Source organism: Ranitomeya imitator, chromosome 2 (genome assembly GCF_032444005.1).
Source record: "Ranitomeya imitator isolate aRanImi1 chromosome 2, aRanImi1.pri, whole genome shotgun sequence".
In the NCBI taxonomy this organism is placed as follows: Eukaryota; Metazoa; Chordata; class Amphibia; order Anura; family Dendrobatidae; genus Ranitomeya; species Ranitomeya imitator.
Window position 1 is genome coordinate 79,835,824 of NC_091283.1, and position 72,089 is coordinate 79,907,912.

Consider the following 72,089-nt stretch of genomic DNA (forward strand, 5'->3'; position numbering starts at 1 on the left):
CTCCCGGAAACGGAGGCAATGTCTCAGTACATACAAGAGAATCTGGCAAGAGGGTTCATTAGGAAGTCAGTGTCACCTGCTGGGGCAGGGTTTTTCTTCGTGCAGAAGAAGAATGGAGAACTACGTCCATGCATAGACTACAGGGGTCTTAATGCTATCACAGTTAAGAACAAGTACCCTTTGCCGTTGATTTCTGAGCTTTTCGATAGGCTTCGGGGAGCTAGAGTGTTTACGAAACTAGATCTGCGGGGTGCTTACAACCTGATTCGCATCCGTGAGGGGGACGAGTGGAAAACGGCATTTAACACCAGAGATGGGCACTATGAGTATCTGGTGATGCCCTTCGGGCTCTGTAATGCACCTGCCGTTTTTCAAGACTTTGTCAATGACATCTTCCGGGATATGCTTTCCACCTCGGTTGTAGTCTATCTGGATGATATTCTCATCTTTTCTCCAGATATTGACTCCCACCGGAGAGATGTTGGCAGAGTCTTCGACCTCCTACGGGCAAACTCTCTTTACGCAAAGTTGGAGAAGTGTGTGTTTGAGCAGGAGTCCTTACCTTTCCTGGGCTATATCATCTCCGCCCAGGGATTGGCTATGGATCCTGCCAAACTACAGGCTGTGATGGACTGGCAAGAGCCCCATTCTCTTAAAGCGGTGCAGCGCTTTATGGGGTTCATAAACTATTACCGCCAGTTCATTCCCCACTTCTCAACTCTGGTAGCTCCCTTGGTAGCCCTCACCAAGAAGGGAGCGAATCCCAAATTGTGGTCGGAAGAGGTCTCCAAGGCCTTCACTTCTATTAAGTCCCACTTTGCTAGCGCTCCCATCTTACATCGTCCCGATGTGGATAAGCCATTCCTACTGGAGGTGGATGCCTCGTCCGTTGGTGCTGGAGCAGTCCTCTACCAAAAGGATGCTCAAGGTCGGAAGCATCCATGCTTCTTCTTCTCCAAGACCTTCACGCCAGCGGAGAGGAACTACTCCATCGGGGACAGGGAGTTGCTAGCAATGAAGTTGGCCTTTTCGGAGTGGAGACATCTTCTGGAAGGTGCGCGGTTTCCCTTCCAAGTTTACACGGACCACAAAAATTTGGTCTATTTGCAGACAGCCCAGCGGCTAAATTCTCGCCAGGCCAGATGGTCCCTGTTCTTCTCCCGGTTCCACTTTTCCCTTCATTATCTCGCCGGGGAGAAGAATATCCGTGCTGACGCTCTCTCTCGCTCCCTTATGTCAACTGAGGAGGAGGAAGAGGAGCCTCGGCTTATTGTCCCTTCCGAGAGCCTGAGAACCGTGGCGCCGGTTTCGCTAGAGTCTGTGCCTCCGGGCAAGACTTTTGTGCCCATTAATTTGCGACCGGAGGTTCTCTCTTGGGCTCATTCGTCCAGGGTGGGTGGACACTTTGGGACAAAGAGGACATCTGAGCTACTGGCGAGGACGTACTGGTGGCCGCATATGGTCCGGGATGTCAGGGATTATGTTCTGGCGTGTGTCTCCTGCGCCAAAAATAAATCTCCGCGTCAAAGGCCAGCTGGTTTGCTCTATCCCTTGCCGGTGGCAGATAGGCCCTGGGAGATGGTCGGGATGGACTTTGTTGTGGGTTTGCCCAAGTCTCGCGGCTGTACCATCATTTGGGTCATCACCGATCATTTCTCAAAAATGGTGCATTTGGTGCCGCTGCCGCGGTTACCTTCTGCACGGGCCTTGGCAGCGTTGTTCATCAGACATATCTTCCGCCTACATGGTATGCCAGACAAAATTGTCAGTGACCGGGGTCCCCAGTTTGCGTCTCGGTTCTGGAGAGAGCTCTGTCGTCTTCTCAGTATTGAGTTGAATCTCTCTTCCGCTTATCATCCCGAGACGAATGGGTTGGTAGAGAGGGCCAACCAGACCTTGGTCACATACCTGCGACATTTTGTTTCAGCCAGGCAGGATGACTGGGCATCCTTGCTATCATGGGCAGAGTTTGCACTGAACAACGCCGTTGCCGACTCCACTGGACAAACCCCATTCCTCCTCAACTATGGTCAGCATCCACGGGTACCTGTGCCTATGCCCGTGTCTTCCGCCGACTCCAGGGTGGCAGACTGGGCTGTGGAGGCACGGGATATTTGGGACCGCACTCAGGATGCCATTCGGGCCTCTAAGGAGAGAATGAGGTCCTCTGCTGATGCTCATCGGCGCCCCGCCCCGACCTTTGCTCCTGGCGACTTGGTGTGGCTCTCCGCCCGTAACATCAGGCTGCGAGTTGAGTCCACTAAATTTGCTCCTCGCTACTTGGGTCCATTCAAGGTCCTCGAGCAGGTTAATCCTGTGGTCTATCGTTTGGCCCTTCCGCCACGCCTGGGTATCACCGACACCTTTCATGTGTCCCTCTTGAAACCGGTGTATATGTCCCGCTTTTCCGAGTCATCTGCTGGGACATCGGGTTCGTCTACGGACGATTATGAGGTGAACGCTATTTTGGGGTGCAAGGTGGTGCGTGGTAAAAAATTTTATTTGGTGGACTGGAAGGGTTATGGCCCCGAGGACAGGTCCTGGGAGCCTGTTGAGCACATTCGGGCTCCGCAGCTCATTGCTGCCTTCGAACGTAGCGAGGCCCAAGGAGGGGGGGGCCCTAGGAGGGGGGGTAATGTTAGGGGTCGAGTTCCCGCTTCTGCACAGGGGGAATCTCGAGCCACTTCCGCTGCGGTCTCCCATTCTTGTCCAGCCGCAGTGGAGCCTGCTCAGCAAGGACGTCGGTCCCAGCGTCTTGCTCATTCTCACTCTGTTCTGAGAGTTAGTGCTGCTTCTCCAGTCTCTGCCTTTAAAGTCAGTGCTGGTCAGCAGCGAGCGGACTTCTCTGGGACTAAGTCCTTGTCTGCATGTACTGAGCATGCCCAGCGTAAGGTCTCCCGTTGGAGATCGAGGGTCATGTGCTCAGTCTCTGCAGCACATTCCATTGGTCCTCTTGGCAGGTCCTAGAAGGGCAAAAGTGCTGTGGCCACTTCCTGTGCAGCTGCTATATAAACTGCGCATGACCGCACGGCCATGCGCTAGTATTGTCTTACAATTGCTTATGTGTGTATGTTGTGAGTGCAAGTCGTCCTTGGAAACCCCTACCCTATTGAATGTCTGTTCGCGGAAGGTGTATGGCTGCTACCTAGCGCCCGACTTAGCCTACAGCACTAACACACATCACAGCGTCCTGTAGCTGTGCCTGCCAGTACGGCGCCGTGCGCCTGCCTTGCGCTTTCCATACCCGAGTCTGGGTGGTTAGTGGCGTCCGTTAGTGCGGCATCGCTCGCACTCTTGTGCACATAGATTGCTTAAGGTTCTCTACACACCCAGTTGCGGTGTTACGCCAGCAAGGGTCTAATCGGGCTCCAATCCCTTCTGGGGTTAAGTCCGCTGACCACTTGCTCGCGCACTAGTGCGGTACTGCGGTCCTGTGAATTAACAGGATCGCTTTCTTCACGCTGGGTGAGGTTTAACCCATGCGTGTATACCGCCATATTGTCTGCTAATTGCTAGCAGCAGGTTCTCACCTGCACGGTGGACCCCGGACTGCGAACGCACCTTTATCATCTGTCTTGGTGCGTTCCGCCAGTCCTAACACAGTGGGAGATTAATATTGGCCTTTCTGCTTGTGTGCCAGTCCTGACTCCTGGGTGTGCCATCTCTCTCTCTCAAATAGTGGGCCATAGAAAGCCTATTTTTTTTTATTTGGTTTCTAAATTCTCCCAGAAAAAATAAAAAAAAACAGTGGGAGATTAATATTGGCCTTTCTGCTTGTGTGCCAGTCCTGACTCCTGGGTGTGCCATCTCTCTCTCTCAAATAGTGGGCCATAGAAAGAATATATTTTTTTATATGGTTTCTAAATTCTCCCAGAAAAAATAAAAAAAAACAGTGGGAGATTTATATTGGCCTTTCTGCTTGTGTGCTATTCCTGACTCCTGGGTGTGCCATCTCTCTCTCTCAAATAGTGGGCCATAGAAAGCCTATTTTTTTTTATTTGGTTTCTAAATTCTCCCAGAAAAAATAAAAAAAAACAGTGGGAGATTAATATTGGCCTTTCTGCTTGTGTGCCAGTCCTGACTCCTGGGTGTGCCATCTCTCTCTCTCAAATAGTGGGCCATAGAAAGAATATTTTTTTTTATATGGTTTCTAAATTCTCCCAGAAAAAATCATGTTTTTTTATTTGGTTTCTAAATTCTCCCTGAAAAAATAAAAAAAACAGTGGGAGATTTATATTGGCCTTTCTGCTTGTGTGCCATTCCTGACTCCTGGGTGTGCCATCTCTCTCTCAAATAGTGGGCCATAGAAAGCCTATTTTTTTTTTATTTGGTTTCTAAATTCTCCCAGAAAAAATAAAAAAAAACAGTGGGAGATTAATATTGGCCTTTCTACTTGTGTGCCAGTCCTGACTCCTGGGTGTGCCATCTCTCTCTCTCAAATAGTGGGCCATAGAAAGCCTATTTTTCTTTTTTTATTTGGTTTCTAAATTCTCCCTGAAAAAAATCAATTTTTTTTATTTGGTTTCTAAATTCTCTCTGAAAAAAAAAAAAAAAAAAACAGTGGGAGATTAATATTGGCCTTTCTGCTTGTGTGCCAGTCCTGACTCCTGGGTGTGCCATCTCTCTCTCTCAAATAGTGGGCTATAGAAAGCCTATTTTTTTTTAATTTGGTTTCTAAATTCTCCCAGAAAAAATAAAAAAAAACATCGGGAGATTAATATTGGCCTTTCTGCTTGTGTGCCAGTCCTGACTCCTGGGTGTGCCATCTCTCTCTCTCAAATAGTGGGCCTTAGAAAACCTAAATTTTTTTTTTATTTGGTTTCTAAATTCTCCCTGAAAAAAAAACAGTGTTAGATTAACCCCTTCATGACCCAGCCTATTTTGACCTTAAAGACCTTGCCGTTTTTTGCAATTCTGACCAGTGTCCCTTTATGAGGTAATAACTCAGGAACGCTTCAACGGATCCTAGCGGTTCTGAGATTGTTTTTTCGTGACATATTGGGCTTCATGTTAGTGGTAAATTTAGGTCAATAAATTCTGCGTTTATTTGTGATAAAAATGGAAATTTGGCAAAAATTTTGAAAATTTCGCAATTTTCACATATTGAATTTTTATTCTGTTAAACCAGAGAGATATGTGACACAAAATAGTTAATAAATAACATTTCCCACATGTTTACTTTACATCAGCACAATTTTGGAAACAAAATTTTTTTTTGTTAGGAAGTTATAAGGGTTAAAATTTGACCAGCGATTTGTCATTTTTACAATGAAATTTACAAAACCATTTTTTTTAGGGACCACCTCACATTTGAAGTCAGTTTGAGGGGTCTATATGGCTGAAAATACCCAAAAGTGACACCATTCTAAAAACTGCACCCCTCAAGGTACTCAAAACCACATTCAAGAAGTTTATTAACCCTTCAGGTGCTTCACAGCAGCAGAAGCAACATGGAAGGAAAAAATGAACATTTAACTTTTTAGTCACAAAAATTATTTTTTAGCAACAATTTTTTTATTTTCCCAATGGTAAAAGGAGAAACTGAACCACGAAAGTTGTTGTCCAATTTGTCCTGAGTACGCTGATACCTCATATGTGGGGGTAAACCACTGTTTGGGCGCACGGCAGGGCTTGGAAGGGAAGGAGCGCCATTTGACTTTTTGAATCAAAAATTGGCTCCACTCTTTAGCGGACACCATGTCACGTTTGGAGAGCCCCCGTGTGCCTAAAAATTGGAGCTCCCCCACAAGTGACCCCATTTTGGAAACTAGACACCCCAAGGAACTTATCTAGATGCATAGTGAGCACTTTTGGGTTATTATCAAATCACTGTATGTGCTCTGATTGCTGGCACACTGTGTCACTGGATTGCCTACATAACAGTACAAGGAGCCAACCTAATGATTCTCAATAGAGGGAAAAAAGAAGTTCTGACATCATTTTTTTTTCTCAGCTCTGTGTTCAGTCTTTATTTTCCCCTAGACATTTGGGTGTTTCAGGACACAGGTGTGGACATGGATATTCAGGGTCTGTGCTCTTCAATGGATAATCTCGTTACAAATGTACAAAGGATTCAAGATACTATTGATCAGAAATCTATGTTAGAACCAAGAATTCCTATTCCTGATTTGTTTTTTGGTGATAGAACTAAGTTTCTTAATTTCAAAAATAATTGTAAGCTATTTCTGGCCTTGAAACCTCATTCTTCTGGTAATCCTATTCAACAGGTTTTGATTATTATTTCTTTTTTGCGCGGCGACCCTCAGGACTGGGCATTTTCTCTTGCGCCAGGAGACCCTGCATTGAGTAATGTTCATGCGTTTTTCCTGGCGCTCGGATTGCTTTACGATGAGCCTAATTCAGTGGATCAGGCTGAGAAAAATTTGCTGGCTTTGTGCCAGGGTCAGGATGATATAGAAGTATATTGTCAGAAATTTAGGAAGTGGTCTGTACTCACTCTGTGGAATGAATCTGCGCTGGCAGCTTTGTTCAGAAAGGGTCTCTCTGAGGATCTTAAGGATGTCATGGTGGGTTTTCCTATGCCTGCTGGTTTGAATGAGTCTATGTCTTTGGCCATTCAGATCGGTCGACGCTTGCGCGAGCGTAAATCTGTGCACCATTTGGCGGTATTGTCTAAGATTAAACCTGAGCCTATGCAGTGCGATAGGACTATGACCAGAGTTGAACGGCAAGAACACAGACATCTGAATGGTCTGTGTTTCTACTGTGGTGATTCCACTCATGCTATTTCTGGTTGTCCTAAGCGCACTAAGCGGTTCGATAGGTCTGCCGTCATTGGTACTGTACAATCCAAATTCCTTCTGTCCATTACCTTGATATGCTCTTTGTCATCGTATTCTGTCATGGCGTTTGTGGATTCAGGCGCTGCCCTGAATCTGATGGATTTGGATTATGCTAAACGTTGTGGGTTTTTCTTGGAGCCTTTGCGGTGTCCTATTCCGTTGAGAGGAATTGATGCTACACCTTTGGCCAAGAATAAACCTCAGTACTGGACCCAGCTGACCATGTGCATGGCTCCTGCACATAAGGAAGTTATTCGCTTCCTGGTGCTACATAATCTGCATGATGTGGTCGTGTTGGGGTTGCCATGGCTGCAAACCCATAATCCAGTATTGGATTGGAACTCTATGTCGGTATCCAGCTGGGGTTGTCAGGGGGTACATGGTGATGTTCCATTTTTGTCTATTTCGTCATCCACTCCTTCTGAGGTCCCAGAGTTCTTGTCTGATTATCAGGATGTATTTGAAGAGCCCAAGTCCGATGCCCTACCTCCGCATAGGGATTGTGATTGTGCTATCAATTTGATTCCTGGTAGTAAATTCCCTAAAGGTCGATTATTTAATTTATCTGTGCCTGAACACTCCGCTATGCGCAGTTATGTGAAGGAATCCCTGGAGAAGGGACATATTCGCCCATCGTCATCACCACTGGGACCAGTGTTCTTTTTTGTAGCCAAGAAGGATGGTTCGCTGAGACCATGTATTGATTACCGCCTTCTTAATAAGATCACTGTTAAATTTCAGTATCCCTTGCCATTGTTATCTGACTTGTTTGCTCGGATTAAGGGGGCTAGTTGGTTCACTAAGATAGATCTTCGTGGTGCGTATAATCTGGTGAGAATCAGGCAAGGAGATGAATGGAAAACTGCATTTAATACGCCCGAGGGTCATTTTGAGTATCTAGTGATGCCGTTCGGACTTGCCAATGCTCCATCTGTGTTTCAGTCTTTTATGCATGATATCTTCCGTGAGTATCTGGATAAATTCCTGATTGTTTACTTGGATGACATTTTGATCTTCTCAGATGATTGGGACTCTCATGTGAAGCAGGTCAGAATGGTTTTCCAGGTCCTGCGTGCTAATTCTTTGTTTGTGAAGGGATCAAAGTGTCTCTTCGGTGTGCAGAAAGTTTCATTTTTGGGGTTCATCTTTTCCCCTTCTACTATCGAGATGGATCCGGTTAAGGTCCAAGCCATCCAGGATTGGACTCAGCCGACATCTCTGAAAAGTCTGCAAAAATTCCTGGGCTTTGCTAATTTTTATTGTCGCTTCATCTGTAATTTTTCTAGCATTGCCAAACCATTGACCGATTTGACCAAGAAGGGTGCTGATTTGGTTAATTGGTCTTCTGCTGCTCTGGAAGCTTTTCAGGAGTTGAAGCATCGTTTTTGTTCTGCCCCTGTGTTGTGTCAACCAGATGTTTCTCGTCCGTTCCAGGTCGAGGTTGATGCTTCTGAGATTGGAGCAGGGGCGGTTTTGTCACAGAGAGGTTCTGGTTGCTCAGTGTTGAAACCATGTGCTTTCTTTTCCATGAAGTTTTCGGCTGCTGAGCGTAATTATGATGTGGGCAACCGAGAGTTGCTGGCCATGAAGTGGGCATTCGAGGAATGGCGTCTTTGGCTTGAAGGAGCTAAGCATCGCGTGGTGGTATTGACTGATCATAAGAACCTTACGTATCTCGAGTCTGCCAAGCGCTTGAATCCTAGACAGGCCCGTTGGTCGTTATTTTTTGCCCGCTTCGATTTTGTGATTTCGTACCTTCCGGGCTCTAAAAATGTGAAGGCGGATGCTCTGTCTAGGAGTTTTGTGCCCGACTCTCCGGGTTCATCTGAGCCGGCGAGTATCCTCAAGGAAGGAGTCATTGAGTCTGCCATCTCCCCTGATTTGCGACGAGTGTTGCAAAAATTTCAGGCGAATAAACCTGATCGTTGTCCGGCGGAGAAACTGTTCGTCCCTGATAGGTGGACTAGTAAAGTTATCTCTGAACTTCATTGTTCGGTGTTGGCTGGTCATCCTGGAATATTTGGTACCAGAGAGTTAGTGGCTAGATCCTTCTGGTGGCCATCTCTGTCACGGGATGTACGTACTTTTGTGCAGTCCTGTGGGATTTGTGCTAAGGCTAAGCCCTGCTGTTCACGTGCCAGTGGGTTGCTTTTGTCCTTGCCGGTCCCAAAGAGGCCTTGGACACATATTTCGATGGATTTCATTTCTGACCTTCCCGTTTCTCAAAAGATGTCAGTCATTTGGGTGGTCTGTGATCGCTTTTCTAAAATGGTCCATCTGGTGCCCTTGGTTAAATTGCCTTCCTCCTCTGATTTGGTGCCTTTGTTCTTCCAGCATGTGGTTCGTTTGCATGGCATTCCTGAGAATATTGTTTCAGACAGAGGTTCCCAGTTTGTTTCGAGGTTTTGGCGAGCCTTTTGTGGCAGGATGGGCATTGACCTGTCTTTTTCCTCGGCTTTCCATCCTCAGACTAATGGCCAGACCGAACGAACCAATCAGACCTTGGAGACATATCTGAGATGTTTTGTTTCTGCAGACCAGGATGATTGGGAGTCCTTTTTGCCGTTGGCTGAGTTCGCCCTTAATAATCGGGCCAGCTCGGCTACCTTGGTCTCTCCATTTTTCTGCAATTCTGGGTTCCATCCTCGTTTCTCTTCAGGACAGGTTGAGTCTTCGGACTGTCCTGGTGTGGATTCTGTGGTGGACAGGTTGCAGCAGATCTGGACTCAGGTAGTGGACAATTTGGCCTTGTCCCAGGAGAAGGCTCAACTTTTCGCTAATCGCAGACGCCGTGTGGGTCCCCGACTTCGTGTTGGGGATCTGGTTTGGTTATCTTCTCGTCATATTCCTATGAAGGTTTCCTCTCCTAAATTTAAACCTCGTTTTATTGGTCCGTATAGGATTTCTGAGATTCTCAATCCTGTGTCTTTTCGTCTGACCCTCCCAGACTCCTTTTCCATACATAATGTATTCCATAGGTCGTTGTTGCGGAGATACGTGGCACCTATGGTTCCATCTGTTGAACCTCCTGCCCCGGTTTTGGTGGAGGGGGAATTGGAGTATATTGTGGAGAAAATTTTGGATTCTCGTGTTTCTAGACGGAAACTCCAGTATCTGGTTAAATGGAAGGGTTATGCTCAGGAAGATAATTCCTGGGTTTTTGCCTCTGATGTCCATGCTCCAGATCTTGTTCGTGCCTTTCATGTGGCTCATCCTGGTCGGCCTGGGGGCTCTGGTGAGGGTTCGGTGACCCCTCCTCAAGGGGGGGGTACTGTTGTGAATTCTGTGGCTGAATTCACTCCTGTGGTCACAAGTGGTACTGCAGCTTCTGAGCTTCCTCCCTCAGGTGTTCTGGTGAGCTCGTTGGCTGCTTTGTTATTTAACTCCACCTGATTCTGTCTTCCTTGCTCCTTGTCAATGTTCCAGTGTTGGACCTGAGCTTCTGGATCTTTCCTGTGGCCTGCTGCTCTGCTTAGATAAGTGTTTCTTTGCTTTTGTTGCTACTTTTTCTGTCCAGCTTGTCTATTCGTTTTTGCTGGAAGCTCTGAGACGCAAAGGGTGCACCGCCGTGCCGTTAGTTCGACACGGTGGGTCTTTTTGCCCCCTTTGCGTGGTTTTTTGCTTTAGGGTTTTTTGTAGAATGCAAAGTTCTCTTTGCTATCCTCGCTCTATCTAGAATATCGGGCCTCACTTTGCTGAATCTATTTAATCCCTACGTTTGTCTTTTCATCTTGCTAACAGTCATTATATGTGGGGGGCTGCCTTTTCCTTTGGGGTATTTCTCTGAGGCTAGTCAGGCTTGTTTTTCTATCTTCAGGCTAGTCAGCTCCTCAGGCTGTGCCGAGTTGCATAGGTAGTGACAGGCGCAATCCACAGCTGCCTTTGTGTTTAGGATAGGTTCAGGTATTGCGGTCTACAGAGATTCCACGTCTCAGAGCTCGTTCTATTGTTTTTGGGTTATTATCAAATCACTGTATGTGCTCTGATTGCTGGCACACTGTGTCACTGGATTGCCTACATAACAGCACAGCCACAGCCAGACTACTATGCTGGTCCTTTGACTCAGACCACAACATTGCCCTCGCAGGGTACTGATCCAGAATCAGACCCTGATGAGACTATGTTGCCCCGTCACGAACGCTATACCACTGACTTACATGGTGACACAGACGAAGTTGCACACAAGCTCGAAGAGGAGGTTATAGATGACCCAGTTGTTGACCCCGATTGGCAGCCATTGGGGGAACAGTGTGCAGGCGGCAGTAGTTCTGAAGCGGAGGAGGAGGGGAAGCAGCAGGCATCAACATCGCAACAGGTTCCATCTGCCGGGCCCGTAGATGGGACAAAACGCGTGGCAAAGCCAAAACCTGTTGGAGGACAGCGTGGCCATCCAGTTAAAGCTCAGTCTGCAATGCCTGAAAAGGGATCCGATGCTCGAAAGAGTGCAGTCTGGCATTTTTTTAAACAACATCCAATTGATCAGCGCAAAGTCATCTGTCAAAAATGTTCAACTACCTTAAGCAGAGGTCAGAATCTGAAAAGTCTCAATACAAGTTGCATGCATAGACATTTAACCACCATGCATTTGCAAGCCTGGACTAACTACCAAACGTCCCTTAAGGTTGTAGCACCCTCGGCCAATGAAGCTAGTCAGCAACGCTACATCCCTTCCGTCACTGTAAGGCCACCATTTTCCGCACCACCTGCAGTATCTGTGCAGGTTTCTTTGCCAGGCCAAAGCAGTCAGGGTCAGGGAATCACCAGTTTCATAGTAGGAAACACTGCATCTAGGGCACCGGTGGAAACAATACCGTCTCCAACCGTCTCTCAGTCTGCCATGTCCACCGGCACACCCGCTAGTTCCACGATCTCCAGCTCTCCAGTCCAGCTCACCCTACATGAGACTATGGTTAGAAAAAGGAAGTACTTAGCCTCGCATCCGCGTACACAGGGTTTGAACGCCCACATAGCTAGACTAATCTCGTTAGAGATGATGCCCTACCGGTTAGTTGAAAGCAAAGCTTTCAAAGCCCTGATGGACTACGCTGAACCACGCTACGAGCTACCCAGTCGACACTTCTTTTCGAGAAAAGCCATCCCAGCCCTCCACCAGCATGTTAAAGAGCGCAACGTCCATGCACTCAGGCAATCTGTGAGTACAAAGGTGCACCTGACAACAGATGCATGGCCAGGGACGTTACGTGTCCATCACGGCACACTGGGTGAATGTGGTGGATGCAGGGTCCACAGGGGACATCAATTTCGGGACAGTTCTGCCTAGCCCACGGTCTAGGAAACAGTTGGCTGTAGGCGTTCGCACCCCCTCATCCTCCTCCTCCTCGTCCTCCTGCAGAAGCGAGAGCTCGTCCACAGACCGCAGTCGCCCAACCACTCCATCCGCAGCTGCCACTGTTGCACACCAGTTGTCCCATTATGGGGCAGCTACTGGCAAGCGTCAGCAGGCTGTATTGGCTATGAAGTGTTTGGGCGACAACAGACACACCGCGGAAGTTCTGTCCGAGTTCTTGCAGAAAGAAACGCAGTCGTGGCTGGGCACAGTAGATCTTTAGGCAGGCAAGGTAGTGAGTGATAACGGAAGGAATTTCATGGCTGCCATCTCCCTTTCCCAACTGAAACACATTCCTTGCCTGGCTCACACCTTAAACCTGGTGGTGCAGTGCTTCCTGAAAAGTTATCCGGGGTTATCCAACCTGCTCCTCAAAGTGCGCGGACTTTGCTCACATATTCGCCGTTCACCCGTACACTCCAGCCGTATGCAGACCCATCAGCGGTCTTTGAACCTTCCCCAGCATCGCCTAATCATAGACGTTGTTACAAGGTGGAACTCAACACTGCACATGCTTCAGAGACTGTGCGAACAGAGGCGGGCTGTTATGTTTTTGTGGGAGGATACACATACACGGGCAGGCAGTAGGATGGCAGACATGGAGTTGTCAGGTGTGCAGTGGTCGAAGATACAAGACATGTGTCAAGTCCTTCAGTGTTTTGAGGAATGCACATGGATGGTTAGTGCAGACAACGCCATAATAAGCATGAGCATCCCCCTAATGCGTCTGCTGATGCAAAGTTTGACGCACATAAAAGATCAGGCGTCTGCAGCAGAGGAAGAGGAAGGCCTTGATGACAGTCAGCCATTGTCTGGTCAGGGCAGTGTACAGGACGAGGTAGCGGGCGAAGAGGAGGTGGAGGACGAGGAGGATGATGGGGATGAGTATATTTTATATGAGTATATTTGTAATGAGGAAGCTTTCCCGGGGCCACTGGAAATTGGTGGCGTGGCAAGGCCGGGTTCTGGTTTTTTGAGGGACACAAGTGACGTAGATTTGCCTGAAACTGCCCCTCAACCAAGCACAACCGCAGATTTGACAACTGGAACTTTGGCCCACATGGCGGATTATGCCTTATGTATCCTCAAAAGGGACACACGCATTACTAAAATGATGAACGATGAGGATTACTGGTTGGCCTGCCTCCTTGATCCTTGCTATAAAGGCAAATTGCAGAATATTATGCCACATGACAACTTGGAACTAATATTAGCAACCAAACAATCAACTCTTGTTGACCGTTTGCTCCAGGCATTCCCAGCACACAGCGCCCGTGATCGTTCTCACACGAGCTGCAGGGGGCACCAGACCAGAGGGTGTTAGAGGTGCAGAAATCAGAAGTGGCGTTGGACAGAGGGGTTTTCTGACCAGGTTGTGGAGTGCTTTTGCTATGACCGCAGACAGGACAGGTACTGCTGCATCAATTCTAAGTGACAGGAGACAACATTTGTCCAGTATGGTTACTAACTATTTTTCATCCCTTATCGATGTTCTACCTCAACCGTCAATCCCATTTGATTACTGGGCATCCAAATTAGACACCTGGCCAGAATTAGCTGAATATGCATTGCAGGAGCTTGATTGCCCGGCAGCTAGTGTCCTATCCGAAAGAGTATTCAGTGCTGCAGGTTCAATATTAACCGAAAAAAGGACTCGTCTGGCTACCCAAAATGTTGATGATCTAACCTTCATTAAAATGAACCACAACTGGATTTCGAATTCTTTTGCCCCACCTTGCCCGGCCGACACCTAGCTTTCCTATGAAAAGGTCTTGCCTGTGGACTACTCTGAATGACTTTACCAATCTCGTAATTTGCAGCAGCTGATTGTCCAGCATACGACATGTTTACACCTCCCTAAATGGCCAAACTCCCTACACGGGGCCGTGGTATCGCCACTTGGCGCAAGCACCCGTGAGAGTGCTGTTTGTCTGAAGAGGTGGGTGTGCCCGCTTCTGGTCGACGGCACTGCCACTGGGTCCCTCATAGTACAATAAAGTGTCTCTGGCGGTGGTGGTGCGCACCCAACGTCAGACACACTGTTGTAACATGAGGGGCCCTAGGCCTGTACCGCCGGCCACAAGAGAGTTACCCCACCCCCAGCTCAAACATTGCTCTACCACTTGCACAATTATCTCTCACAGTTCCACCAATGTTAAGTCTATGCGCTGACATCCGTAAATTCCTGCCACTGACAATACCATTGTGTTGACATGTATGATGGTACTTAACATAGTCAGGGGCAGTGTCCTATATTTACCCAAGTAAATACTTTGTGCCAAATTACTAGGTCTGAAACTACGCAGAGGAGCCCACGCCTGTACCTAATGATTGCACACTTTTGTGTTTTCGTTTTGTTGTAATGCGAGACATTAACATGTATTTATTGTTTGGGACTACTAACTGGCAGACACTCATTGCAATCGGCCTCCGCTGACAACACCAATGCTGCCTGTGTACCCCTGCAAGAGAATTCCAAGTGTCTACAGCCCAATTTTATTATGTTAGGCCTTCGAAGCCTGTCTGCGGTCCCTCCTTCCACTAGGCCTCCAGTAACCTGTCTACTGCTGCCCGTGTACCCCTGGAACCAATTATAAAGTGCCTACAGCCTGTCCAATTTTATTATGTTAGGCCTTCGAAGCCTGTCTGCGGTCCCTCCTTCCACTAGGCCTCCACTGACCAGACCACTGCTGCCCGTGTACCCCTGGAACCAATTATAAAGTGCCTACAGCCCAATTTTATTATGTTAGGCCTACTACGCCTGTCTGCGGTCCCTCCTTCCACTAGGCCTCCACTGACCTGTCTACTGCTGCCCGTGTACCCCTGGAACCAATTTTAAAGTGCCTACCGCCATATTTTATTATGTTAGGCCTTCGAAGCCTGTCTGCGGTCCCTCCTTCCACTAGGCCTCCACTGACCAGACCACTGCTGCCCATGTACCCCTGGAACCAATTATAAAGTGCCTACAGCCCAATTTTATTATGTTAGGCCTACTACGCCTGTCTGCGGTCCCTCCTTCCACTAGGCCTCCACTGACCTGTCTACTGCTGCCCGTGTACCCCTGGAACCAATTTTAAAGTGCCTACAGCCATATTTTATTATGTTAGGCCTTCGAAGCCTGTCTGCGGTCCCTCCTTCCACTAGGCCTCCACTGACCAGACCACTGCTGCCCGTGTACCCCTGGAACCAATCATAAAGTGCCTACAGCCTGTCCAATTTTATTATGTTAGGCCTTCGAAGCCTGTCTGCGGTCCCTCCTTCCACTAGGCCTCCACTGACCTGTCTACTGCTGCCCGTGTGCCCCTGGAACCAATTTTAAAGTGCCTACAGCCATATTTTATTATGTTAGGCCTTCGAAGCCTGTCTGCGGTCCCTCCTTCCAATAGTTCTCCAATGACCAGACAAATGCTGGCCGTGTACCCCTGGAACCCAGCTAAAAGTGCATGGAGTCTACTTTTTTTCTTTGTTTTATATTTATAAAGCCCAGATGAACTACGCTGTACCACGATTCAAGCTACCCAGTCGACATTTCTTTTGCGAGAAAAGCCATCCCCACCCTCCACCGGCATGAAAAAGTCTGCATTGTCATAGCACTCAGGCAATCAAACCGTAGAAAGGTGCACCTGACAAGAGACGCATGGACCAGTAGGCATGTCCACAAAAAGTGGCGTGTCCATTACGGCGCACTGGGTTAATGTGTTGGATGCATGGTCCACAGGGGACAGCCTACAAAGTCTGTCTGCAGTCCCTAATTCAAATAGTCCTCCGCTGACCATACCACTGCTGCCCGTGTACCCCTGGAACCAATTTTAAAGTGCCTACAGCCTAATTTTGTTATGTTAGGCCTTCGAAGCCTGTCTGCGGTCCCTCCTTCCACTAGGCCTCCACTGACCAGACCACTGCTGCCCGTGTACCCCTGGAACCAATTATAAAGTGCCTACAGCCTGTCCAATTTTATTATGTTAGGCCTTCGAAGCCTGTCTGCGGTCTCTCCTTCCACTAGGCCTCCACTGACCTGTCTACTGCTGCCCGTGTACCCCTGGAACCAATTTTAAAGTGCCTACAGCCATATTTTATTATGTTAGGCTTTCGAAGCCTGTCTGCGGTCCCTCCTTCCACTAGGCCTCCACTGACCAGACCACTGCTGCCCGTGTACCCTTGGAACCAATTATAAAGTGCCTACAGCCCAATTTTATTATGTTAGGCCTACTACGCCTGTCTGCGGTCCCTCCTTCCACTAGGCCTCCACTGACCTGTCTACTGCTGCCCGTGTACCCCTGGAACCAATTTTAAAGTGCCTACAGCCATATTTTATTATGTTAGGCCTACTACGCCAGTCTGTGGTCCCTCCTTCCAATACTCCTCCACTGACCACACCACTGCTGCCCGTGGACCCCTGGAACCTATTTTTAATTGCATAGAGCATCCTTTTTTTAATAGTAGGCGTACAAAGTCTGTCTGCGGTCCATAATTGAAATTGTCCTCCACTGACCAGACCAATGCTGCCTGAGTACCCCTGTAACCTTTTTGAAACTGCATTGAGCCACATTTTTGGTTTAAGGCCTACTACCTGTGTCTGTCTGCGCCACTCAATACAGCGGTCCTCCTTTGAAAAAAGCTGAGCGTCAATAGTCTTGTTTTCAGCCTCTAGGAATTTGAAAACTGCATTGGGGCTACTACTTCGGTACGGCCTACTAACGGTGTCTGCCACTCCAAAGTGTTCCCCAGGTTTCCTCTCCATTGCTTCTATCTTCCGACTCTCGTTTAGTAGTTGTTGAAAACTACACTGCACTAGGCCTACAAATTGGGTATGGGGTGTAGAGACGGTGTGTTCCACTCCAAGGTGTTCCCCAGGTTTCGTCCACATTGCTTCGATCTTCCGACTCTCGTTTAGTAGTTGTTGAAAACTACACTGCATTAGGCCTACAAATTGGGTATGGGGTGTAGAGACGGTGTGTTCCACTCCAAGGGGTTCCCCAGGTTTCCTCTCCATTGCTTCGATCTTCCGACTCTTGTTAGTAGTTGTTGAAAACTACACTGCATTAGGCCTACAAATTGGGTATGGGGTGTAGAGACGGTGTGTTCCACTCCAAGGTGTTCCCCAGGTTTCCTCTCCATTGCTTCGATCTTCCGACTCTTGTTTAGTAGTTGTTGAAAACTACACTGATTTAGGCCTACAAATTGGGTATGGGGTGGAGAGACGGTGTGTTCCACTCCAAGGTGTTCCCCAGGTTTCGTCCACATTGCTTCGATCTTCCGACTCTCGTTTAGTAGTTGTTGAAAACTACACTGCATTAGGCCTACAAATTGGGTATGGGGTGTAGAGACGGTGTGTTCCACTCCAAGGTGTTCCCCAGGTTTCCTCTCCATTGCTTCGATCTTCCGACTCTTGTTTAGTAGTTGTTGAAAACTACACTGCATTAGGCCTACAAATTGGGTATGGGGTGTAGAGACGGTGTGTTCCACTTCAAGGTGTTCCCCAGGTTTCCTCTCCATTGCTTCGATCTTCCGACTCTCGTTTAGTAGTTGTTGAAAACTACACTGCATTAGGCCTACAAATTGGGTATGGGGTGTAGAGACGGTGTGTTCCACTCCAAGGTGTTCCCCAGGTTTCGTCCACATTGCTTCGATCTTCCGACTCTCGTTTAGTAGTTGTTGAAAACTACACTGCATTAGGCCTGCAAATTGGGTATGGGGTGTAGAGACGGTGTGTTCCACTCCAAGGTGTTCCCCAGGTTTCCTCTCCATTGCTTCGATCTTCCGACTCTCGTTTAGTAGTTGTTGAAAACTACACTGCATTAGGCCTACAAATTGGGTATGGGGTGTAGAGACGGTGTGTTCCACTCCAAGGTGTTCCCCAGGTTTCCTCTCCATTGGTTCGATCTTCCGACTCTCGTTTAGTAGTTGTTGAAAACAACACTGCATTAGGCCTACTAGTTGGGTTGGGGCCCTCAATCTGTGTCTGCCGCTCCTTGCTGTTCTCTGTTGTGAATTCTGTTGTCGAGCTCCCTCCTGTGGTCGTGAATGGTACTTCGGCGAGTTCTGTCTATGGGCTCCCTCTGGTGGCTCTGAGTGAAGCTGCGGCTTCTGAGGTTCCTTACACAGGTGACATGGTTTATCCTTTGGTTGGCTGCTCTATTTAACTCCTCTCAGATCGTTTCTCCATGCCAGCTGTCAATGTTTTTGCATTTGTTCAGTTCGCTCCTGGATCTCTCTGGTGACCTGCCTTCTCCTGCAGAAGCTAAGTTCCTGATAGTCATTATTTGTTCTTTGTTTTCTTGTCCAGCTGGTTATCATGATTTTGTCTTGCTAGCTGGAAGCTCTGGGATGCAGAGTGGTCCCTCCGCACCGTGAGTCGGTGCGAAGGTCTTTTTTGCACACTCTGCATGGTCTTTTGTAGGTTTTTGTGCTGATCGCAAAGTTACCTTTCCTATCCTCTGTCTATTTAGTAAGTCTGGCCTCCCTTTGCTGAAACCTGTTTCATTTCTGACTTTCATCTTTACTCACAGTCAATATATGTGGGGGGCTTCCTTTTCCTTTGGGGAATTTCTCTGAGGAAAGGTAGGCTTTATTTTCCATCTCTAGGGCTAGATAGTTCTTAGGCTGTGACGAGGCGCCTAGGTCTGGTCAGGAGCGCTCCACGGCTATTTCTAGTGTGTGTGATAGGATTAGGGCTTGCGGTCAGCAGAGTTCCCACATACCAGAGCTCGTCCTGTATGAGGTTTAACTATCAGGTCATTCCGGGTGCTCCTAACCACCAGGTCATAACAGTACAGCTGGCCCAAAGTATTAATGCATCTCAATAGAGGGATAAGAGAACTTCTGAGACCATTTTTTTTTCTTTGCACTGTGTTTTGTTTCTCTTTACCCCTAGACCTTTGGGTGGTTCAGGACACAGGTGTAGGTATGGACATTCAAGGTCTGTCCTCTTGTGTGGATCATCTCACTACAAGGATACAAAACATTCAAGATTTTGGGGTTCAGAATCTTATGTTAGAGCCTAGAATTCCTATTCCTGACTTATTTTCTGGGGATAGATCTAGGTTCTTGAATTTCAAAAATAATTGTAAACTGTTTCTAGCTTTGAAACCCCGCTCCTCTGGTGACCCCGCTCAACAAGTAAAAATCATTATTTCTTTGTTGCGTGGTGACCCTCAAGACTGGGCATTTTCCCTTGCGCCAGGAGATCGTGCATTGCGTGATGTTGATGCATTTTTTCTGGTGCTTGGATTGCTTTATGATGAACCAAATTCAGTGGATAAGGCAGAGAAAATCTTGCTGGCTTTGTGTCAGGGTCAGGATGAAGCGGAGGGGTACTGTCAGAAGTTTAGAAAGTGGTCTATGCTTACTCAGTGGAATGAATGTGCCCTGGCAGCAATTTTCAGAAAGGGTCTTTCTGAAGCCCTTAAGGATGTCATGGTGGGATTTCCCACGCCTGCTGGTCTGAATGAGTCTATGTCTTTGGCCATTCAGATCGATCGGCGCATGCGTGAGCGCAAAGCTGTGCACCATCTGGCTGTCTTCTCTGAGCATAGGCCTGAGCCTATGTAGTGTGATAGGACTTTGACCAGAGCTGAAAGGCAAGAATACAGACGTCGGAATGGGCTGTGTTTTTACTGTGGTGAATCCACTCATGCTATCTCCGATTGTCCTAAGCGCACTAAACGGTTCACTAGGTCTGTCACCATTGGTACGGTACAGTCTAAATTTCTTTTGTCCGTTTCTCTGATTTGCTCTCTGTCGTCCTATTCTGTAATGGCATTTGTGGATTCAGGCGCTGCCCTGAATTTGATGGATTTGGAGTTTGCCAGGCGCTGTGGTTTTTTCTTGGATCCCTTGCAGTATCCTATTCCATTGAGAGGAATTGATGCTACGCCTTTGGCCAAGAATAAGCCTCAGTACTGGACCCAATTGACCATGTGCATGGCTCCTGAACATCAGGAGGATATTCGCTTTTTGGTGTTGCATAATCTGCATGATGTGGTCGTTTTGGGGTTGCCATGGCTACAGGTCCATAATCCAGTGTTGGATTGGAAATCTATGTCTGTGTCCAGCTGGGGTTGTCAGGGGGTACATGGTGATGTTCCATTGCTGTCTATTTCGCCTTCCACTCCTTCTGAAGTCCCTGAGTTTTTATCAGATTACCGGGATGTATTTGAAGAGCTCAAATCTGGAGCCCTACCCCCTCATAGGGATTGCGACTGTGCTATTAATTTGATTCCTGGTAGTAAGTTTCCTAAGGGCTGTCTGTTTAATTTATCTGTGCCAGAGCATGCCGCTATGCGGAGGTATATAAAGGAATCCTTGGAGAAGGGTCATATTCGTCCGTCGTCGTCACCATTGGGAGCAGGGTTCTTTTTTGTGGCCAAGAAGGATGGTTCTTTGAGACCTTGTATTGATTACCGCCTTCTTAATAAGATCACAGTCAAAATTTCAGTATCCTTTGCCGCTGCTGTCTGATTTATTTGCTCGGATTAAGGGGGCTAGTTGGTTCACCAAGATAGATCTGCGTGGTGCGTATAATCTTGTGCGAATTAAACAGGGTGATGAATGGAAAACGGCCTTTAATACGCCCGAGGGCCATTTTGAGTACCTGGTTATGCCATTCGGGCTTTCTAATGCTCCATCTGTGTTTCAGTCCTTTATGCATGACATCTTCCGAGAGTACCTGGATAGATTCATGATTGTATATTTGGATGACATTTTGTTTTTTTTTGGATGATTGGGAGTCTCATGTGAAGCAGGTCAGAATGGTGTTCCAGGTACTTCGTGCAAATTCCTTGTTTGTGAAGGGGTCAAAGTGTCTCTTTGGTGTTCAGAAGGTTTCATTTTTGGGTTTCATTTTTTCCCTTCTACTATCGAGATGGACCCTGTTAAAATTCAGGCCATTCACGATTGGACTCGGCCTACATCTGTCAAGAGCTTGCAGAAGTTCCTGGGCTTTGCTAATTTTTATTGTCGCTTCATCGCTAACTTTTCCAGTATTGCTAAACCGTTGACTGATTTGACCAAGAACGGTGCTGATGTGGTCAATTGGTCCTCTGCGGCTGTAGAGGCTTTTCAGGAGTTGAAGCGATGTTTTGCTTCTGCCCCTGTTTTGTGCCAGCCAGATGTTTCGCTCCCTTTTCAGGTTGAGGTTGATGCTTCTGAAATTGGAGCAGGGGCTGTTTTGTCGCAAAGAAGTTCTGATGGCTCGGTGATGAAACCCTGTGCCTTCTTTTCTAGAAAATTCTCGCCTGCTGAGCGCAATTATGAGGTGGGCACTCGGGAGTTGTTGGCCATGAAGTGGGCATTCGAGGAGTGGCGACATTGGCTTGAAGGAGCTAAACATCGCGTGGTGGTCTTGACGGATCACAAGAATTTGACTTATCTCGAGTATGCCAAATGGTTGAATCCTAGACAGGCTCGATGGTCACTCTTTTTCTCCCGTTTTGATTTTGTGGTTTCATACCTTCCGGGATCTAAGAATGTGAAGGCTGACGCCCTGTCAAGGAGTTTTGTGCCTGACTCTCTGGGTGTTCCGGAGGCGGCGGGTATTCTTAAAGAAGGGGTAATTTTGTCTGCCATTTCCCCTGATTTGCGGCGTGTGCTGCAAAAATTTCAGGCTGATAGACCTGACCGTTATCCTACGGAGAAACTGTTTGTCCCTGATAGATGGACTAGTAGAGTTATCTCTGAGGTTCATTGTTCAGTGTTGGCTGGTCATCCTGGAATCTTTGGTACCAGAGATTTGGTGGCTAGATCCTTTTCGTGGCCTTCTTTGTCACGGGATGTGCGTTCTTTTGTGCAGTCCTGTGGGACTTGTGCTCGGGCTAAGCCCTGCTGTTCTGGTGCCAGTGGGTTCCTTTTGCCCTTGACGATCCTGAAGAGGCCCCGGACGCATATTTCCATTGATTTTACTTCAGATCTCCCTGTTTCTCAAAGGATGTCGGTCATTTGGGTGGTTTTGTGATCGCTTCTCTAAGATGGTCCATTTGGTACCCTTATCTAAATTGCCTTCCTCCTCCGATTTGGTACCATTGTTTTTCCAGCATGTGGTTCGTTTGCATGGCATTCCAGAGAACATCGTCTCGGACAGAGGTTCCCAGTTTGTTTCGAGGTTTTGGCGGTCCTTTTGCGCTAAGATGGGCATTGATTTGTCTTTTTCTTCGGCTTTCCATCCTCAGACTAATGGCCAAACCGAAAAAACTAATCAGACTTTGGATACATATCTGAGATGCTTTGTTTCTGCTAATCAGGATGATTGGGTGTCCTTCTTGCCTTTGGCTGAGTTCGCCCTCAATAATCGGGCCAGCTCGGCTACTTTAGTTTTCCCTTTTTTCTGTAATTCTGGTTTCCATCCTCGTTTCTTTTCAGGGCAGGTTGAGCCTTCGGACTGTCCTGGTGTGGATGCGGTGGTGGACAGGTTGCAGCGGGTTTGGACTCATGTGGTGGACAATTTGACATTGTCCCAGGAGAAGGCTCAACGTTTCGCTAACCGCCGGCGCTGTGTTGGTCCCCGACTTCGTGTTGGGGATTTGGTTTGGTTGTCATCTCGTCACGTTCCTATGAAGGTTTCCTTTCCTAAGTTTAAGCCTCGTTTCATTGGGCCTTATAAGATTTCTGAAGTTCTTAATCCTGTGTCATTTCATTTGGACCTCCCAGCTTCTTTTGCCATCCATAAGGTGTTCCATAGGTCGTTGTTGCGGAGATACGTGGCGCCTATGGTTCCCTCCGTTGATCCCCCTGCCCCGGTGTTGGTTGAGGGGGAGTTGGAGTATGTGGTGGAGAAGATTTTGGATTCTCGTGTTTCGAGACGGAAACTTCAGTACCTGGCCAAGTGGAAGGGTTATGGTCAGGAAGATAATTCCTGGGTTTTTGCCTCTGATGTTCATGCTGCCGATCTTGTTCGTGATTTTCATCTGGCTCATCCTGATCGGCCTGGGGGCTCTGGTGAGGGTTCGTTGACCCCTCCTCAAGGGGGGGGTACTGTCATGAATTCTGTTGTAGAGCTCCCTCCTGTGGTCGTGAATGGTACTTCGGCGAGTTCTGTCTATGGGCTCCCTCTGGTGGCTCTGAGTGAAGCTGCGGCTTCTGAGGTTCCTTACACAGGTGACGTGGTTTATCCTTTGGTTGGCTGCCCTATTTAACTCCTCTCAGATTGTTTCTCCATGCCAGCTGTCAATGTTTTTGCATTTGTTCAGTTCGCTCCTGGATCTCTCTGGTGACCTGCCTTCTCCTGCAGAAGCTAAGTTCCTGATAGTCATTATTTGTTCTTTGTTTTCTTGTCCAGCTGGTTATCATGATTTTGTCTTGCTAGCTGGAAGCTCTGGGATGCAGAGTGGTCCCTCTGCACCATGAGTCGGTGCGGAGGTCTTTTTTGCACACTCTGCGTGGTCTTTTGTAGGTTTTTGTGCTGATCGCAAAGTTACCTTTCCTATCCTCTGTCTATTTAGTAAGTCTGGCCTCCCTTTGCTGAAACCTGTTTCATTTCTGCGTTTGTGACTTTCATCTTTACTCACAGTCAATATATGTGGGGGGCTTCCTTTACCTTTGGGGAATTTCTCTGAGGCAAGGTAGGCTTTATTTTCCATCTCTAGGGCTAGATAGTTCTTAGGCTGTGACGAGGTGCCTAGGTCTGGTCAGGAGCGCTCCACGGCTATTTCTAGTGTGTGTGATAGGATTAGGGCTTGCGGTCAGCAGAGTTCCCACATCCCAGAGCTCGTCCTGTATGAGGTTTAACTATCAGGTCATTCCGGGTGCTCCTAACCACCAGGTCATAACAGTTCTACTACAGTGAACAAAGCTGTGCCGCCGGTTTACTACTGTTGCCAATTTTGAACTGCATTTAGAATACTTACTGATTTGGGCCTACTCTCTGTGTGAGCCTCTCATTCCAGTTGTCCTCCATTGAACAAAGCAATGCCCCCTGGTTAGTCCTGTTACCAATTTTGAACTGCATTTAGCCCACTTTATTCTTTGGGTCCATATCTGTTTCCCCCTCATCCTGCCCATTGCCCAGCCAGTGATAGATGAGTCTGCTGGTACATTGACCCATAACGCAACATTCCCTGTGCACGCTACACTGCAAGATTGTGACCCTGCTGAAAGTCAGGTTCCCCTTCCCGCATACCATACCACATTACACGGGGACAAAGAGGAAGGTGCAGATGAAGGTGCAGGTTCCTTCATCAGGTGGCGGGAGGAATACTCGTTGGCGACGTCACTGGCACAGGGCCTCTCATAGTACGCAAACGTGTTGCTGCCGGTGGGAGGCGCCCCCGCCGTGCAAACACACCGCTGTACTTTGAGGGGCCCTGTGCCAGTGCCAATGCCAATGAGTGGGCCCCCCCTGCATGCTCAGGATCACAGCACTTGCAAAGTTGAAATACTCACCTCTCCCTGCTCCACTGCCGTGACGTGGTCCAGATGTCCTTGACCCACTAATTGCTTGAACCAGCCCTACCCCCCACAACTTTAGCCAAATGACCCCCAATTTCAAATGCCTTACAATTATTATAAGCTAAATTACGATTGACAAGCTTCAGTAGCAAGAATGGATGTTTTTGCCAATACAATGGGCTCTGTACATGTTTTCCTGGCCTCTACTCACTGCCGACTATGCTCCCCCATTGACTTGCATTGGGTTTCGTGTTTCGGTCGATCCCCGACTTTTCGCGATAATCGGCCGATTCCACTCGACTCGACTTTTGAGATAGTCGGGTTTTGCGAAACCCGGCTTGACTCTAAAAAGGTCAAGGTCGCTCAACTCTATGTTTGAGCAATCATTATGCTTATCATTGTTAGGGCATGTTAGGTTAGGCTATGGGTTGAACTAGATGGACTTATAGTCTTCCTTCAACCTTAATAATAACTAACTATAACTATTATTACATCATCCACAAATACTATGTTATTAACCATCTGTTAATTAAGTCAATACAACACACAGAGTTCAGTAAGTAAAGCAATATTTTCTTTTTAGCTCAAATTATATATAAAGTAACAAAATACAAAAGAGAAACAGCATTATCTTGCCAGGGAGTAGCACCATGAGGAGAAACAAAATAATTTGTATAAATATCCCTAACTTTTAGGTCAGAAAGGAGACGCCGCTGAGGAAGGCCATGTGGTGTAGGCCTACCCACATTGGCCAACATGCCTTCACCACTATCAGCTGAGGAGCACTCATGAATTCTTGTGAAGTTGTGTAAAACACCACAAGCTTTTATTACTTCATTAACATTTTCCTCACTCAACTGAATTGCAAACTGGAGGACCCGCCATTTGGCACACAGAATTCCAAAGACGCACTCCACCTGTCGCCGCGCCCGTGAAAGTCTCAAATTAAACACCCACAGCCGGTGGTCCAGGTTGCGACGGGGATAAGGCCACAAGGACATATGGCACTGCTTCAGCATTGGAGCCTGGGAGTTGTCGTGGTGGTGGGAGGTCCAACTGCTTTTCACATAGCTGACGACCCATAATAATAATAATAATAATCTTTATTTTTATCTAGCGCTTTACATTTTGCACACATTATCATCACTGTCCCTGATGGGGCTCACAATCTAAATTCTCTATCAGTATGTTTTTGGAATGTGGGAGGAAACCGGAGTGCCCGGAGGAAACCCATGCAAACACGGAGAGAACATACAAACTCTTTGCAGATGTTGTCCTTGGTGGGGCTTGAACCCAGGACTCCAGCACTGCAAGGCTGCTGTGCTAACCACTGCACCACCGTGCCGCCCGTATGGATGAATTGAAGACTCTAGAGTCTCCAGTTCACCCATGGGCCCCAATATCTACAATTATAAACCTGTAGTGACTGTCAACTACAGCTAACAGAACTACAGAGAAAAACTGTTTATAATTGTAGAATTGGAAGCCCGAGTTCGGCGGCTTACGTACCCTGATATGTTTCCCATCCAGGACTCCAATACAGTGAAGAAAATCTCAAGTGTCCTTAAAACCACAGGCTATTTTCAGCCAATCCTCCCTTTTGGGCTCTGGCATCACAAGTTCGCGTAGTTTTGCCCATATTTGAATACATGTATCCCGCACTATGCCGGAAATAGTGGACCTCCCTATTAGAAATTCCAGATGTATTCCGGCATAAGACAATCCAGTTGACAGTAAGCTGAAAGCACACAAAAAAACAATATTAGCAATGTAAGAATGCTTGATAAAAAGCATAGTAAAGACAAGTATTATGAGAATATAAAAAGGGAAGATACAGTGTACCTTCCAAAATCTACACTTTTTACATTACATTAACTACATACTGTATTTGTATGTGATTTTGTTTTAATTTAGTAATATAATTTAAATCAGCTGCTAGGAACAAAAAAAAAATCATCAACATACAGTATGTGAGGATGGTGAATACATACCGTAAGGTAAGGAGAAGACGCCCCTCTGCAGATATACATTTCTGCATCCTTGTATCCTAATATGTTATTCCTGGACATACTGTCTCCAGCAAGATGTCAAAGGTGGGTATTGTCATGCGACAGTATTGAAAGAATTTGTCCGGATGTGTCCGCAGAGCTGTATACAGCCTGTGAAAAGGCCCTTTAGTGAGGCGTTGCCTCAAAATTGGATGCACCACATTCTTCTTCTTTGCAGATCCACTATCACAGGGTATGGCTGGCCAAAGCGACGTGACAACACCCAGTTAAATAACACCCGCTGAGTTGGGGTGAAATACAGGAGGTCACACATGTTGCCAAAGTACCACCAAAACACAAACCCAAGCATAGCAACAAAATGGCCAGATTGGAGGGTGCCAACTGTTGTTGAGGCCTTAAATAGGGTTGCTGATGATGAGTTAAATTAATTTCAGGCCTCAAAATCGTAAAATGTCCATTTTGTAAGGTTGAGAGAAAAAAAAAAAACACATTACGGATGTCATACGGATTACATACAGAGGATGACATGCGTAAAATACGTAGCCACACCCTGCCTACAGATTACATATGGATCACTGTTTTGGGATGAATTCTGCGTATTACGCATGTAAAAAACAGACCGTATTTCCCTACGCTGAGTGTGATCCCGCCCTTAGTGATTAGGTGACCTTATTCTTCAGGTTGGTGTGATTACAGCGATGCCAGATTTATCCGGGTTTTTATGTTTGGCTGCTAACACACACTGAAAGACACCTTTTATTGCAAAAAATAGTTTTTTGCATCACCATATTTTGAGAGCTACAATTTTTTCATATTGCGACCGACAGTCATGTGATGGCTTGTTTTTTGCGGGACGAGTTGACATTTTCATTGGTACCATTTTCAGACACATGACATTTCTGGTCGCTATCTATTCTGTTTTTTGAGAGGTAGAATAAACAAAAACCAGCAATTCAGGAATTGTTTGGGTGGGGTTTATGCCATTTCACGTGTAGTAAAATTACATAGTTACATAGTTATTAAGGTTGAAGGAAGACTATAAGTCCATCTAGTTCAACCCATAGCCTAACCTAACATGCCCTAACAGGTTGATCCAGAGGAAGGCAAAAAAAACCCATGTTTGATAAGGTGGTTTAATTCTTCTGATCAGTACGATTACAGCGATGCTTCATTTTTATTGTTTGTTTTAAGTTTTGGTACTTTTAATCAATTAAAACTATTTTATAGAAAAAATAATTATTTTTGCTTTGCTTTATTCTGAGATCAATAACATTTTTATTTTTTCACTTCTGGTGTTTTTTAGTGGCTTGTTTTTTGCGGGCCAAGATGATGTCTTCAGTGGTTGCATGTTTATTTATATCCGTCTTTTTGATTGCGTTTTATTCTACTTTATGTTCATCGGCATGATGATAAAGCATTGTTTTTTGTCTTGTTTTTTTTTTATGGTGATCACTATAGGGGTTAACTAGTGAGATAGTTTTACAGGACAGGTCATTCCAGACATGGCAATACCAAATATGTGTACTTTTATTGTTTTGTTGGCTTTTTTTTTTTCATACAAATATTTATTTGCGGGTACAGTATTATTTAAGTTTTTTTTTTAATTTTTTCAATTATTTCAAAAATTGTTTTAACTTTTTTTTTTTAATGAATTACTTTGTCTCGCTATGGGACTATCATTTTTGATAGCCAGTAGCATCCCTGTGCTATGCAAACTGTCAGCTCTGCACTGACAAAGTTGCTGATCACGCACTGCGCGTGATAAAACAAGCTTACAAGCTCTGGTGACCCAGATGTCGTCAGGACGACATCGGGTCACCATGGCAACGATTGGGACCCTGCATCATGCAGCGATGTCTCCGATCCCTCTGCCTGATTCTGGAATGCTGCAATCGCATTTGATCGCAATATTTAGGGGGTTAATGTGCTGGAAGCGGTGTCTGACCACTCCTGACACCTAATGCCGGGTGTCAGCTGTCAGAATCAGCGGACACCTGGCGGTCTGCGCTCACGATCATGTGGACGTAATAATCCGTCCCATGATGTCATTAATTATCAGAGACGTATTATTATGGACAGTGTAGGAAAGGGATTAAATGAGTGTTGTTTGACTATATACAAGTTTATCTTTTGTCATTTACTGCACTGTTTACATAAGTTGATGAATAATGATATAGATAGAATGATCAATATAACGATCATTCTTTCTACATATACAGTTTTATTTTAATTGACAAAACATCACCTGCATACACTGCCGAAAACAGGCAGAAGCAATCAAATCTCTCAGCGAAAAATCCTTTTTTGCTGGTCGGTCAGACAATTTTTTTTTAACTTTCTAATGCTAGAAGAAACTTATAAAACATCTGAGTTTTTTTCCTATATGAGGTGAATACTTTTCTTCCCAATGAGGACAGAAGTATTCTAGGAGTGATACCTTTATTGGCTAACCAGACAACAAACAATACAATTTGTTATTATACATCATTTCCTATATGAGAAAACCTGATCACATGCTCATTTTTTTTAAATGGACGCAGGATCAAAAACAGATTAAAATCGGATTCAGCACACTGATGAAAATAAGCCATTTTTTTTTTTAGAAAAGAAAAAAACTGTTGTGAATTAAGCCAATATTTACTATCCAAATGTACTTAATCTATCAATTATATTGTTACATTATTAAAGTACATATTATGCCGTGACGCTATTACAAGTCCAAACAGGATCTTGCCATGGCATTCATGCAACTAGAACAATAAAACAACTAAGATTCTCCTATTAATTTTTGTAGATACCATTAAAAGTAGAACCACAGCTAGCGCTTTATCAGACCCAATTACACAAGCATACTGTTCCTTTCATGCTGTGGCACTTCCTTGCCCCCCCGAAAACCCTTTTTCCCTCAGTCTAGCAATTAACTGCTTGAACAGTATAATAAGGAAGCAATTAAGAGGTGACAGAGAAAAATTAACACTCCGTTTCACATTAAAGGTCAAGTGAGTATCCTTGCTATTGTGAGCAAAATGTGTCTTTGAAAACCTGTAGTTTGTATGTATTTTTCTTTTGAATAAGAAGCAAGCTCCAGGTTTTTTTTGTCTAGCATTCCAATTTCAAAATGGATGATAACTAATTGGATGCTGTCTGCTAAAATAAGCAGTATTAATTGCAGTTTGTTCTCCAGCAAGTGTCAAGGAAAACAAAATCTGCGCAATGTGTAGGCACAAAATAAGTTACTAGGGTTTAAACATGCAGGCAGCGTACTATAGCAAATGAAACAAAGTGTTCAATGCAGTGTTGCCATGGCAGAAGCCATTTGCATAGTAAATAACAGCTATCACGAGTGTTTCTTTTTTCTCAAATTCTATACTGTGTTGTCAGCAGTATGTGATTTCAATATTGAAGGAATAAGGGTATGTGCTGCCAACGCCAAAGAAAGTCAGGCGGCAGAAGTAGAATATGGGAATGTGGAATTTGGAATTTGCTTCAGAATATAAAGCCATCAAGATATAAATCAATACAACTATTATAAAGATAGTGAACTTGGTGTTATGATGCTCAAACCACACCACCCAACTTTGAAATACAGGAAAGAGGGTCACGTACTTCACATCAGTGGAAATTTGTATTTTATGCTGAGCCGCTTACCGAAGATCACCCAATACTTTATAAGTGCCCACACAGAAAAAAAATGCTCCAAATAGTATGGTACCAATTTGATGGCCCCTCAACAGGTCCCCCACGCACTGTATAATATTCTTATAGTACATTTTCCCGCATACAGTCAGTATGACATCTCACATTCAGTCCCCCACATACACAGCATAATTCCCCCCACAGGACATTTCACCGCATACAGAATGATTTCCCCACACTTCATTCTCCCAAACATTATGGTGCCTCGACAGTCTATTTTACCAAGTATGATGCCCCCACAGTCGTTCTCACACAATATAAAAGCCCCTGCACACAATATGATGCCCCCACAGTACCCTATACACAATAAAATGCCCCACAGAACCTCATATACAGTGTATGACTCCCCACAGTCCCACACACACAGTATGATACCTGCACAATCTTTCAAATGCATGCTAATGCCACATAATTTGATGGTCCTACAGTCCTTCACACAAAGTATGATGCACTTTACAGCACCCTACACAGAGTAGGAGGTGTTGCTCAGTCCTCTCCACACAGTATGATGCTCTCACACACAGTACAATAATATCACCGCACACCCTTGCACAGCATAATACACCACCAAGTACATGAGATTACAGAGTCTCACCCTTCCACTGGCTTGCCGATATTAGAGCAGCTGCGACTTCGGGGTTTCCAGGGCCAACTACCCCCACCCAAATGGCACCCAACTTTCAGCCAACCACATGACACAGAGAGGAGGCAATAACAAGCTTAGGAAGCTGCCAATCTATTGAGATACATGGCCAGGTGACGTGATTGTCCCAACATGGCTTCTCCAAACATCTCCTTGGGGTCAGGTGATCTGATTGTCCCAACCTGGCTTATCACCATGGGCTCAATGATGGTCAATGGATCAGATCTGTATTCCTCCTGCAGGGGCCATGGTCCGTTAAGCTGGCATCTTGTAGAGTATCTCAAATCTGTATTACTCCTGTTGGTGTCTTGGCTAGACCATATAATGAGAAGAAAAATGATGCAGCACTCACCCTTGCGCTTCTTCCAAGTGTGCTCTTTATTCAGCAAAACATACTATACATAGTATGAACCGGCATACGCAGTGATCTGTGAGGGAGCGGGAGTGAGGAGAGACCGGACGACAGCTGTTTCGCGCTACGGCGCTTCTACAGGTCCATGCTAAAAACAGGTGATGTCGTTTCCTTTTTAAGGTTTTTTTTTTTTTTTTTTTTTTTGACTCACCTGATTCTATTAATTACAATTGTGCGAGTTAAAAACAATGAGATCTCTTATTACAGAATTAACATTTACAAGTATATTACAAAATGAACATTTACAAATGTATTATAAGAACACCGCCATGTCAAGTTTGTCGTTAAGACCCCCTGGGCCCTGTGCGTTTGTTTGTAGGATCCATTTAGCTTCACACTGCAGCAGTAGGCAGTCATTATTACCGCCGTTTTGTGAACATTTAACTATTTCCAAACCTGCAAACCGCAATTGATCTGGATCACTATTATGTGTCTCTGCCATATGTTCTACAAAACGCACGCGTCCCTTTCCTGTCCGAATTGAGTTATAATGCTCACGTATTCGGACTGTGAGAGGTCTAATAGTCTTACCTATATAAAACCGTTGACACGGACAGAAAATTACATAAACCAGAAATTTACTCTTGCAGGTTATGAAGTCTTTCACAAAATGCTCAATTATACCTATTTGCAAGGGGTTCTCAATTTTATGCAGATGGCATATGCTACAATTGCCGCATCTGTGGTTACCTTGCGGTATGGTTTTTTACAGAGTGTAACTACAAGGATGAACTAGAATTAATCAGCACTAAAACACTGGAATCCAAGATATACTCTTTGGCAGAAAGAGAAATTCGTTTATATTGGACAATAAAATCTTTAAAATCATATACTGCATGTAATCGAGTCCCACGAGGACTCAGAGTCTATAAAGACATCTCACAATTTAAAGATGACCCCACATTCTTAAAAGCTTGGGAAGAAATTCATCTAGAGTGCTCACAAAAATTACTGTTGCTGGTGGTGAAACAAAATGAAAAGGACTATGATTTGATGTGTGAACAATTGAAAAAATCGAAACAGGAATTATCCTCCCGTATTAGTAAGGAAAATTTTAAAAACTTTGAAAAAAAATTGCGAAATGGATCCTACAAACAAACGCACAGGGCCCAGGGGGTCTTAACGACAAACTTGACATGGCGGTGTTCTTATAATACATTTGTAAATGTTCATTTTGTAATATACTTGTAAATGTTCATTCTGTAATAAGAGATCTCATTGTTTTTAACTCGCACAATTGTAATTAATAGAATCAGGTGAGTCAAAAAAAAAAAAAAAAAAAAAACCTTAAAAAGGAAACGACATCACCTGTTTTTAGCATGGACCTGTAGAAGCGCCGTAGCGCAAAACAGCTGTCGTCCGGTCTCTCCTCACTCCCGCTCCCTCACAGATCACTGCGTATGCCGGTTCATACTATGTATAGTATGTTTTGCTGAATAAAGAGCACACTTGGAAGAAGCGCAAGGGTGAGTGCTGCATCATTTTTCTTCTCATTATATGGTCTTGTACAAAACTCTGACGATTGCATAGCACCACCCGTAGCTCACAGCAAGGGGGACCTCATCTGTCCTTCTGAAACAGATCGTTTAAGCGAATCTCCAATTGCGCTATAGTGAAGCTCTGTGCCGATCATCTTTCTGTTTCTTGGTATAACGAAGGTGTCTTGGCTAGGCTTGAGCAAAACGGATCGAACAAATTCAAAAGTCGCCGACTTTTGGCAAAGTCGGGTTTCATGAAACCCGACCCGATCCTAGTGTGGGATCGGCCATGCGGTCGGCGATCTTCGCGCCAAACTCGCGTTTCGTATGATGCGTTTGGCGCCATTTTTTCAGCCAATGAAGGAGCGTGGGCAGAGTGATGACATAGGTCTTAGGGGCGTGCACGCCTATCGCCATCTTCTCGTTTGTGCGCTGTAGCGATTTGCAATGTGTAACACCAGCTTTTCTGTTCAGGGATGGAGGGGAGAGAGAGAGAGAGAGATTTTTCCCATTGACTTTGCATTGGGTTTCGTGTTTCGGTCGATCCCCGACTTTTCGCGATAATCGGCCAATTTCACTCGACTCGACTTTTGAGCTAGTCGGGTTTCGCGAAACCCGACTCGACCTTAAAAAAGTTAAAGTCGCTCAACCCTAGTCTTGGCTACTGTCATGTAGAGTCTTAAAACTGTATTCATCCGGTTGGAGCCACGGTTCCCTGGCAGCTTTTCTGTAGAGACTCTTTGGAGAAGGATATAGGCCCTTTTGTATACCCTCATCTGTCTTTCAGGCCATCATCCACAGGTAAGGGGGAAGGTGGGATGAGGTCAACTCCCATTGAGTATTCAATCAATCTGCATTTATTGTCCCTTGCTGTTTGCAGGTCAACAAATTGAATTGACTAATACAATTAGTAATTGGTAAACATTTACAAGCATTGATTGTTCAATTATCCTGCGTTATTGTCTTGCAAAGATAGTAGCACAATAAGCTACAACAAATATCAATTCAAGAGTCAACGTTCAGTGTCACATGAACAATGACCTATGTCTCTTGAGTTACTGACGTTAAAATATGTCTGGCTTAATTAAGAATAAATCTGATGTTGTCACACCCCATATAACATATTCCCACACAGTATAGTGGCACCCACAGCCCACTTCACAGTATAGTGCACCTAGTGTCCACTCACACAGTGTAACAGCCCTCCACACACAGTTTCATGCCCCACAACAAACCTCACACACTATGACGCCATTACAGTCCTATGTACAGTAATATTCCTCCACACTAATTCCACACTCATTATGACACCCCCACAGTCCCACACACTTTAGTTTGATGCGCCCACAGCTTTTCACATACAGTGTAATGTTTAATGCACTCCACAATTTTTGCCCACACAGTGAAGGCCATATTTGGCACTATGAGCAGGAAGGTTGGTGTCTAAGGCAGCAGGTTGCAAAGATCAGTATAAGCACAAAAAAATAAGAAATTAGCAAAACTGGCATCTTTGCAGAATGGGGAAGTGTGTCATTTTTCTACATTCATCTGTATTCATATTTTTTAACATGTGAAATCAAATGAAGGTGTGAATGCACCAGTACAAATCAGTTTCCTCCCCTGATAATAGAATCATAGAATCATGGTAGAGTTGGAAGGGACCTCCTGGGTCATCTGGTTCAACCCCCTGCTAAAAGCAGGATTCACTAAATCATCCCAGACAGATGTCTGTCCAGCTTCTGTTTGAAAAATTCCATGGAAGAAGAACTCACCACCTCTAGTGGCAGCCTGTTCCACTCATTGATCACCCTAACTGTCAAAAAGCTTTTTCTAATATCTAATCTGTGTCTCCTCCCATTCAGTTTCATCCCATTGCTTCTAGTGTTTCATTGTGCAAATGAGAATAAAGATGATCCTTCTACAATGTGACAGCCCTTGAGATATTTGTAGACAGCTATTATGTCTCCTTTCAGTCTTCTTTTTTGCAAGCTAAACATTCCAAAATCCTGTAACCATTCCTCATAGGACATGGTTTGCAGACCGGTCACTAGTGTTGAGCGATACCTTCCGATATTCAAAGGTATCGGTATCGGATGGTATCGGCCGATATCCAAAAAATATCGGATATCGCCGATACCGATACCCGATACCAATGCAAGTCAATGGGACACAAATATCGGAAGGTATCCTGGATGGTTCCCAGGGTCTGAAGGAGAGGAAACTCTCCTTCAGGCCCTGGGATCCATATTCATGTAAAAAATAAAGAATAAAAATAAAAAATATGGATATACTCACCCCTCTGAAGGACCCTGGCTGTCACCGCTGCAAGCGTCTGCCTCCGTCCCTAAGAATGCAGTGAGTGAAGGACCTTCGATGACGTCGTGGTCAGGTGACCGGTCACCTCACTGCTGACGTGACCGTGACGTCATCGAAGGTCCTTCACTCTCTGCATTCTTAGGAACGGAGGCAGACGCTCGCAGCGGTGACAGCCAGGGTTCGCCGGAGGGGTGAGTATATCCATATTTTTTATTTTTATTCTTTATTTTTTTACATGAATATGGATCCCAGGGCCTGAAGGAGAGTCTCCTCTCCTCCAGACCCTTGGAACCATACGCACCGCACACGCCGATTCCGATTTCCGATATCGCAAAAATATCAGAACTCGGTATCGGAATTCCGATACAGCAAATATCGGCCGATACCCGATATTTGCAGTATTGGAATGCTCAACCCTACCGGTCACCATTCTGATCGCTCTTCTCTAAACTTGCTCCAGTTTGTTGATGTCTTTTTTAAAATGTGGTGCTTACGCTGATGAGGTCATTGTAGGTCACCTACAGAATAGACACCACAGGCAGTGCAAGATACCATATATTCAAAGATATCGGTGGCTTTTGCTATAGATGGGAAGGGAGGTTCTTGTACAAAGTGAGGTTTAGCTTAGAGAAGGGGCTGTATGAGGAGAAGGCTCAGAATGGTGAGTGGAGGCAATGTGTAGGGCTTTAGTATATAGTGGTGCAGTTTGTGGATGGGGCAAAGTATGGAGAGGGAGCAAAATAGGAGCTCAGCATGGGCAGGGGCAGTGTGGAGGGGCACAGTATTAACAAGGGGGCATCATGGAGGGGGTTCAATATGAAGAAGGATTTCTTGGAGGAGGCTCAGAATGGAGAGAGGGCAGCATGTTGGGCTCATTATGGTGGGAGAAAACAGAGGAGACTCAATATAGAGAGGGACAGTTGTAAAGATGGATTATGCATAGGGGTCAGCATTGAGATATGTGATATAATTGTTATACGGTAGAGGCTCACTTAACATTACAATTGGTCACTGTACTAAGCTTGGAGCTTTATTCATATACTGATGATGGCTCCAATGATGTGTTTATGTACTGATGGTGATTCTGGTGCTGTGTTCATGTACTGATGATGGTTTTAATCCTGTATTCATGTATTGATGATGGTTCTAGTGATTTATTCATGTACCAATGATAGTTTTGAACATAACGATCCTCATGTGGTTCACAACAATAAGATCAAGAAGTGTTTCCAAACACAATTTTTAAAACAAAGCAATTTATTTATTCAAACATAGATGACCAAACAGTAAAAACAGATGGTGCCTCAGACCAAGCAAAAAACGAAGGCCAAGCGAGCAAAGTGGAACTTAGCAGATAGTATATATTGGGAGAAAAGTCCCCCCCCCTTTTTTACAATTTGAGATCTTCTAATTATAGAGGTATATAGGTGTATATTTAGTGAGTGACACGTTGCACAAATGCACAAATGCTGAGAAACTGACCTTGTGCAATCTATATATGTGGGCTATTGGAGGAATGATACAATAGTATTTGATCAGGGGTGTTCTGTGATATGGATGAATTGCGCCCTCAGCACTTGTTCAGAAATTGCGGATATGATTTCCGGTTTTTCTCCTTCTTTCCACTGATTATGTGGATAAGTTGTCCGGTGCAAGTATTATACTACTAATGTATAATGAAAAGTATTGCAACATGTCACTCAATAAAGAATCATTATGTTTAAATCTTGCTATGAAGTGTGGCCCGTTCCTGTGTAGTGTTTAAGGGTCGGGGTAGTATGCTTATCAATGATAGTTTTGGTAATGTATTCCTATACTGATGATGGTTGTGGTCCTGTGTTCATGTATTGGTGAAGGTTCTGCTGCTGTATTAATGTACTAATTGTAGTCTTGGTGCTGCATTATATACTAATGGTGGTTCAGGTTCTTAATTAATGTACTACTGGCAGTTAACATACTATATTTATGCACTGATGTAGGTTCTTGTGTTGTATTTGTGTACTGATTCTGGTTCTGGTGATACATTCTATGTGGATGTAGTAATCTTTAATTTGTTAGACTTGATAATACATAATTAAATGGTCAGTTTGCTGTCTGTTACACACAGGGAGAGCAAAAGAAACAAAAACACAGTCTTCTAAATAAGGTCATACAGTCATGGCCAAAAGTATTGACACCCCTGCAATTCTGTCAGATAATTCTCAGTTTCTTCCTGAAAATGATTGCAATCACAAATTCTTTGGTATTATTATCTTCATTTAATTTGTCTTAAATGAAAAACACAAAAGAGAATAAAGCAAAAAGCAAAACATTGATCATTTCACACAAAACTCCAAAAATGGGCTAGACAAAAGTATTGGCACCCTCAGCCTAATACTTGGTTGCACAACCTTTAGCCAAAATAACTGCGACCAACCGCTTCCAGTTGTAGGGCTAGCGGAACGCACCGAGTAATAGGTAGATAGCTACAAGATGCGTTCGCACCCCGGTGTCCACCGTGCAGAGATATCTGCTGCTAAGTAATGGCGGATGGACTCTGAGCTCACACATGGGTTAGGCTTCACCCCGTGTGAACTGGTAGCGAACTCTGTTGCCTCACAGAGTCGCGCTGTACACAGAACTAATACCCTAACTAGGCTAATTGCCCCCACTGACGCTAGTTGCCTGCCTGAGTGTACAGTCTCCATGCTAACAGCTTCACACCACATAAGAACTGAGTGGTATAGTATCCACTGGCATAAGCCAAAACACATTTCATACTAGCGCATGGCCATGCGGCCTTAAATAGTTGCAGCACGTACAGGGCCTTCAAAGAAGGACCAATGGAGTGGCTGCAGTACCTGAGCATGTGACCCTAAATCTCCACTGAGAGATCTTGCCCTGGGCATGCTCAGTGTGTGCACAGCAGGACTTAGTCCCAGAAAAGCCTGCTCGCCGCAGATCAGTGCAGGGTACAATAGCAGAGCCTGGAGAGGCAGTAGTAACCCTCTGCACAGTATCAGTCCCAGTGAGACGCTGGGAGCGACGTCTCCGCTGAGCAGGCTGCACTGCAGCCGATGCAGAATGGGAGACCACAGCAGACACGGATCGAGATTCCCCCTGTGCAGCAGAAGAAACTTGACTCCTAACACCGGTAACCATCAATGAGTTTCTTACAATGCTCTGCTGGAATTTTAGACCATTCTTCTTTGGCAAACTGCTCCAGGTCCCTGATATTTTAAGGGTGCCTTCTCCAACCTGCCATTTTTAGATATCTCCACAGGTGTTCTATGGGATTCAGGTCTGGACTCATTGCTGGCCACCTTAGAAGTCTCCAGTGCTTTCTCTCAAACCATTTTCTAGTGCTTTTTGAAGTGTGTTTTGGGTCATTGTCCTGCTGGAAGACCCATGACCTCTGAGGGAGACCCAGCTTTCTCACACTGGGCCCTACATTTTGCTGCAAAATTTGTTGGTAGTCTTCAGACTTCATAATTCTATGCACACGGTCAAGCAGTCCAGTGCCAGAGGCAGCAAAGCAACCCCAAAACATCAGGGAACCTCCGCCATGTTTGACTGTAGGGACCGTGTTCTTTTCTTTGAATGCCTCTTTTTTTCTCCTGTAAACTCTATGTTGATGCCTTTGCCCTTTGCCCAAAAAGCTCTACTTTTGTCTCATCTGACCAGAGAACATTCTTCCAAAACGTTTTTTTACCTTTTTCAGGTAAGTTTTGGCAAACTCCAGCCTGGCTTTTTTATGTCTCGGGGTAAGATGTGGGGTCTTCCTGAGTCTCCTACCATACAGTCCCTTTTCATTCAGATGCCGACGGATAGTACGGGTTTACACTGTTGTACCCTCGGACTGCAGGGCATGATCTTGTTTGGATGTTAGTCGAGGTTCTTTATCCAACATCCGCACAATCTTGCGTTGAAATCTTTTGTCAATTTTTCTTTTCCGTCCATATCTAGGGAGGTTAGCCACAGTGCCATGGGCTTTAAACTTTTGATGACACTGCGCACGGTAGACACAGGAACATTCAGGTCTTTGGAGATGGACTTGAAGCCTTGAGATTGCTCATGCTTCCTCACAATTTGGTTTCTCAAGTCCTCAGACAGTTCTTTGGTCTTCTTTCTTTTCTCCATGCTCATTGTGGTACACACAAGGACACAGGACAGAGGATGAGTCAACTTTAATCCATGTCAACTGGCTGCAAGTGTGATTTAGTTATTGCCAACACCTGTTAGGTGCCACAGGTAAGTTACAGGTGCTGTTAATTACACAAATTAGAGAAGCATCACATGATTTTTAAAACAGAGCCAATACTTTTGTCCACCACCTTTTTTATGTTTGGTGTGGAATTATATCCAATTTGGCTTTAGGACAATTCTTTCAGGAAGAAAATGAGTATTATCTGACAGAATTGCAGGGATGTCAATACTTTTGGCCATGACTGTATATGTCAGGTGAACAAGTGTTTGATTAAAGCCCCCCAATACTCTTTAGACAGCTGTCGGCCAAACGATGGTTGATCAATGATCGTCTATCAGATACTAATGACCCATCTTAAGAATAGGCAATCAATAAAAAATATGGGACCGCTCCTTTAAACATTTATGGGACATAGTGCCATAACTACAGAGCTGCTGGAACTTCATTCAGCAGTTCGTGGCAGAAAATTGCAAAGGAACTGTTGAAAATTTTGTAACCCATACTTGCTCTAAAATGTTACAACTTTTAGCATTTTCATGACAGCTCTACTATCTTGTTTTTTAAGGTACCGTCACACTAGACGATATCGCTAGCGATCCGTGACGTTGCAGCGTCCTGGCTAGCGATATCGTCCAGTGTGACAGGCAGCAGTGATCAGGCCCCTGCTGTGCTGTCGCTGGTCGGGGAAGAAAGTCCAGAACTTTGTTTCGTCGCTGGACTCCCCGTAGACATCGCTGAATCGGCGTGTGACACCGATTCAGCGATGTCTTCGCTGGTAACCAGGGTAAACATGGGGTTACTAAGCGCAGGGCCGCGCTTAGTAACCCGATGTTTACCCTGGTTACCATCGTTAAAGTAAAAAAAACAACCGCTACATACTTACCTACCGCTGTCTGTCCTCGGCGCTCTGCTTCTCTGGTCTGGCTGTGAGCACAGCGGCCGGAAAGCAGAGCGGTGACGTCACCGCTCTGCTTTCCGGCTGCCCGGCACTCACAGCCAGACCAGAGAAGCAGAGCGCCGAGGACAGACAGCGGTAGGTAAGTATGTAGCGTTTGTTTTTTTACTTTTAGGATGGTAACCAGGATAAACATCGGGTTACTAAGCGCGGCCCTGCGCTTAGTAACCCGATGTTTACCCTGGTTACCGGGGACCTCGTGATCGTTGGTCGCTGGAGAGCTGTCTGTGTGACAGCTCTCCAGCGACCAAACAGCGACGCTGCAGCGATCCGGATCGTTGTCGGTATCGCTGCAGCGTCGCTTAATGTGACGGTACCTTTAAAGTGGGCATAGCTTAACAGGAGGGAGAATGGCATTGCACAAGCTTCTTAATGAATTTGGAGCATAGTCAAGCAGACTCTGCTGGCATACAAAACACAAGTAGTAATGAACGTTCCCCAATTGTCTCTGAACTGCTTCAACTCCCTTACTACCATAAGATGGCTGTAGCACGAAGCTGTGTTCCAGCTATAATTGCTAGGATTGAATATTACATTGATCCTGAAGATTGGTAGTTCAGTTCACACCAGCGACATTGTCATGCCAATGTTTCCATTTGTGCTTCCTCCCATGCTGCAAGCAGAGGCAGCTTTACATATACTACTGAGTAGGAGTACTCCGACCAAGTAGTATATGTAAAGCTGGTCGCTGGTGTGAACTACCTGTCTTCAGGATACTGGAGACTGGAGCTGGCTGGATCTGGCCAATTTCAGAGTTGTGCTTGCAAATCAATTTGACAAACAACTTGCTAAAGCATTCTCCTTGCTTAGGAGACTAGCCGCTGCTGATAGACAGCTGAGGTGAAGATACTCAAGGCAATGAGCAGTAAACTACTAAACCTCTGTTCTTCAGACGGGAGAAATTTTTTAATAAGTAAATTGCAAAGTTGCTTGTTTTTATAAACCCTTTTCAACTTTTCCCATCTAAGAAGCTGAAACTACCTTTTTAAAGAATTAATATTATTAATATTTAGACACAAAGCCATTTCATTTTCAGCCATGTTTCACACTGACAAATTTTTCTCTTTTTACTATTTTAATTCAATACTAGTTTTAATTTGATATTATATGATTGTGTAAAAAAAAAAAACAATGTATACAGTGTATAACAACCCTTGTACCTTGCAATGTCACTAACATGTCAAATTTTGGTGTAATGTGGTGGTCACTCCACTAGAGGGAGCAGTACAGACTATTGGCTTTATTATTATGTATGTAAAAGTAACACTGTTCTTCCTGCTCCCTCATTAATTCGTACTGAACTAAGCAGAAACTGGAAATAAGCAGTGAAAGCACAGGTCAGTGAGAAAATCGTGGCAGCTGATGTACTTGACTTAATAAGACAGTGCTGTATATTTCATATCAAGATATAACAAGAAATGTTTTCTAAGACTATATGTCATCATGAATATCACAGTGCGCAAGACTTTATTTCAGAACACATAAGATTGTGAAACAATAAAACCAAATTGGAAAAACTTTCTTTTATAAGTAATAGAAAGATAACTAAATAAAATGTTATTTTTTTTATAATTATTGTAAAAGTTTAGATATTTTTTTAACTCCTTCATGACCAGAGGTATTTTCGTTTTTGCGTTTCCGTTTTTTGCTCCCCTTCTTCCGAGACTAATAACTTTTTCATTTTTTTTGTCAATATGGCCATGTGAAAGCTTGTTTAGGCTACGTTCACATTTGCGTTGTGTGCTGCCTTGACGACGCAACGCACAACGCACGCAAAAACGCATGCAAAACGCAGCAAAACACATGTGACGCATGCGTTCATTTTTATAGCGCAAAAAATGCAACAAGCAGCGTCCTCTGCGCCCTGACGCTTGCGCCCAAAAAACGCATGCATCACAAAACGCAACACAACGCATGTCCATGCGCCCCCCATGTTAAATATAGGGGCACATGACGCATGCGTCGCCGCGACTTTTTTTAATATCATTTTGGTGTAGATACGAAATTGATATTATTGTAATATAGTGGTGACCAAAAAAACCTAATTCTGAGGTTTTGAATATTTTTCTAATTACACCATTTAGCAAACTGATTAATTTTTTTTTATATTGATAGATCGGGTGATTTTGAACGTGGTGATACCAAATATGTGTATTTTTGATTTGTTGTATGGTTTTATTTTGAATGGGGCTAAAGGGGGGTGATTTGAACTTTTATATTTTTATTATTTTTTCAATATTTTTAAAAACATGCATGCTTCAATAGTCTCCATGAGAGAATAGAAGCTGCAGCACTTTGATCGCCTCTGATACACACAGGCGATGATCAGATCGCCTGTGTATGGCAGAAATGCTCTCTTGCTATGAGCGCCAACCACCATAGCAAACCAGCAATGATAACTAGTGATAAGTGAGTGTACTTGTTGCTCGGATTTTTCCCAAGCACGCTCGGGTGATGTCCGAGTATTTGTTAGTGGTCGGAGATTTAGTTTTCTTGGCCTCAGCTACATAATTTGCGGCTGCTGGACAGCCTGAACACGTGTGTGAATTCCCTAACAAACAGGCATTCCTCACATGCATTCAGCCTGTCTAGCAGCTGTAAATCATTCAGCTGCGGCAACGAAAACAAAATCGCCGAGCACTAACAAATACTCGGAGACCACCCAAGCGTGCTCGGGAAAACCTGAGCTACGAGTATACTCGCTCATCACTAATGACAACCATAGAGGTCTGATTCAGACCTCTGGTTGTCATGCTGGCCCATCGTTGACCAGCCATCATATGACGGGGTGACCGATGGGCTGGATTTACGACGCACTTCTGGTAAGAGGTTAAAGGGAATCTGTCATCAGATTTTTGCATGTAATATAAGTGCAGCATGATTGGTAGAAAATCCGATTCCTGCCATGCATCTCTTGCTGGTCTGCTTCCTACAGTTTTAATAGAATCCTTGTTTTCTCTAATGTATGCTACTCTGAATACTGGGCTTGCAATCCATCTCACACCTCTGATTGGCAGCTTCCTGTGCACACTGTACATTGTCAGCAAACTGCTAGTCAGTGATGGGGTTGGGTTACACAGATCAGCTGGACTTCCTTGCATGTGACATCTAGTCCTGAAGTGATAATTTCCTGCAGGTCAAACACTGCTTGTATTGAAAATAAAGCAAGCTCCTGAGCAAGTGACACAAACCTGGAATCATGCTCTCTGTCTCTACATTAGGCTACTCTCAGTTTTAATAAACACCTGCTGATAGATTCTCATTCTTCAGAATGTGTCGTCAGTAAAGACTTGTTAATGTTTTCTTCTGGTAAGGCTAGGTTCACACTTGCGTTGTGCAGTCCGTTCAACAAATCCGTTAAACGGACTGCACTAACGCAAGTTCCGACTTTGGCACTGCGCTGGCGCAGATGGAGCATCTGCTAGCTCCATCTGCACTAGGAGTGACGGACCCAGAAACGCTGCAGCAGGTCCGTCACTCAATGACGGCACATTGCTAGCGCACACCCATTACAAGTAATGGCGGCGTTAACGGACTACGTTACACCGCGTTATGCCACGGTGTAACATAGTCCGTTAAACGGGTTCACACAACGCAAGTGTGAACCTAGCCTAAGGTATATTCTCTCAGTTGGAGTTTAGGGTGAGCTGCATAGATCAGAGGTGAAGATACAGTGGACTTGGACTTGCCAGACTACATATGGAACAGTAAGGCTATGTTCACACGTCAGGATATCTGGCAGAAGTTTTCCTGACAAAAACCTGACATTTCTACCAGAAATCCGCATGCGTTTTTTTCGGGGGTGTTCCGCGGTTTTGAAAGCAGAGATCAGTTTGTTGGCAAAAGTGTGCACAGTAATAAGATTAGCAAAGACAAGTTCTTTATCATGTACCTTGTTGCAGCAGAGATGAAGATGTGGACAACAACTGAAGTAGCAGGTATGAGCTTGGTAATAATACCAGGTTGCAGGATTTCAGTCTGAAAAGCTGAACGGATATCAGACACCTGTGGCTAAGGCTACTTTCAGACTGGTGTTTTTTGCCAGACGTCGCAATGCGTCGTTTATGGCAAAAAACGCATCCTGCAAAGTTGTTTGCAGGATGCGTTTTTGCCCCATAGATTAACATTAGCGACGCATTGCGACGCTTTGCCACACGTCGCAACCGTCATGCGATGGTTGCGCCGTGTTGTGGCGGACCGCCGGGAGCAAAAAACGTTACATTTTTTGCTCCTGACGGACCGCTTTTTCCAACCGCGCATGCGCGGCCGGAACTCCGCCCCCACCTCCCCGCACTTTAAAATGGGGCAGCGGATGCGCCGGAGAAATGCATCCGCTGCACCCGTTGTACAGTGCGTCAAACGCTAGCGTCGGAATCTCTGCCCGACGCATTGCGACGGGTAGATTCCGACGTTAGTGTGAAAGTAGCCTAAGGTGTGCATAGTTAGAAGTGTGGCTTAGCTTGAGAACAAAGGCGCAGTCTCTAACAGTCGGCACACCTCAGTTTTGTATAGATTACATCTCAGCCTGTTCTGTGTATATTTCATCTTTAGAAGGCCGGACTGCAATGAATTATAGTACCTCTAGTATAAAGCTGTATATAGTGACTACGTGACAGACATCTCCTCTTCCCTCATCCCTTCACTTCACCGTGAATACTGTCCAACTAGCATAATCAGAACACCTTCCCATAACTCAAATTAGACTTTTTATTAACCCCTTTACCCCCAAGAGTGGTTTGCACGTTAATGACCGGGCCAATTTTTTACAAATCTGCCCACTGTCCCTTTATGAGGTAATAACTCTGGAACGCTTCAACGGATTTTGGCAATTCTGAGATAATTTTCTCGTGACATACTTTAGTTCACGTTAGTGGTAACATTTCTTCAATATTACTTGTGTTTATTTGTGTAAAAAACAGAAAATTGGCGAAAATTTGGAAAATTTTGCAATTTTCAAACTTTGAATTTTTATGCCCTTAAAACAGAGAAATATGTCGCACAAAATAGTTAATAAGTAACATTTCCCACATGTCTACTTTACATCAGCACAATTTTGGAACCAAAATTTTTTTCGTTGGGAACTTATAAGGGTTAAAAGTTAACCAGTGATTTCTCATTTGTACAAAACTTACAAAACCATTTTTTTAGGGACCATTTCACATTTGAAGTCACTTTCAGGGGTCTATATAGCTGAAAATACGCAAAGTGACAACATTCTAAAAACTGCACCCCTCAAGGTACTCAAAACCACATTCAAAAAGTTTATCAACCCTTCAGGTGTTTCATAGGAGCAGAAGCAACGTGAAAGGAAAAAATTAACAATTATCTTTTTAGTCACAAAAATGGTCTTACAGGAACAATTTTTTTGTTTTCCCAAGGGTAAAAGGAGAAAGTGGACCACAAAAGTTGTTGTCCAATTTGTCCTGAGTACACTGATGCCCCATATGTGTGGGGTAACCACTGTTTGGGCACACGGCAGGGCTTGGAAGGGAAGGAGCGCCGTTTGACTTTTTCAAGCTAAAATTAGTTGGAATTGAGATCGGACGACATGTCGTGTTTGCTGAGCCCCTGATGTGCCTAAACAGTGGAACCCCCCACAAGTGACCCAATTTTGGAAACTAGACCCCCTAAGGAACTTATCTAGATGTGTGGTGAGCACTTTTATGCCCCAAGTGCTTCACAGAAGTCAATAACGCTCGGGCATGAAAATAAAAAATCATATTTTTTCCACAAACATGATCGTTTAGTCCCCAATTTTTTATTTTCAAAAAGGTAACAGAAGATATTGGACCACAAAAGTTGTAGTCCAATTTGTCCTGAGTACGCTGATACCCCATATGTGGGGGGGAACCACTGTTTTGGCGCATGGCAGGGCTCAGAATGAAGGAGCGCTGTTTGACTTTTTCAAGCTAAAATTAGCTGGAATTTAGATCGGATGCCATGTCGCGTTTGGCGAGCCCCTATTGTGCCTAAACAGTGGAAACCCCCCACAAATGACCCCATTTTGGAAACTAGAATCTAGGTATGTGGTGAAATTTTTGAACCCTAAGTGCTTCACTAAAGTTTATAATGCCCGGGCGTGTAAATAAAAAATCCTATTTTTTCCCACAAAAATGATCTTTTAGTCCCCAGTTTTTAATTTTCCCAAGGGTAACAGGAGAAATTGGACCCAGAAATTTGTTGTCCAATTTGTCCTGAGAACGCTGATACCCCATATGTGGGAGAAAACTACTGATTGGGCACACTTCGGCGCTCGGAAGGGAAGTAGTGACGTTTTGGAAAGCAGACTTTGATGGAATGGTCTGCGAGCATCATGTTCCATTTGCAGAGCCCCTGATGTGCCTAAACAGAAAAAAAAAACCACAAGTGACATTTTGTAAACTAGACCACCAATTAACTTATCTAGATGTGCCCCCTTTTTGGAACTAATGGAACTAATCTACTGTTTCCTGTAAAGTAAATTAGTAGTGCATGGAGGTGTGGTACAATTTGAAGCAATCCTTCATACACAGGCCAGGTTTTTTGGGGCAGGTGTCACATTGATAAATGGTGTCCTTGCGTATTCCCTTTTGTAACATACTCGGCACCTTTTTTGCGAGTTACCTATTTTTAAATGGTGACCTGGTACGATACAAGCACCTTCAGTTCCAGAAGTACTGGGGCGCGCTCCTTCCCTCATGCCAAATATCAGGGCCTTAACCACTACCTCCTGGAACTGAAGGTATGATGTAAGGTGTGGCGTACACATCATGACAGCAGGAAAGCGTTGAGCATTGCCATTTGTACGATGTACACGGACAGCTTTTTGTACCACAGCTTGGCCTATCTCAAAGCACTGTACGGTAGGAGGAGTTCATCAGAGAGATCAACGCCCCCCATGTTTTTGTTGTACCCCAGTACAGTCTGGTTTGCTGACCTGTGTAGAGGTACCCCGTATGGTGCCGAGGGCACTGCCATCACCGTGTATCATGGTCAAGAGAAGGACTTAAGTCGCCGTGAAGCATTAAAGGGCATGAAATACTATTCCGTCCAAGGAAAGTAGGGCTCGGGTCACATGGATGGAAGAGTACGTCTAATGGCAGGAAGGGATTAAAGTCCACACACATTAGCTGAAAGTCAGCCAAACTTGAAATGTACATGGGGACCTTGTGTTCTGACTCTCTTGAAATAAATTATGTTGAGGGCGATAACCATAGGGTCAATGGAATTTAAATGCCTATTTCATTTGCTTTTCCTGTAGATAAGTCAATACCAGGAGTGTCTTACAGCTGTAAACTTTCCTTTCCCCATTGTATGGGGCAATCAAGAGGGATAGCTGTCATCCACCAACTGTCTAAAATGTTTAAGCTCCTTTATGGTTATTGTTATTAAAAGAGTTTCCAGTACAAGGACAACCTCTTCTTGATGAAAATGTTTGGCCTTCATAAAATAATAAAGCCTTTACTCACCTCACATGCTGCCGCCTTTCCTGCAGTGTCAATACTCGCTCTCCCTGGGGTTCTCGTGCGGTGTTGTGACACGTGATTCTGGCACCCAATAACCTGAGATGTTTACAACACATGGCATTGTAGCTAATCTCCCTGGAAATGGAAGGCAGAGAAAAATTGATGAAAGGTTGCAACGTAGGATAGCCCGCATAGTGGATAAGAAGCCCCAATCAAGTTCCAAAGAATTTCAAGCTCTTCTGCAGGCTCAGGGTGCATCAGCGTCAGCATAAACTATCCGTTGACATGTAAGGAGGTGGCGGAGACCCTCAGTGCTCCCTCTCTCCTTCATACTGGTACCCTATGGTCCTCCTTGTATTTTGCACTGTTACTTATATGTACTGTAATGTTTGCTAATTGCATTAGTTGTCACGGCGCCACCTGCCGTGGCACCTGCCGCCGTGCCTGCCGCTCACTCTGCGCGCCAACATACTTACCCGTCCTGGCGCGCTCCAGCGGTGTGCACGCGCCTTCCGGTCTCTTCTCCTGACTCGTCGCCGGTCCCTGGCTCTCGTCGGGTTCGCGTGCGCACCTCTCACTGTGCACACGCACTTCCTCTCTCTGGTCTGCCGACGCTCCATTCCTCCACTCTATGATTCTGGAGGATCTTGACCCGGAAGTTCGGCAGCACTCGGTCTATTTAAGGTAACTCCTTCCTCTGCCCATGCCTGACTGTCATTTGTCCTCATTTGACTTAGGTCCCTCTATACCTTGCTTTTTCCTGTGCGTCCGCCATATCCTGCCTGTCCTGTGTTTCTGCCATACCCTGCCTGTCCTGTGTTTCCGCCATACCCTGCCTGTCCTGTGTTTTCACCATATCCAGTCTGTCCTGGGCGTCCGCCCATTCTGTGTCTCAGTCATTTCCAGTCTGTCCCGTGTCTCCGCCATATCCAGTCTGTCCTGGGCATTCGCCATAACCTGCATGTCCTGTGTTTCCGCCATATCCAGTCTGTTCTGGGCGTCTGCCATATCCTGCCTATTCTTAGTCTCAGCCATTGCCAGTCTCTCCTGTGGCTTCGTTATAGCCAGTTCTGCATCTTTTCCACTCCTACTTCCTGTCAATGGGTATCAGCTTCTGCGGCAATAGTATCCCTCGGGCCTGCCTCTAACACTCCCTGTATTGGGGGTGGTCCACCAGGCCAGCTCACCCTTAGGAGGTTCGTTGTCGTAGTGCTGCGGGTTCACTTTTGGAGTTCCAAAAGATCTGATATTAATATTGTGCTCAAAAGAGGTGCTGTGTTTGCATTGTTTCAATGTTATATTCATGTATTGTGCCTGTATTTGATCTGTGATTAGTTCAGGGTAAGCACGGGTTAATTTAGGGGTGGAGCCAACAGCCTCTAGGGAAGAGGAAGCTGAGGCTTCTTGGTAAGAGCTCAGGCAGCATGGCCTGAGGTAAGAGGTCTGTCCCCATCTGGGACAGAAGGAGCCCCGGTCTGGGCCATATGTGCATCCCCGTCTGGGACCGGAACTGCTTCCCTGGACTCATTGGCAGTGAAACGGGCACCAGGAATACGTAGGTGCCCCGCCGAAGGGACTTCAATTATCCAGATTCCGGCGTATGGAATATCTCCTCTTTCGGACGCCGTGGCTGCTGTTGGACATTGTTAGGGAGAGAGCAGGACGTTGATGTGGTACTTGAGTTCATATCTTTTATAAAACTGTTTCCCTGTTGGACTGCAGCTGTGTCTGGGATAGCGTCTGTTCTGCCTATTTCTGTACAAGGTACCGGGGTGTACACTGACTGTGGCTTAGGCTACTTTCACACTTGCCTCGTTTTGAATACGTCGCAATGCGTCGTTTAGGGTCAAAAAACGTATCCTGCAAAGTTGTCTTCAGGATGCGTTTTTTCCCCATAGACTAACATTAGCGACACATTGCGACGCATTGACACACGTCGCAACCGTCGTGCGATGGTTGCGTCATGTTGTGGCGGACCGTCGGCAGCAAAAAACGTTACATGTAACGTTCTTTGCTACGCTGTGTCTGCCATTTCCGACCGCGCATGCGCGGCCGGAACTCCGCCCCCACCTCCCCGTAACTCACAATGGGGCAGTGGATGCGCTGGAAAAATGCATCCGCTGCCCCCGTTGTGCGGCGCTTTCACTGCTTGCGTCGGTGCACCGCAACGTCGCATAGCGACGTGCAGTGCACGGCGCAAGTGTGAAAGTAGCCTTAGTTGAATAGGCTGAGACTACCACCTCGGGTCGCTTTGTTACAGAGATTTGAATGAAATTAAATGCTATGGCAGGAAACCCAGGAGGACCCCACTGCTGACACAGAGACATAAAAAAGCAGCTAGATTGCAGTTTGTCAAAATGTATATGAGTAAGCCAAAATAATGCAGGGAAAGTGTCTTGTCAGATGAAACCAAGATAGAGCTGTTTGGTAAAGGGCATCATTCCACTGTTTACTGAAAATGAAATAAAGCCTACAAAGAAAAGAAGACAGTATCTACAGTCAAATATGGTAGAAGTTCAAATAAGTTTTTGAGTTGTTTTGCTGCCTCTGGCACTGGGTGCTTCGACTGTGTGCAAAGCATCATGAAATCTGAAGATTACCAAAGGATTTTGGGCTGCAATGTAGTTCCCAGTGTCAGAAAGCTGGGTTTACATCCTAAGTCATGGGTCTTCCAAAAAGACAAGAAGCACCCTGAAATGGATGGCTAAAAGTGCTGGAGGGTTCCTAGGTGGCCAGCAATGAGTCTAGATCTAAATCACATTGAATACATGTGGAGAGATCTTAAATTGCTGTTGGGAGAAGGCAGCCTTCAAATATGAAAGTCCTGAGACAGTATGCAAAAGAAGATTGGTCCAAAATTCCAGTTGATAGTTATCGGAAGAGATTGATTGCAGTTATTTATTCCAAAGGGTTTGCAACCAAATAGTAAGTTGAGGATGCCAACAATTTTTGTCCTGCCCATTTTGGTGGTTTTGTGAGAAATGACAAATTTGTGTTTTTTTTTCAGTTTTTTTGTGTTGGTCCAATACACACAAAAGAAATGAACATGTGTATAAGAAAACAGGTGTAATTGGAATAATTTTATCTGAGAAATATTTTATTTTCTTGAACAATTTTGAGGGTACCAACTAGGGATGACAGAACGTGCTCGGTGATACTCAACAAGCATTAGCCAGTGCTTGATTACAAACTTCAATCTCCTACTGTGCATCATTGCAATGCTGTAACCATCTTGGTAGTGGCATTACTATGATTGGCTGGCCCTGTGACATCATCAGGGTCTATAAAAGGACAGGCGCCAGCCGGCTCCGCACACTGATGCCATTGCACAGCTCAGTGACAGTTGTTGGAGGGTGAGAGTGCTTGTCCAGGTGTGTGTGCACTGTTTAATGAATTGGAATCCTGTTGTATTGATACTGGCGCTGAAGTTGAACCATCATAGTAACAGTGCTTCTAAGGGCTAATCTTTGCTGTTTGTATCAGATATAATCTGCATTTAGCTTAGGGAGGAAAAGAGAATTGCAGGAGCAGGGACAGAAGCTGAATACAGTCTGTAGGCAGGGATTAGGGCTTTGCAGTCCATTGATTATTATTATTATTATTATTATTTATTTATATAGCACCATTGATTCCATGGTGCTGTACATGAGAAGGGGTTACATACAAGTTACAAATATCACATACAGTAAACAAACTAACAATGACGGACTGATACAGAGGGGCGAGGACCCTGCCCTTGCGGGCTTACATTCTACATTGATGAAAATATAGCTGAGGCAGTTCACCATATTTTTATTTTTGGGGGTGAAAAAATGAATATATTGTCATTCATAGAGTATTGAGTGCTTTGTGAAACATTTCTGCATTATATAACACTTCAAAAAAGGCTTGAAACATTTTTCTGTATTCAGTTACTTACTTATCCATATAATATTGTGCGGCCTGTGTTACATTTCAGTGTTACATAACAGTCCAAAAAGCATTGAAACATTTTTCTGCATTCAATTATTCATACATATAATATTACATGGTCTGTCGAACATTTCTGTGCTATATAGCAATCCAAAAAAGCCTTGAAATATTTTTTTCTGCATTCCATTACTCATCCATATACTATTACGATTACATGGTCTGTGGTACAGTTTGGTGTTACATACCAGTCCAAAAAGGTGTTGAAACTTTTATCAGTATTCAATTACTCATCATAGAGTATTACATCCTCTGGAGTACATTTCTGTGGTATATAATTCTCCAAAAAGCGTTCAAAATTTTTTCAATATTATATTGCTCATCTATAGAGTATTACATGCTGTGGGGTACATTTTGGTGTTATATAAGACTCCAAAAAGCATTTAAAAATAAATCTGTATTCAATTAGTTATCCATATAGTATTTGGTGGTTTCTGTAACATTTCAGTGATATATGAGTCCAAAAACGTCTGGATTCAGTTAATCATCCATATGGTATTAGATGCTTTCGGTAACATTTTGGTGGTGTATAAAACTCCAAAAAAGTGTTGAAATTTTTTTCTGTGTTCAATTACTCATTTTTAGAGTATTTGTCTTTGATACATTTTGGAGATATATAACACTCCAAAAGAGCATTCAAAAGTTTTCCAGTATTATATTACTCATCCTAGAGTATTATGGGTTTTCTTTTACATTGTGGTGGTATACAAGTCTCAGAAAAGCATTGAAAAATTTGTCTGTATTCGCGTGTGCTTTCTGTTGTATTTTGATGGTATATAACATTCAAGTGTGAGGTCATTCAACCAGCAGACAGTAGAGACTGAACACTTGCCTTGAAGGCTGCAGGAGCTAATGCCTGGAACAAAGGTCATGTTCCTCAAAATGGAGGAACACTCCAAAAGAGCATTCAAAAATTTTCCAGTATTATATTTTTTTCCTGTGCGTCCGCCATATCCTGCCTGTCCTGTGTTTCTGCTATACCCTGCCTGTCCTGTGTTTCCGCTATACCCTGCCTGTCCTGTGTTTTTACCATATCCAGTCTGTCCTGGGCGTCCGCCCATTCTGTGTCTCAGTCATTTCCAGTCTGTCCCGTGTCTCCGCCATATCCAGTCTGTCCTGGGCATTCGCCATAACCTGCATGTCCTGTGTTTCCGCCATATCCAGTCTGTTCTGGGCGTCTGGCATATCCTGCCTATTCTTAGTCTCAGCCATTGCCAGTCTCTCCTTTGGCTTCGTTATAGCCAGTTCTGCATCTTTTCCGCTCCTACTTCCTGTCTCTGGGTATCAGCTTCTGCGGCAATAGTATCCCTCGGGCCTGCCTCTAACACTCCCTGTATTGGGGGTGGTCCACCAGGCCAGCTCACCCTTAGGAGGTTCGTTGTCGTAGTGCTGCGGGTTCACTTTTGGAGTTCCAAAAGATCTGACATTAATATTATGCTCAAAAGATGTGCTGTGTTTGCATTGTTTCAATGTTATATTCATGTATTGTGCCTGTATTTGATCTGTGATTAGTTCAGGGTAAGCACGGGTTAATTTAGGGGTGGAGCCAACAGCCTCTAGGGAAGAGGAAGCTGAGGCTTCTTGGTAAGAGCTCAGGCAGCATGGCCTGAGGTAAGAGGTCTGTCCCCATCTGGGACAGAAGGAGCCCCGGTCTGGGCCATATGTGCATCCCCGTCTGGGACCGGAACTGCTTCCCTGGACTCATTGGCAGTGAAACGGGCACCAGGAATACGTAGGTGCCCCGCCGAAGGGACTTCAATTATCCAGATTCCGGCGTATGGAATATCTCCTCTTTCGGACGCCGTGGCTGCTGTTGGACATTGTTAGGGAGAGAGCAGGACGTTGATGTGGTACTTGAGTTCATATCTTTTATAAAACTGTTTCCCTGTTGGACTGCAGCTGTGTCTGGGATAGCGTCTGTTCTGCCTATTTCTGTACAAGGTACCGGGGTGTACACTGACTGTGGCTTAGGCTACTTTCACACTTGCCTCGTTTTGAATACGTCGCAATGCGTCGTTTAGGGTCAAAAAACGTATCCTGCAAAGTTGTCTTCAGGATGCGTTTTTTCCCCATAGACTAACATTAGCGACACATTGCGACGCATTGACACACGTCGCAACCGTCGTGCGACGGTTGCGTCGTGTTGTGGCGGACCGTCGGCAGCAAAAAACGTTACATGTAACGTTCTTTGCTACGCTGTGTCTGCCATTTCCGACCGCGCATGCGCGGCCGGAACTCCGCCCCCACCTCCCCGTAACTCACAATGGGGCAGTGGATGCGCTGGAAAAATGCATCCGCTGCCCCCGTTGTGCGGCGCTTTCACTGCTTGCGTCGGTGCACCGCAACGTCGCATAGCGACGTGCAGTGCACGGCGCAAGTGTGAAAGTAGCCTTAGTTGAATAGGCTGAGACTACCACCTCGGGTCGCTTTGTTACAGAGATTTGAATGAAATTAAATGCTATGGCAGGAAACCCAGGAGGACCCCACTGCTGACACAGAGACATAAAAAAGCAGCTAGATTGCAGTTTGTCAAAATGTATATGAGTAAGCCAAAATAATGCAGGGAAAGTGTCTTGTCAGATGAAACCAAGATAGAGCTGTTTGGTAAAGGGCATCATTCCACTGTTTACTGAAAATGAAATAAAGCCTACAAAGAAAAGAAGACAGTATCTACAGTCAAATATGGTAGAAGTTCAAATAAGTTTTTGAGTTGTTTTGCTGCCTCTGGCACTGGGTGCTTCGACTGTGTGCAAAGCATCATGAAATCTGAAGATTACCAAAGGATTTTGGGCTGCAATGTAGTTCCCAGTGTCAGAAAGCTGGGTTTACATCCTAAGTCATGGGTCTTCCAAAAAGACAAGAAGCACCCTGAAATGGATGGCTAAAAGTGCTGGAGGGTTCCTAGGTGGCCAGCAATGAGTCTAGATCTAAATCACATTGAATACATGTGGAGAGATCTTAAATTGCTGTTGGGAGAAGGCAGCCTTCAAATATGAAAGTCCTGAGACAGTATGCAAAAGAAGATTGGTCCAAAATTCCAGTTGATAGTTATCGGAAGAGATTGATTGCAGTTATTTATTCCAAAGGGTTTGCAACCAAATAGTAAGTTGAGGATGCCAACAATTTTTGTCCTGCCCATTTTGGTGGTTTTGTGAGAAATGACAAATTTGTGTTTTTTTTTCAATTTTTTTGTGTTGGTCCAATACACACAAAAGAAATGAACATGTGTATAAGAAAACAGGTGTAATTGGAATAATTTTATCTGAGAAATATTTTATTTTCTTGAACAATTTTGAGGGTACCAACTAGGGATGACAGAACGTGCTCGGTGATACTCAACAAGCATTAGCCAGTGCTTGATTACAAACTTCAATCTCCTACTGTGCATCATTGCAATGCTGTAACCATCTTGGTAGTGGCATTACTATGATTGGCTGGCCCTGTGACATCATCAGGGTCTATAAAAGGACAGGCGCCAGCCGGCTCCGCACACTGATGCCATTGCACAGCTCAGTGACAGTTGTTGGAGGGTGAGAGTGCTTGTCCAGGTGTGTGTGCACTGTTTAATGAATTGGAATCCTGTAGTATTGATACTGGCGCTGAAGTTGAACCATCATAGTAACAGTGCTTCTAAGGGCTAATCTTTGCTGTTTGTATCAGATATAATCTGCATTTAGCTTAGGGAGGAAAAGAGAATTGCAGGAGCAGGGACAGAAGCTGAATACAGTCTGTAGGCAGGGATTAGGGCTTTGCAGTCCATTGATGAAAATATAGCTGAGGCAGTTCACCATATTTTTATTTTGGGGGTGAAAAAATGAATATATTGTCATTCATAGAGTATTGAGTGCTTTGTGAAACATTTCTGCATTATATAACACTTCAAAAAAGGCTTGAAACATTTTTCTGTATTCAGTTACTTACTTATCCATATAATATTGTGCGGCCTGTGTTACATTTCAGTGTTACATAACAGTCCAAAAAGCATTGAAACATTTTTCTGCATTCAATTATTCATACATATAATATTACATGGTCTGTCGAACATTTCTGTGCTATATAGCAATCCAAAAAAGCCTTGAAATATTTTTTTCTGCATTCCATTACTCATCCATATACTATTACCATTACATGGTCTGTGGTACAGTTTGGTGTTACATACCAGTCCAAAAAGGTGTTGAAACTTTTATCAGTATTCAATTACTCATCATAGAGTATTACATCCTCTGGAGTACATTTCTGTGGTATATAGTTCTCCAAAAAGCGTTCAAAATTTTTTCAATATTATATTGCTCATCTATAGAGTATTACATGCTGTGGGGTACATTTTGGTGTTATATAAGACTCCAAAAAGCATTTAAAAATAAATCTGTATTCAATTAGTCATCCATATATTATTTGGTGGTTTCTGTAACATTTCAGTGATATATGAGTCCAAAAACGTCTGGATTCAGTTAATCATCCATATGGTATTAGATGCTTTCGGTAACATTTTGGTGGTGTATAAAACTCCAAAAAAGTGTTGAAATTTTTTTCTGTGTTCAATTACTCATTTTTAGAGTATTTGTCTTTGATACATTTTGGAGATATATAACACTCCAAAAGAGCATTCAAAAGTTTTCCAGTATTATATTACTCATCCTAGAGTATTATGGGTTTTCTTTTACATTGTGGTGGTATACAAGTCTCAGAAAAGCATTGAAAAATTTGTCTGTATTCGCGTGTGCTTTCTGTTGTATTTTGATGGTATATAACATTCAAGTGTGAGGTCATTCAACCAGCAGACAGTAGAGACTGAACACTTGCCTTGAAGGCTGCAGGAGCTAATGCCTGGAACAAAGGTCATGTTCCTCAAAATGGAGGAACACTCCAAAAGAGCATTCAAAAATTTTCCAGTATTATATTACTCATCCTAGAGTATTATGGGTTTTCTTTTACATTGTGGTGGTATACAAGTCTCAGAAAAGCATTGAAAAATTTGTCTGTATTCGCGTGTGCTTTCTGTTGTATTTTGATGGTATATAACATTACAAAAAAACATAACATTTTTTTTCTGGATTGAATCAGTGATCCATACAGTGTAATTTGCTTAGTGTGTGACAAGTCAACAAAGATGAAAGAATCCTAGGAGACTCCCAAGGGAGCGATCGAAGGAATATTGAAGTCAGACCAAGCTAGCGAAATAGCGGAGGTGGCAGCAGCCACTTTCACCGCTGGGGTTCATGCAGACTGCAGACAGGAGAGCCAGGATCCAGCAACTAGTGGGTGGACTGCAGGGCCTAGGCTGGTCAGAAGAGAGAAAGAGGGAAGCCAGGACCAGGGCTAGAGGAATGCTAGTGGGACAGCTAGCCTGTTATGATTAGGTAATTCAGTACCACAATAGACATAGAAGTCAGAGCACATACAGTGACCTGACAATAACCCAAAATCATAGAACGAGCTCTGAGACGTGGGAACTCTGCTGACCGCAATCCCTAATCCTCACCAACCACACTAGAGGCAGCCGTGGATTGCGCCTAACGCTCCCTATGCAACTCGGCACAGCCTGAGAAACTAGCTAGCCTGAAGATAGAAAATAAGCCTACCTTGCCTCAGAGAAATACCCCAAAGGAAAAGGCAGCCCCCCACATATAATGACTGTGAGTTAAGATGAAAAGACAAACGTAGAGATGAAATAGATTTAGCAAAGTGAGGCCCGACTTACTGAACAGAGCGAGGATAGGAAAGGTAACTTTGCGGTCAACACAAAACCCTACAAACAACCACGCAAAGGGGGCAAAAAGACCCTCCGTACCGACTAACGGCACGGAGGTACACCCTCTGCGTCCCAGAGCTTCCAGCAAGCAAGAAAAAACCAAAATAGCAAGCTGGACAGAAAAAACAGAAAACAAAAATAACACAAGAAAAACTTAGCTATGCAGAGCAGCAGGCCACAGGAACGATCCAGGAGGAAGCAAGTCCTATACTAGAACATTGACTGGAGGCCAGGATCAAAGCACCAGGTGGAGTTAAATAGAGCAGCACCTAACGACTTCACCACATCACCTGATGAAGGAAACTCAGAAGCCGCAGTACCACTCTCCTCCACCAACGGAAGCTCACAGACAGAATCAGCCGAAGTACCACTTGTGACCACAGGAGGGAGCTCTGCCACAGAATTCACAACAGTACCCCCCCCTTGAGGAGGGGTCACCGAACCCTCACCAGAGCCCCCAGGACGACCAGGATGAGCCATATGAAAGGCACGAACAAGATCGGGAGCATGGACATCAGAGGCAAAGACCCAGGAATTATCTTCCTGAGCATAACCCTTCCACTTAACCAGATACTGGAGTTTCCGTCTCGAAACACGAGAATCCAAAATCTTCTCCACAATATACTCCAACTCCCCCTCCACCAAAACCGGGGCAGGAGGATCAACAAATGGAACCATAGGTGCCACGTATCTCCGCAACAATGACCTAAAGAATACGTTATGGATGGAAAAAGAATCTGGAAGGGTCAAACGAAAAGACACAGGATTAAGAACCTCAGAAATCCTATATGGACCAATGAAACGAGGCTTAAATTTAGGAGAGGAAATCTTCATAGGAATATGACGAGATGACAACCAAACCAAATCCCCCACACGAAGTCGGGGACCCACACAGCTTCTGTGATTAGCAAAACGTTGAGCCTTCTCCTGGGACAAGGTCAAATTGTCCACTACATGAGTCCAGATCTGCTGCAACCTGTCCACCACAGTATCCACACCAGGACAGTCCGAAGACTCAACCTGCCCTGAAGAGAAACGAGGATGGAACCCAGAGTTGCAGAAAAACGGCGAAACCAAGGTAGCCGAGCTGGCCCGATTATTAAGGGCGAACTCAGCCAAAGGCAAAAAGGACACCCAGTCATCCTCATCGGCAGAAACAAAGCATCTCAGATATGTTTCCAAGGTCTGATTGGTTCGTTCGGTCTGGCCATTAGTCTGAGGATGGAAAGCCGAGGAAAAAGACAAGTCAATGCCCATCCTACCACAAAAGGATCGCCAAAACCTTGAAACAAACTGGGAACCTCTGTCAGAAACGATATTCTCTGGAATGCCATGTAAACGAACCACATGCTGGAAGAACAATGGCACCAAATCAGAGGAGGAAGGCAATTTAGACAAGGGTACCAGATGGACCATCTTAGAAAAGCGATCACAGACCACCCAAATGACTGACATCTTTTGAGAAACGGGAAGATCAGAAATAAATTCCATAGAGATATGTGTCCAAGGCCTCTTCGGGACCGGCAAGGGCAAAAGCAACCCACTGGCACGAGAACAGCAAGGCTTAGCCCGAGCACAAATCCCACAGGACTGCACAAAAGCACGCACATCCCGCGACAGAGACGGCCACCAAAAGGATGTAGCCACTAACTCTCTGGTACCAAAGATTCCAGGATGACCAGCCAACACCGAACAATGAACCTCAGAGATAATTCTATTGGTCCACCTATCAGGGACAAACAGTCTCTCCGCTGGACAACGATCAGGTTTATTAGCCTGAAATTTTTGCAGCACCCGCCGCAAATCAGGGGAGATGGCAGACACAATTACTCCTTCCTTGAGGATACCCGCCGGCTCAGACAAACCCGGAGAGTCAGGCACAAAACTCCTAGACAGAGCATCCGCCTTCACATTTTTAGAGCCCGGAAGGTACGAAATCACAAAGTCAAAACGGGCAAAAAACAGCGACCAACGAGCCTGTCTAGGATTCAACCGCTTAGCAGACTAAAGATAAGTCAAGTTCTTATGATCAGTCAATACCACCACGCGATGCTTAGCTCCTTCAAGCCAATGACGCCACTCCTCGAATGCCCACTTCATGGCCAGCAACTCTCGGTTGCCCACATCATAATTTCGCTCAGCAGGCGAAAACTTCCTGGAAAAAAAAGCGCATGGTTTCATCACTGAGCAATCAGAAGCTCTCTGCGACAAAACAGCCCCTGCTCCAATCTCAGAAGCATCAACCTCGACCTGGAACGGAAGAGAAACATCTGGCTGACACAACACAGGGGCAGAAGAAAAACGACGCTTCAACTCCTGAAAAGCCTCCACAGCAGCAGAAGACCAATTGACCAAATCAGCACTCTTCTTGGTCAAATCGGTCAATGGTTTGGCAATACTAGAAAAATTGCAGATGAAGCGACGATAAAAATTAGCAAAGCCCAGGAACTTTTGCAGACTTTTCAGAGATGTCGGCTGAATCCAATCATGGATGGCTTGGACCTTAACAGGATCCATCTCGATAGTAGAAGGGGAAAAGATGAACCCCAAAAATGAAACCTTCTGCACACCAAAGAGACACTTTGATCCCTTCACAAACAAAGAATTAGCACGCAGGACCTGAAACACCGTTCTGACCTGCTTCACATGAGACTCCCAATCATCCGAGAAGATCAAAATGTCATCCAAGTAGACAATCAGGAATTTATCCAGGTACTCTCGGAAGATGTCATGCATAAAGGACTGAAACACTGATGGAGCATTGGCAAGTCCGAATGGCATCACTAGATACTCAAAATAACCCTCGGGCGTATTAAATGCAGTTTTCCATTCATCTCCTCGCCTGATTCGCACCAGATTATACGCACCACGAAGATCTATCTTGGTGAACCAACTAGCCCCCTTAATCCGAGCAAACAAATCAGATAACAATGGCAAGGGGTACTGAAATTTAACCGTGATCTTATTTAGAAGGCGGTAATCTATACAAGGTCTCAGCGAACCATCCTTCTTGGCTACAAAAAAGAACCCTGCTCCTAATGGTGACGATGACGGGCGAATATGCCCCTTCTCCAGGGATTCCTTCACTTAACTGCGCATAGCGGCGTGCTCAGGCACGGATAAATTAAACAGTCGACCTTTTGGGAATTTACTACCAGGAATGAAATTGATAGCACAATCACAATCCCTATGCGGAGGTAGGGCATCGGACTTGGGCTCATCAAATACATCCCGGTAATCAGACAAGAACTCTGGAACCTCAGAAGGGGTGGATGACGAAATAGACAGAAATGGAACATCACCATGTACCCCCTGACAACCCCAGCTGGACACCGACATGGATTTCCAATCTAATACTGGATTATGGGCTTGTAGCCATGGCAACCCCAACACGACCACATCATGCAGATTATGCAACACCAGAAAGCGAATAACCTCCTGATGTGCAGGAGCCATGCACATGGTCAGCTGGGTCCAGTATTGAGGTTTATTCTTGGCCAAAGGCGTGGCATCAATTCCTCTCAATGGAATAGGACACTGCAAGGGCTCTAAGAGAAACCCACAACGTTTAGCATACTCCAAGTCCATCAAATTCAGGGCAGCGCCTGAATCCACAAATGCCATGACAGAATACGATGACAAAGAACAGATCAAGGTAACGGACAGAAGAAATTTTGACTGTACAGTACCAATGGTGGCAGACCTAGCGAACCGCTTAGTGCGCTTAGGACAATCAGAGATAGCATGAGTGGAATCACCACAGTAGAAACACAGCCCATTCAGACGTCTGTGTTCTTGCCGTTCAACTCTGGTCAAAGTCCTATCGCACTGCGTAGGCTCAGGTTTAAGCTCAGGTAATACCGCCAAATGGTGCACAGATTTACGCTCACGCAAGCGTCGACCGATCTGAATGGCCAAAGACATAGACTCATTCAAACCAGCAGGCATAGGAAATCCCACCATGACATCCTTAAGGGCTTCAGAGAGACCCTTTCTGAACATAGCTGCCAGCGCAGATTCATTCCATTGAGTGAGCATGGACCACTTTCTAAATTTCTGACAATATACCTCTATCTCATTCTGACCCTGACAAAGAGCCAGCAAATTTTTCTCTGCCTGATCCACTGAATTAGGTTCATCGTACAGCAATCCGAGCGCCAGGAAAAACGCATCGATATTACTCAATGCAGGATCTCCTGGCGCAAGAGAAAACGCCCAGTCCTGAGGGTCGCCGCGCAAAAAAGAAATAACAATCAAAACCCGTTGAACAGGATCACCAGAGGAGCGAGGTTTCAAGGCCAGAAATAATTTACAATTATTTTTGAAACTCAGAAACTTAGTTCTATCTCCAAAAAACAAATCAGGAATAGGAATTCTTGGTTCTAACATAGATTTCTGATCAATAGTGTCTTGAATCTTTTGTAAACTTGCCGAGAGCTGATCCACAAATGAAGACAGACTTCTAATGTCCATCACCACACCTGTGTACTGAACCACCCAAATGTCTAGGGGGAAAAAAAAGGCAAAACACAGTGCAAAGAAAAAAAAATGGTCTCAGAACTTCTTTTTTCCCTCTATTGAGAATCATTAGTACTTTTGGCTTCCTGTACTGTTTTGAAAGGCAATTCAGTACCACAATGGACATAGCGGTCAGAGCACATACAGTGATCTGACAATAACCCAAAATCATAGAACGAGCTCTGAGACGTGGGAACTCTGCAGACCGCAATTCCTAATCCTCTCCAAACAACACTAGAGGCAGCCGTGGATTGCGCCTAACTCTGCCTATGCAACTCGGCACAGCCTGAGAAACTAACTAGCCTGAAGATAGAAAATAAGCCTACCTTGCCTCAGAGAAATATCCCAAAGGAAAAGGCAGCCGCCCACATATAATGACTGTGAGTTAAGACGAAAAGACAAACGTAGAGATGAAATAGATTCAGCAAAGTGAGGCCCGACTTTCTTAACAGAGCGAGGATAGAAAAGGCAACTTTGCGGTCTACACAAAACCCTAAAGAAAACCACGCAAAGGGGCAAAAAGACCCTCCGTACCGAACTAACGGCACGGAGGTACACCCTTTGCGTCCCAGAGCTTCCAGCAACAAATTAGACAAGCTGGACAGAAAAAATAGCAAACAAATAGCAAAGAAGAACTTAGCTATGCAGAGCAGCAGGCCACAGGAATGATCCAGGGAAAAGCAAGTCCAACACTGGAACATTGACAGGAAGCCAGGATCAAAGCATTAGGTGGAGTTAAGTAGAGAAGCACCTAACGACCTCACCAGATCACCTGAGGGAGGAAACTCAGAAGCCGCAGTACCACTTCCCTCCACCAACAGAAGCTCACAGAGAGAATCAGCCGAAGTACCACTCGTGACCACAGGAGGGAGCTCTGCCACAGAATTCACAACAGACTCCCATTCAAAATCATCTCACTCCCGAGAAAGAAAGGGGGTCTTGGACTTCCGCATTTTGAGACTTACTACTGGGCAATCCATTTGGCCAGGTGGATATCTCTGACCAAACCTAGATTTTCCCAAAAAACATCTAACCTTGAAATTTTACTACTGGGACGGGGGGCTGAAAAATACCTCTGGACCTCAGCCGTCCCCCCGCAAAACTCCCTTGAAGAAATAACTAGCAACACACTGTCCATTAGGAGGAAACTGATCCCAAACAAACTGGCCATATTGTCTCTTTTTGGATAACATGCCTCTGGGGGTAATACCTTGGCTTATCGAACCAAAATATATAGACGCATTTGATCTCTGGGACTCTTTACCGAATCTCCCAGTTTCTCATTTGCTTTCTAATCAAATAAACTGTATAAATAGTTGGCCATGTGAGGCCAGGAAGCGTCCCCGAGACTTCATGCAAGTACACCATGTTCAACACATCATATCCAAACTGAGGTCAAACATCCAAAATAAACCAGATTGGCTCTGGCTTGAGCTTATACTAAAACTCAATCCCATACCCCCTAAGTTAATATCCAAACTATACCATAACTTAATTTCCCTAAACACTAATTTTAAACCCTTATACCTATCCTCTTGGGAGTCTGAGCTAAACATATCTCTCTCCAATAGGGAATCAGATCAAGTATTAGGACACTCACATGGGTTCTCAAGATGTGTCCTATTACAGGAGAATGCATTTAAAGTCATTTCCAGATGGTATAGAACCCCCGAGTCGCTCTATCACCTGGGCCTCTCAGACTCTCCTCTTTGTTGGAGATGTATGAAGGCAAAAGGCTCGTTATCACACATATTCTGGTCATGCCCAGCTATCACAAATTTCTGGAAAGACGTCTTCGACAAACTCCGCCAGTTGGGATTAATAAATCACAACCTAACACCCCAAGAAGCTCTATTGTCACTTCCCACGCAGTCATACAAGCCGAAAAAACATGACCTTCTTCCTCTCCTAATAGCCGCAGCCAAACACTTAATCTCCTTACACTGGAGACAAAAAAAAAAACCCTCATATTGATGAATGGACCAAAAAAGTCCAGGATATCTGTAGGATGGAGGAATTGTCCAGCTTGGATTCTCACTCACACGATAATTTATTTCGGACATGGTTGCCATGGCAAATGTTAAATAGCCCTTCCTCACTGCCTTCCACTAGCCAGTCTTCTTAGCTAAAACAACTTTGTTCCCCTGTGAACTCATTAAGTTTATTGACAATGCACTGTGATGGACCCGGACACTACTCACTCACCTAGCTATATTAGTATTACCTAATATTTTCCATTGCACTCTTTTACAATTGGTCGAAATTACCTGTCTAATCTCTGCTGGTTTTAAGTCTAATTGTACCAGTCCTCCTCAGACGAAAGATCTGTATTTAGAAATTTCTACTTCAACCACTTTCTCCCTCCGGTACCTCCCCCCCCCCCCCCTTCCTTTACAGTTTTTGCAGTTTTATTTTTACAGTTTTTGTTGCTCTCGGTTCACATGTCTAAGTGTTTTCCATTTTCTTGTGAGCATTTCGGGTTGCATAACCCGAATATTGTGACCTAAACTCACTGACAGCATTTTATACAATTAACCAAAGCAATGGTCACCTTCGATGAATAATATGCATCTGTATGGTACAACTTATCACTTTCAGAAGTTTGTAACATTGTGTCTCAGATTTATGTGTACCACTGTGTTCTTCATGTATTTTGAAAATTTGAAAATAAAAAATTAAAAAAAAAAAAAAAAAAAAGATGACAAAGAGCAGATCAAAGTAACGGACAAAAGAAATTTTGACTGTACTGTACCAATGGTGGCAGACCTAGCGAACCGCTTAGTGCGTTTAGGACAATCAGAGATAGCATGAGTGGAATCACCACAGTAGAAACACAGCCCATTCTGACGTCTGTGTTCTTGCCGTTCAACTCTGGTCAAAGTCCTATCGCACTGCATAGGCTCAGGTTTATGCTCAGATAATACCGCCAAATGGTGCACAGATTTACGCTCAATCAAGCGTCGACCGATCTGAATGGCCAAAGACATAGACTCATTCAGACCAGCAGGCATAGGAAATCCCACCATGACATCCTTAAGGGCTTCAGAGAGACCCTTTCTGAAAATAGCTGCGAGCGCACCTTCATTCCATTGAGTGAGCACGGACCACCTTCTAAATTTCTGACAGTAAATCTCAATCTCATCCTGACCCTGACACAGAGCCAGCAAATTTTTCTCTGCCTGATTCACCGAATTAGGTTCATCGTACAGCAATCCGAGCGCCAGGAAAAACGCATCAATATTACTTAATGCAGGATCTCCTGGCGCAAGGGAAAATGCCCAATCTTGAGGGTCGCCACGTAATAAAGAAATAATAATCCTAACTTGTTGAACTGGGTCACCAGAGGAGCGAGGTTTCAAGGCCAGAAACAGTTTGCAATTATTTTTGAAATTCACAAACTTGGCTCTATCACCATAAAACAAATCAGAAATAGGAATTCTTGGTTCTAACATAGGATTCTGTATCACCAAATCTTGAATCTTTTGTACATTTATAGCGAGATTATCCATCGAAGAGCACATACCCTGAATATCCATGTCCACACCTGTGTCCTGAACCACCCAAATGTCTAGGGGAAAAAAAAGGCAAAACACCGTGCAAAGAAAAAAAAATGGTCTCAGAACTTCTTTTTTCCCTCTATTGAGAATCATTAGTACTTTAGGCCTCCAGTACTGTTATGATTAGGTAATTCAGTACCACAATAGACATAGAAGTCAGAGCACATACAGTGACCTGACAATAACCCAAAATCATAGAACGAGCTCTGAGACGTGGGAACTCTGCTGACCGCAATCCCTAATCCTCACCAACCACACTAGAGGCAGCGGGTGGATTGCGCCTAATGCTCCCTATGCAACTCGGCACAGCCTGAGAAACTAGCTAGCCTGAAGATAGAAAATAAGCCTACCTTGCCTCAGAGAAATACCCCAAAGGAAAAGGCAGCCCCCCACATATAATGACTGTGAGTTAAGATGAAAAGACAAACGTAGAGATGAAATAGATTTAGCAAAGTGAGGCCCGACTTACTGAACAGAGCGAGGATAGGAAAGGTAACTTTGCGGTCAACACAAAACCCTACAAACAACCACGCAAAGGGGGCAAAAAGACCCTCCGTACCGACTAACGGCACGGAGGTACACCCTCTGCGTCCCAGAGCTTCCAGCAAGCAAGAAAAAAACAAAAAAGCAAGCTGGACAGAAAAAACAGAAAACAAAAATAACACAAGAGAAACTTAGCTATGCAGAGCAGCAGGCCACAGGAACGATCCAGGAGGAAGCAAGTCCTATACTAGAACATTGACTGGAGGCCAGGATCAAAGCACCAGGTGGAGTTAAATAGAGCAGCACCTAACGACTTCACCACATCACCTGATGAAGGAAACTCAGAAGCCGCAGTACCACTCTCCTCCACCAACGGAAACTCACAGACAGAATCAGCCGAAGTACCACTTGTGACCACAGGAGGGAGCTCTGCCACAGAATTCTCAACACTAGCCACAAGGTACGAACAGTTGGCATTCAAGTGTGAGGTCATTCAACCAGCAGGCAGTAGAGACTGAACACTAGCCTTGAAGGCTGCAGGAGCTAATGCCTGGAACAAAGGTCATGTTCCTCAAAATGGAGGATCAACATTGCTGGTATGAGGTGGGTGTGATCTAAGAAAAAGGGAGCAGAAATAAACAACCCTGAGAGAGGCTACTCGAGCTGGCCTGAGATGGAGCTACCACCTCCGAGAAATTGTACTGTTCTAATAGTTCTTCACCTCCTATGTGGGAGCAGACGATGGTGCAGCTTACACAGTGGGCTGTTGCCCCCATTTCAACATGTTAGGGGCTTTGGCACTACCCAAAGCTAGATCACTTGCAGCCCAGGCACCTGGGAATTATGTCCCAGGAAGCAGGTGGAGGCATTGCCCCCAGCCTACCAAGGAAGGAGAAGAAGTGGACACCTGAAGAGGATTACTGTATTACCGTCCTTATACCTTATAATTGTTTACTGGCTTTGCACTTTTTGCAAAGCGTTTGAGTGTAGCAGTACATCAACTACACTTTCAAAATATTTAAGCATTTTTTTCTGGATTCAATTAGCCGTCCATACAGTTTAATGTACTTTGTGTAAAATTACAGAGGGTTAAAATTTTTAAAAACTGCTTGAGCTTGTACACTTCACAAAATATTTTTTTCCAAAAATTTACTAATGTTATACAGTACAGACCAAAGGTTTGGACACACCTTCTCATTTAAAGATTTTTCTGTATTTTCATGACTATGAAAATTGTACATTCACACTGAAGGCATCAAAACTGAATTAACACATGTGGAATTATATACTTAACAAAAAAGTGTGAAACAACTGAAAATATGTCTTATATTCTAGGTTCTTCAAAGTAGCCACCTTTTGCTTTGATGACTGCTTTGCACACTCTTGGCATTCTCTTGATGAGCTTTTTCTTCTAGTTTCCGTTACCCCCATCAAAACAGGATTTGGGCATATACGCCAAATAAACTTTTCACTATAATGGTGCAAATGGAGTCAATGTGAGTTCTTTTGAGCATCATTTTTGGCCGTATGTGTCTGTTGGAGGAGTGCACGAAGACATAGTCTACTTGAAGTGGCTTTCAGCTGTGCATCAAAGGAAACCCAATTTATGTTAGATACTGTAATAATAATCAAACAATAACAAGTTAAAGTTCCATAGGGAGACTAACAAATAAAGTTAAAAAAAGTTTTTAAAAAATTGTAAAAAAGTAAAATAAAAGTTTAAATCACCCCCTCTTTTCCCAGTTTTAACCCCTTCCCGACCCATGACGCCACGTAGGCGTCATGAAAGTCGGTGCCAATCCGACCCATGACGCCTATGTGGCGTCATGGAAAGATCGCGTCCCTGCAGATCTGGTGAAAGGGTTAACTCCCATTTCACCCGATCAGCAGGGACAGGGGGAGTGGTAGTTTAGCCCAGGGGGGTGGCTTCACCCCCCCATGGCTACGATCGCTCTGATTGGCAGTTTCACTTTCAACAGCCAATCAGAGCGATTTGTAATATTTCACCTATTATAACTGGTGAAATATTACAATCCAGCCATGGCCGATGCTGCAATATCATCGGCCATGGCTGGAAACACTAATGTGCCCCCACCCCACCCCACCGATCACCCCCCCAAGCCACCGATCTGTCCGGTACACTGCTCCGGCTCCCCTCCGTCCTGTGCTCCGCTCCCCCCGTGCTCTTGTCTGCTCCCCCCCATGCTCCAATCACCCTCCCCGTGCTCCAATCACCCCCCTTGCACTCCGATCCACCCCCCCGTGCTCCGTTCCACCCCCGTGCTCCGTTCCACCCCCCCGTGCTCCGTTCGACCCCTCCCGCGCTCCAATCCACCCCCCATGCTCCGATCACCCCCCGTGCTCCCCCCCCACCGCATCATACTTACCGATCCTGCCGGGGTCCGTCCGTCTTCTCCCTGGATGCCGCCATCTTCCAAAATGGCGGGCGCATGCACAGTGCGCCCGTCGAATCTGCCGGCCGGCAGATTCATTCCAAAGTGCATTTTGATCACTGAGATAGATTATATCTCAGTGATCAAAATAAAAAAAATAATAAATGACCCCCCCCCCCTTTGTCACCCCCATAGGTAGGGACAATAAAAAAATAAAGAATTATTTTCCCCCACTAATGTTAGAATAGGGTTAGGGCTAGGGGTAGGTTTAGGGCTAGGGTTAGGGGTAGGGTTAGGGGTAGGGTTAGGGGTAGGGTTAGGGCTAGGGGTAGGGTTAGGGCTAGGGTTAGGGCTAGGGTTAGGGCTAGGGTTAGGGCTAGGGTTAGGGCTGGGGTTAGGGTTAGGGTACGGTATGTGCACACGTATTCTTGTCCTCTGCGGATTTTTCCGCTGCGGATTTGATAAATCTGCAGTGCTAAACCGCTGTGGATTTATGGCGGATTTACCGCGTTTTTTCTGCGCATTTCACTGCGGTTTTACAACTGCGATTTTCTATTTGAGCAGTTGTAAAACCGCTGCGGAATCCGCACAAAGAAGTGACATGCTGCGGAATGTAAACCGCTGCGTTTCCGTGCAGTTTTTCCGCAGCATGTGTACAGCGATTTTTGTTTCCCATAGGTTTACATTGAACTGTAAACTCATGGGAAACTGCTGCGGATCCGCAGCGTTTTCTGCAGTGTGTGCACATACCTTTAGAATTAGGCTATGTGCACACGGTGCGGATTTGGCTGCGGATCTGCAGCGGATTGGCCGCTGCGGATTCGCAGCAGTGTTCCATCAGGTTTACAGTACCATGTAAACCTACGGAAAACCAAATCCGCTGTGCCCATGGTGCGGAAAATACCGCGCGGAAACGCTGCGTTGTATTTTCCGCAGCATGTCAATTCTTTGTGCGGATTCCGCAGCGTTTTACACCTGTTCCTCAATAGGAATCCGCAGGTGAAATCCGCACAAAAAACACTGGAAATCCGCGGAAAATCCGCAGGTAAAACGCAGTGCCTTTTACCCGCGGATTTTTAAAAAATGATGCTGAAAAATCTCACACGAATCCGCAACGTGGGCACATAGCCTTAGGGTTAGGGTTGGAATTAGGGTTGTGATTAGGGTTAGGGTTGGAATTAGGGTTGTGGTTAGGGTTGTGATTAGGGTTATGGCTACAGTTGGGATTATGGTTAGGGGTGTGTTGGGATTAGTGTTGGAGGTAGAATTGAGGGGTTTCCACTGTTTAGGCACATCAGGGGTCTCCAAACGCAACATGGCGCCACCATTGATTCCAGCCAATCTTGTACTCAAAAAGTCAAATGGTGCTCCCTCACTTCCGAGCCCCGACGTGTGCCCAAACAGTGGTTTACCTCCACATATGGGGTACCAGCATACTCAAGGCAAACTGTGCAACAATTACTTGGGTCCAATTTCTCCTGTTACCCTTGTGCTTGCTAAAACATCATTTTTGAGGAAAGAAAAATGATTTTTTATTTTCACGGCTCTGCGTTGTAAACGTATGTGAAGCACTTGGGGGTTCAAAGTGCTCACCACATATCTAGATAAGTTCCTTGGGGGGGTCTAGTTTCTAAAATGGGTCACTTGTGGGGGGTTTCTACTGTTTAGGCACAACAGGGGCTCTGCAAACGCAACGTGAAACCCGCAGACCATTCCATCAAAGTCTGCATTTCAAAACGTCACTACTTCAATTCCAAGCCCCGGCATGTGCCCAAACAGTAGTTTACCCCCACATATGGGGTATAACTGTACTCAGGAGAAACTGGACAACAAATATTGGGGTCAAATTTCTCCTGTTACCCTTGGGAAAATTAAAAAATTCTGGGCTAAATAATTATTTTTGAGGAAAGAAAACGTATTTATTATTTTCACGGCTCTGCATTATAAACTTCTATGAAGCACTTGGGGGTTCAAAGTGCTCACCACACATCTAGATAAGTTCCTTTCGGGGTCTAGATTCCAAAATGGGGTCACTTGTGGGGGGTTTCTACTGTTAAGCCACATCAGGGGCTCTGCAAACACAACGTGATGCCCACAGAGCATTCCATCAAAGTCTGCATTTCAAAATGTCACTACTTCACTTCCGAGTGCCCAAACAGTGGTTTACCCCCACATATGGGGTATCAGCGTACTCAGAAGAAACTGGACAACAACTTTTGGGGTCAAATTTCTCCTGTTACCCTTGGGAAAATAAAAAATTGCAGGCTAAAAGATCATTTTTGAGAAAATAATTTTTTTTTTTTATTTTCATGGCTCTACGTTATAAACTTCTGTGAAGCACTTGGGGGTTCAAAGTCCTCACCACACATCTAGATTAGTTCCTTTGGGGGTCTAGTTTCCAAAATGGGGTCATTTCTGGGGGATCTCCAATGTTTAGGCACACAGGGGCTCTCCAAACCTGACATGGTGTCCGCTAATGATTGGAGCTAATTTTCCATTTAAAAAGCCAAATGGCGTGCCTTCCCTTCCGAGCCCTGCCGTGCGCCCAAACAGTGGTTTACCCCCACATATGGGGTATCAGCGTACTCAGGACAAACTGGACAACAACATTTGGGGTCCAATTTCTCCTATTACCCTTTGCAAAATAGGAAATTCCAGGCTAAAAAATCATTTTTGAGGAAAGAAAAATTATTTTTTTATTTTCATGGCTCTGCGTTATAAACTTCTGTGAAGCACCTGGGGGTTTAAAGTGCTCAATATGCATCTAGATAAGTTCCTTGGGGGGTCTAGTTTCCAAAATGGGGTCTCTTGTGGGGGAGCTTTAATGTTTAGGCACACAGGGGCTCTCCAAACGCGACATGGTGTCCGCTAACAATTGGAGCTAATTTTCCATTCAAAAAGTCAAATGGCGCGCCTTCCCTTCCGAGCCCTGCCGAGTGCCCAAACAGTGGTTTACCCCCACATATGAGGTATCGGCGTACTCGAGAGAAATTGCCCAACACATTTTATGATCCATTTTATCCTATTGCCCATGTGAAAATGAAAAAATTGAGCCGAAAAGAATTTTTTTGTGAAAAAAAGTACTTTATCATTTTTACAGATCAATTTGTGAAGCACCTGAGGGTTTAAAGTGCTCACTAGGCATCTAGATAAGTTCCTTGGGGGATCTAGTTTCCAAAATGGGGTCACTTGTGGGGGAGCTCCAATGTTTAGGCACACAGGGGCTCTCCAAACCCGACATGGTGTCCGCTAACGATGGAGATAATTTTTAATTCAAAAAGTCAAATGGCGCTCCTTCCCTTCCAAGCCCTGCCGTGCGCCCAAACAGTGGTTTACCCCCACATATGAGGTATCAACGTACTCAGGACACATTGGACAACAACTTTCGTGGTTCAGTTTTTCCTTTTACCAATGGGAAAATAAAAAAATTGTTGCTAAAATATAATTTTTGTGACTAAAAAGTTAAATGTTCATTTTTTCCTTCCATGTTGCTTCTGCTGCTGTGAAGCACCTGAAGGGTTAATAAACTTCTTGGATGTGGTTTTGAGCACCTTGAGGGGTGCAGTTTTTAGAATGGTGTCACTTTTGGGTATTTTCAGCCATATAGACCCCTCAAACTGACTTCAAATGTGAGGTGGTCCCTAAAAAAAATGGTTTTGTAAATTTCGTTGTAAAAATGAGAAATCGCTGGTCAAATTTTAACCCTTATAACTTCCTATAAAAAAAAAATTTTGTTTCCAAAATTG